Source organism: Manis pentadactyla, chromosome 3, assembly GCF_030020395.1.
Source record: "Manis pentadactyla isolate mManPen7 chromosome 3, mManPen7.hap1, whole genome shotgun sequence".
NCBI classification, from domain to species: Eukaryota; Metazoa; Chordata; class Mammalia; order Pholidota; family Manidae; genus Manis; species Manis pentadactyla.
In genome coordinates this window covers 126316167-126368122 of record NC_080021.1, presented here as the reverse complement: position 1 = coordinate 126368122, position 51956 = coordinate 126316167, and the positions used below count along the sequence as shown (strand labels likewise).

At 61.1% G+C, this 51956-nt stretch overlaps 2 protein-coding genes across 2 annotated transcripts; both read right to left on the bottom strand.

Annotated features, from left to right (window-relative positions):
• Positions 1 to 30692: 30692 nt before the first annotated feature.
• LOC130683096 (NUT family member 2G-like) lies at positions 30693 to 38079 on the bottom strand. The gene is made up of 10 exons (XM_057499366.1): positions 38004 to 38079; positions 37496 to 37702; positions 35706 to 35902; positions 35185 to 35522; positions 34217 to 34345; positions 33731 to 33870; positions 33003 to 33409; positions 32372 to 32488; positions 31215 to 32049; positions 30693 to 30913 (listed from the first exon to the last, which is right to left on the bottom strand). The coding sequence occupies exons 1-10, from the start codon at positions 38077 to 38079 to the stop codon at positions 30693 to 30695; spliced, it is 2667 nt and encodes an 888-aa protein (XP_057355349.1).
• A 3628-nt stretch (positions 38080 to 41707) lies between these two features.
• Positions 41708 to 44575, bottom strand: LOC130683095 (NUT family member 2B-like). The gene is made up of 4 exons (XM_057499365.1): positions 44018 to 44575; positions 43387 to 43503; positions 42230 to 43064; positions 41708 to 41928 (listed from the first exon to the last, which is right to left on the bottom strand). The coding sequence occupies exons 1-4, from the start codon at positions 44573 to 44575 to the stop codon at positions 41708 to 41710; spliced, it is 1731 nt and encodes a 576-aa protein (XP_057355348.1).
• Between the last annotated feature and the right edge of the window lie 7381 nt (positions 44576 to 51956).

Genomic DNA, 51956 nt, shown 5'->3' with positions numbered 1-51956 from the left:
TCAGGAGACCCGGGTCTGGATAGAGGCCCCCCTCTCCCTGTGGCGGCTTGGAGCTATCTTCCCCACGTTCTCCGCCGGGCAGCCCCTGAGCTGGGCCGCCGGGCCCCAGCAGCCCTTCCATGATCTCCAGGAACTCTGTCACGGCCTCGAGGGGGATCTCCGTCGGCGCCTCGGTGTGCGGGCTCCGCCGGCATCGCGGTGGCTGGGCGGTGGCGAGCTGGGCCATGGCACCGGCCTTCTCGCGGATGCGTGCTGAGGAGGGTGCAGGGAAGGAGTGTGGGTGGCCCGGCCGCACCTCCCCAGCCCTGAGCGTGCTCAGGGAGTACCGAGCTCGGGGACATTCCCGTGGGGGGTCATGGCCAGCTGGTCCGCAGGCACCAAGGTGTGGAAGTGGACACAGGGCCTCTGAGGGCTTCATGCTGGGGTGGCGGGAAGGAGGCCCGCCTCCTCCCAGCCCCCAGCCCCTTCCAGCACCCTCTGTGGGTCTCTGACCAGGGCAAGGGGGGTGGCCATGTCCTAAACCTGGCCCATTCCCGTCGGGTCCAAGGGAGACCCCACGCTACTGGTGGCATCGAGGTCACTGCCCAATGCCCCCGGGATGAGGAGGACCGTGTTGGGGACCGCGGCCTTCCCAGGCTCCCACTGCCTCTGGCCTTTGGCTCCGGGGGAACACGGTGGCATACCTCGCTTCTGGCCCCGCTCTGGGGTTGAGGGCACCCGAGCAACAGGCCTGAGGGGTGCTGGAGGAGGTACGCCCTGCGCCGCCTTCATCCACTGTGCGTTCTGACAGTGTCTCGCCTCCTCGGCCTCGAACTCCATGAACCTGGGGCAGGGGAGGCACGGCCCCTTGAGGAGGAGGCCTCCCGGGCCCAGGCAGGGAAGCAGTCAATGGAGAGGTCAGACGGCTAGGTCATGGGGTGTCATGGCCCTGGCCGTGGTGGGGAGGCAGGCTGCCTGGGGCACCCGACCCCATGTACAGCCCCAGGGCCCGAGTCTGAACCCCACCCCCCAATGTCATGAGACCTTCATGTCTAGACAGAAAAGGTCAGGGTCTGGCCAGGTGGGGCTCTGGGGCAGGGGAAAAGAGTAGCCAGCCTCCCAAAGTGGGGGGCGTGCTTCCAGAGGGGTACAGGTCTTCATCCAGCCCTTGGCCCGGGGCCCTGACTCACCTTCCCGCCATCACATAGTAGATGCTGCGCTCTGACTTGCTTAGACAATGCCACTCCTGCACGCCCCGCTGCAGGACCTCCTCCCGGGTCATGGTGGGGTTCTGGCGGGCCAGGGTCCGAAGCACTGGGCTGTAATTTGCCCACTGCGGTCAGTCACCATCTGCAGCCCGGAACCTGCCCACCCCACCTCACACTGTGGAGCCCGCATCCCCAGCACGGAGGACTAAGCCCAGGAGGAGACCGGCAGGGTCTCGGCGGTAGAGGCCAGCCTTCCGGGCCACTGTGGTGCCGCCTGACTCCACAAGCCTCCGCCACGGACTGCGGCCGCCCGTGCCCTCACACCGCAGCTGCCCACTGTGGCCTGGAGAGCGGGGCTGCTCCTCAAATTGGCCCTTTCCGGCTAACAACGACAGGCGTCCAATGGGCGAGCACAGGCCACGCCGTCAGACACCCTGCCTGGACAGCCCAAGGCGCGTGCTCTGCAGGCCTCTGAATGCAGTGGAGTGGTGTGTCAGGAGGGGCCCGGCCATGGTGGGGCTGCCCCGCTCTGGGCTCCGAGTGTGCCGCCCCCCTGCACCAGTCCCCCCGCCTCTCCCGGCCTGGACCCTGCACCCAGGAGGGCAGTTGGGCAGAGAGCTGTCTCCTGGGCCCTGGGGTCCCCCGCCTCCCTGAAGGGATGCCCAGGCATCATCCCCTCAGCCCCGTGTTAAAAGGGGACAGAGCCCTGAGAGCGCAGCCTCCAACCCTGGGCCTGCCGGCCAGGGGCCCCACTGTGAGCCCGCAGCGAGCCTGTGGTGAGCATTGCGGCCAGAGGCCGGCTGGCTCACAGGGGCCCGCCCCGCGAGATGCGGCCTAAAGGATGTCACCACCAGAAGTGACCGCCTCCCGACAACCAGCCCGGTCAGAGCGAGGACGACACGGCCCTTGATCCAGGCTGGACACCGTGGCTTCCCCGTTGGACGACACTCACATGAGGAAGCAGGACAGTGCCTCTGCATCGGGAGTCTGGGGCAGGTGCCTGCGGGCCAGGGGCTTGCAGTGCTGCCAGTGCCGGAACTTTTTGTTCACGCTGGTGCGGTGGCAGGCGTTCCCGGGTGAGGCGGTGGGCTGCGAGCAGGCCGGGCCGCTGTTCCTAGCAGCCCCAGGTGGACGAGGCCTGGCCATCGCTGGGAGCTCGCCAGAGGCCAGCTGGGCAGCTGGCACTGCAGCTCGAGGTGGACGGTGCAGGGACCAGCGTCCATCGCTAGCCTGGGTGCTCCAGGCAGGAGGGGCGGGCAGGATGGTCTTCCCTCCCGAGGCCGCCAGGAACTGGGGCACAGGACACACAGCACCCCCACAGAGGGCCCCAGGAGTGCTCCCATGGAGAGGGGCCCGAGTCACGACAAAGGTCTGAGGCAGGGGAGCCTGCACGGGCCTCTGTTCCGGCCAGACGTGCACAGTGATGTTGCAGGCCCCAGGCCAGCCTGAGCCACAGCTGGCCTGTCCTGCCACCAACGGCGTGCTGGGGAAAGCCGGCAGCACCAGGGTGCTTCCTGGGGGCAACACTGGGCCCAGGAGGTTCGGTGGGTGCTGCTGCCAGGGGGCCCAGTGTGGCGGGCCGAGGACGGGAGGGGCTGACGGCAGCACTGTGAAAGATGACGCGAAGCTGCCAAGGTTGACGGTCCCCTGCGGGCCCGGCACTGGAAACGCTGTCAAGACAGGAGAGGTGCTGAGAGAATCTGTCCTGGGAAGGGTGCCCGGGACTCAGGGGCCGGTCTGCTGGTGGAACCGGGCAGGGCACAGCTGTCCGCAGGGGACAGTCAGGCCCCGACCAGCTGAGACCGTTCCCCTGGAAATGTCTGCCCCACCCGGGTTCCCGGCCCACTCTGCCAAGAAGAGACCTCCCAGCAGGTGCTGCGTTTGTGCCACCAGACCCTGGCCTCATGGCTCTCTCCACACAAGACTTGCAGACACCTGCCTGCGGGGACGACCCCGACCACAGCCCGTGAGCCGCAGGGCACTCATCCCCGAGGTATGGTCCGGGCCCTGGGGCCTTGAGACCCGGCAGTGTCTAAAACACCGGGGCCCACGCCCCTCTGCTTTGCGGTGCCCGTGCCCACATAAATCCCTCTCTTTCTTGCCTGACACAGCACACGAACGCACTTGAAATGTCCCTCTGCACAGGAAAGGCCCCGGGACCCTGACTGACATAACCCATCCAGAACCACCCACAGCACACCCTTAACATGGGCCATGGGTCCCTGCCACCGCTCAGGAGCTCCATTCCCAGGAGAGGGTCAGTGGAGGAGGTCTCGTGTGCCCTGAATTCTGTCACTCGACAACCAGTGTGGGCTGCAGAGCCTGGGAAAGGGCTGGCAATGGAGAGCAGAGGGCAGTCAGGGGAGGATCCCTCCGCTTTGGAAAGGAATCAGCACGTGTAGATGTCCCACGGGACAGGCAACCATACTCCACGTCCACTATCATCCCTGGGTTAGTGACTCGCACACAAGCAAACGCCTCATCTCAAAGGTGAAACGCAAAGCTCAAGTCTGTGAGACACTGGACAGGAGGAAGTGGCTCTGCAGAACTGAGTCTCCTCACAGGGAGAAGGATTCAGGATGACTCAGGAACCCAAGCCCTATCCTGCTGGCGTCACCCAGCTGCCGTGTCCCCGTTGAGCCCAACAACAGCCCACTGCCCAGAGGAGAAGAGCTCTGGCTGGAGGGAGGGCGGGAGGTCGGGGCTCCGGCAGCCAGGGGACGCTGTGGCCTTGCTCGTGGAGAGAACATGTGCCTGCAGACTTGGCCATAGATAGGGCCCCTGGACAATTTTCTGGCTCAGGCCAAGTCTCTCTACCTCTCCTAGCGCACTGTGGGGTCTGGTAAAGTGCAGTTCAGATCCCTTGGGATGACATCGTGGGGCAAGCACTGTGCCCCGGAGGGTGACTCAGGGCTGGGCTTTCCCGGGACACCCTCCACTCTATGCGGCCACTACAGCCTCCCCAAACGCAGGGTCCACGGCGTGTCTCCTTTCTAGAAAGCAGCAGCGTGTGGGCGGTGGTCCCTTCTCCCTGCTCAGGGCGCTTCCCTTGGGTCACCTGACCCACCTCCAGAAGCCACCTCCCCAGGGCTTCCTCAGCTTTCCAGAGCACCCCCCCACCAAGCAGGTGAGATACCCTGGGGCCCAGAGCTCCTGCCCCCTTGACGGTCTAACCACTGTGCCCGGATAACAGTCACATTTGAATCCCAGGGACCGGTGGGCGGTGGCCCCTGAAACACTGCCACCCAGCCTTCAGGCCTTACCTCCTCCTGAAGTCATCACCACAGGCTGAGATCCGACCGCAGCCGCTTGGCCGTTCCACCTGGGGAACCGAGTCCAGGACCAGAGAGCAGCCTCCTCCACCAACTGCTCAGGATCCCACTCAGCCAGGGCAAGTTTGAATGTAAACAGGCCTAGAATGTAGGGGCCCAAGACACTCTGCAGTGGGGGAGGGGCAGAGGGCAGGCGGGCTGGGGGCACGAGGGAGGGGGAGACATTCCACGGGCACTCTGGCAGGTGGGCAAGAGCACAGGTGCTCTTCCAGCTTCCAGCGCCACACCCTCGGTGGGTGCCTCTCTTGGCCGCTTACAAATCGTTTTTCCGCCTCACAGCACCAAGGTCCTAGCTGATGTTCCCGCTACTTTCATTCTGTGACCATCCACCTAGTTTGCGGCCGGGGCCCCACTGCTTCCTACTGCCCGTCACTGACTTCCACAGAGGCTAGGCTTTCTGAACCCATGGGAACAGGTGCTCTGATGAGCACACAGGTACTCATGGCCACGGGCGGCCCTGCGTTTGAAATGGGGATGTCTGTGCAGCCGCGGCCTGTTCGGGGCACTGTGCCCATCGCGCTTCAGGGAGCAGCCCGTGCGTCCCCAGGGCTGTGTGTGGAGGCCCTGCAGACCCCAGCCAGGCCCCCGTTGTTGGAAAGGCCCATGCCATCAAAGAAAGGCCCTGCGGCCTCCACGTCCAAGACCAGAAATTCCTCCTTCGCGTTTCTTGGAACATCACCCTCCTGTTAAATACGTTTTTTACCTTTTCGATGGTTTTAATGTACTATCTCACACAAGTAAGACCTTCGCATGATTCACAGTCCATTGTAAACACGGAAAGTACAGTGGCGAGTCCTCCTTCCACCTCTTTCCCAGCAGCCCAGATCTCTGTCCACCGGGAACCAGTGTCATCTGATTGTGCAGATCTTCTCAGACATGTGCTATGTGGCCAAAGGCAAATGCATTCTCTTCTTATTTTTTAAATGCTTTCAGTTTTCTCTTCTGGTGAAAATTCATTTATGTTCTGATATATTTGCAGATATTTACAGCCTTGCAAGCAAGTCACAGTGAGCTTTATTTAACAGAACTCCTGCTGGGGATTGAAAAAAAGAACAACTTGCAGACATCTCCCAGGACTTGGGTTTTTATCATGGGAAACCTTAGATGATTTTCACCAAGGAACTTCATATTCAGAGGGATGATGAAGCAAAGCATGGTACTGAGACACTCACGAGAGGCAGGCTTCCCTCTTGCTTCCTCCACCAATTGTGGACAAGATTCTCCCTCACGGCTTTCATGTGGGATTTGCTTGTTCTTCTCAGGACCACCGACTGGAAAACTGCATTGTGGAAAAACTATCTCGTCCCAATTCCACACCCCTTTTTATATGACTCCATCAAAAAGCCTAGGCTCCAGAAGCAGATAGAATTGTTAGCGCAAATGTGTTTGACAACACCAGCCATGCGAGGGGGAGATGACAGTCCTCTGCACTCTGATTTCTGACCATTCCTGCAGGAAGGCCAGGGGCGGGTGTCTTTCGAGCAAACAAAAATCTCCAGACGTGGGTCTCAGGCCTTAGCGGACAGAGGATCTTCCTCCCAGTCAGGGAGGAGCAGCAGAACGGGGAGATCACGTGTGCACACAAGGTTTTAGTGTGGTAGGTGAAGCTGCGGAGTTGAGACCCGGTACCCACCTTGCAACAGGCTGGACGGGTGTGTGCAGCTTCTGGGAATGCATTAGAAACTCAAGTCCCAAAGTGGCTTCTGCTGCCTGTCTTTTTCATTGCCAGCTCAAGGGCTGCAAAATTCCCTCCGGAAGAGGAGGGGAGTAAAGCTACTCCTACGCTGCCTGCTGTGCAACTTCAGTTGGCCCCCTTGGCCCGTGTGGATCCTTGTCAGAGCGCCATGCTCACGGAGGAGGGTGTTCCCGCCACCCTCCACCCGGAGGCGTGGCCGCGGGGAAACCTGCATGCACTCAGCAGGTGCCGTGAAGGGGACACGTAGTGCAGCAGGCCCGCGGAAGAACCCCGAGTGTTTCCCTGGTGGGTCTAGAGCTCTGAGCGAGGAGTGTTCTCTGAGAGTGATTTTTATGTTTTAGGTACTAGTCCACTGTGAGACGTATGTTTTGCAAATGCTTGCTCCCAGTCTGTAACTCGTCTTTCCATCTTGTTAAGGCGATCACTGGCAGAGCAAATGTTTTTACTATCGATGAGGTCTGGCGGGAGGCTCCCGCCAGTCTCTCGGGAGGGCCGCCCCTGGACTCGGGGGCGGGGCGCGAACCTAGGGAGGCAGCCTGCTGCCCGTGAGGCCTGTGAGACAGGACGGCTGCGAGGCGGCCAGCCTGCGGTGCGTGGGCGGCCGAGTGCAGGGTGCGGACTGGGGGTGCGCAGTCCGCAGGCGGCGGAAAGGAGGCTCGGCTCCGATGCCCCGGGACCCTGAAGCCGGGTCCTGCCAGCCGCGGATTCCCGCTGCGCCTCGCGCGTCGCGCGCACGCGCGCCACACGCCCAGGGAGCGGGCTCCGGGCGCGCGGACCAGCGGATCCAACGGCTCCCAGGATCCCTTGCGGCGGACCGCTCGGGCTGCGCGCGAGCTCGCGGGGCGGGGCCAACGGCAGAGCAGCCGGTCGGGGGTCCGTAGCGGCTACCTCGCCCGGCGCGTGAGGGAGCGTGGCTGCCGCGTCCTGGCTGCCGAGGGGCTAGGCGTCTACCTGGGGGCGGGGACACGCGGGCGGCTGCCGGCCTCCAACACCTCGCGGTCTCTCCGCGCGGAGCTGCTGTGGCCCCGGCTGATGACTCAGAAATCAAAGGGGTCATAGCAGATAATTATGGACAGCTATGTGCCAACAAATTGGATGACCTGGAAGAAACGGATAAATTCTTAGAAACATAATCCACCAAAGCCGAATCAAGCTCAAATAGAAAGTCTGAACACACCAAGAACAAATGAGATGGAATCAATTTTTAAAAGCCTCCCCAAACAGCAAAGTTCAAGATGGCATGGCTTCACTGGTGAACTCCACCGAACACTTAAAGAGAAATGTAAAAAGTCCTTAAATGGTTCCAAAAAACTGGATAGGAGGGAGCACTTACAAACTCATTTAGATGACCAGCATTACCTGACACTGAAGCTAGACAGGACAATACAATACAATAAAATTACAGGCCAATATCCCTGATAGGCATAGATGGAAAAATCCTCAACAAAATTGTAGCAAATCAAATTCAACACCACATTAAAAGGATCATACACAATGATCAAGTAAGATTTATTCCTGGGATATGAGGACAGTTCAACATACCCAAATGAATGTGACACACTGAATTAACAAAAGGAAGGAATAGTATAAGCTATCTCAATTGATGCAGAAATGGGACTTGAGAAAATTCAGCACCCCTTGCACGGTACAAACTCTCAACAAATTGGGTGTAGAAGGAATGTACTTCAACACAATAAAGGCATATATGAGAAACCCACAACAAACATTCTCACTGATGAAAAACTGAAATCTTTTCTTCTAACATTAGGCAGAAGGCAAAGGTGCCCACCCTCACTGTTTCTATTCAATAGCACCGAAAGGCCCACTCAGGGGAATTAGGGGAGAAAAAGAAATAAAAGGCATCCAAATCAGAAAAGAAGTAAAACTATCTCTGCTCATGCATGTCATGATCATACATGTAGAAAACCCTAAAGTGTCAACAGCAAAATCTCTTAGAACTCATAAACCAATTCGGCACACTTGCAGAACACAAAATCAACATACAGGAACCAGTCATGTGTCTAAACAAAAGCACCAAATTACTCTGTTCACAGAGGGTCCAGCCCTGGGGGGGAGGCGATGGGACAGCAGTGTGGGCATCGTTGAAATGCAAAGGCCCCGAGGCCAGCCTCTCAGGCCACAGCTACATGGGGCCTCCTACCTCAGTGGAGGAGACGCTTCTGCACAGAAATGCCCCAGAGAGACAAGGTGCCCCCCCTGCCCAATCTCCTTTCTGAGTGCCCCGATTCTCCTCCCAGCCCGATGCCCTCTCTGTGCTGAGGGAAGAGGGACTGTCCACCAGCCCACACATTTCATTCGCCCACCGAGGCCGGAGGATGGGCCTTCTACATCGGTTGTGGAGCCTTTCCCCTCATGACATGCCTTTCCTCTCTGCTCAGCCCACCAGGAGACCCTGATGTCTGAGCATCCCCCAGTGCCCCAGCCCGCTTCAGCGAGAAAGGGAGGGCCCCCCTCTGGACAACTGCTGTCTGCAGGCTCTGTCCAGAAAGTGGGCTGGTGCTGCAGAGGGCACAGGGCCAAAGCAGCGGCCATCCTTAGACGACTGGGGTCCTGTGATGACGCTGTGTCCTGGGGACTCCCAAAAGCGGCCTCCAGGAGAGCAGGGGTGGGGCGGGGGATTTATGGGGGTGGTGGGCTCTCGGGAGCCATCTGGAGAATGCACATGAATGTGGAGGGGGAACGGGGACATCATCGCCTTGGGTCCCGGAGCCCGGGACCTTCTTGCTTTCGGCGCCCCTTCCCATGGAGAAGCCCAGATGCCACCAGGGGCAGAGACCCAGAGCATTTCGTGACAAAACAGGCTTTATTTGCATTTGCATACAAGGCCCAAATGGGCTGAACCCCCCCACCGCCCCACACCTTTCCCACCACCCTCTTATCCCAACCCCAACCAGCCACCCCCAGGGGACCCGCCCTCCCGCCTCTCCCACCCCTCCCTCCCTGTCCCACAGCAGCCAGGATCAGGACTGGGATGTGGAGGAGCCCGAAGCTGCCCTGGAGGGCCGGCTCCTCCCTCCTGGCTGCAGGGCCGCTTCCTACCCTTCCCTGTGATGAAAGGGTCCCCCCTTCTCTTCTGGGGCTGGGAGGGGCGGCCCAGCCCCAGAGCCAACGCTGGAGCCCCAGCGACCCTGAGGATGGCCCCTGGCAGGGGTGTCTTCCCAGCAGGGGCTGGGCCTGCACGCGGGGCCCGACTGCTGGCCTTGCCAGCTGGAGGGCCAGCGGGGCTGAGGCCCGGCTTGTGGGGAGAGCGGGCCTGGGGTACTCCACGGCGGAGGAGGTCTGAGCCCGGAGTAGGACTCTGGGGCAGTCCCCAGGATGGCAGCGTGTGCTGAGAGGCCAGGAGGAAGGCCAGGCTGGGGAGCTCCTCCTCGCTCTCACTGGGCCTGCCCGTGGGCCCCAGGGGCTCCCGAGCAGGACAGGTCTCTCCCGGAGCAGTGGCGAGTCTGGGCCCCAGGCTGGGGGAAGTGTGGCACCAAGCCTGGGGGGCAGGGGGCCGCCAGCCAGGCTTCATGGGAGGGGCTCCTGGCGTCCTGGAGAGGCAGCGAAGGCTTTGGGCCCGGACACACCAGCATCTCCTCGGCTGTGCGCCTGGCGCTGCCCGCAACCAGCCTCTGGTGGGAAGGCTTGGTCGCTGGCCCCTACCTGGGGGCCGTGGCTGTGCCTCTGGGGATCCTGGCTGGCCACAGGGCCAGAAGGCCTTGAGTCCGCTCGGGGTGTGCCGTGACTCGGGGGGCCCCGCACACCCTCCTCCTGCTTCAGTTCCAGGAGTCGCTTCTGCTCCAGCTGCGAGGAGGGTGGGCACCATGAGGCGGCCCGAGAGGGGGAGGCGGTGCCACGCCAACGACAGCCGCTGCGGCTCTCCTGCCAACCTCACCCTCCAGCTTGGTGCCCCGGCCTGCGTCCTCCCTCTCCTCCCCGGCTCCCCACATCCTCTCCCTGCCGTACTCCTGCCCGGCCCCCACCCTCAGAGAGGCCCTCCCTGCCACTTCTGCCATGCAACGCAGGGGGACGGTCAGGAAGGAATCCTGTCCTGGGCTCCCCTGCCCTGGCACACCCGGGGTGCCCCTCTCCAGGCTCACCTGTTTCCTTCCCTTTCCCAGCTCACCTGTGCCAAGGACAGTCCTTCCTCCTGCTGCAGCTCCTCAGCGAGGGCCAAGAGATCCAGCTGGGCTTCCGGGCAGGGCAACTCCGCCAGGAAGCGTGGGTGCAGCACTGCGTCCACCTGGCCCAGAAGGAAGAGGCTGTGAGCATCCTTGGAGGGAATCCCCTGGGCATCCAGAGGACCCGGAGGGCGACGGAAAAGCAGAGACCAGCCCCAGCCTCCACAACAAGGGGCTGTTGGAAAGACGTGGTCACGGTCCCCGACCACAGGCACACATGCACACGCACAACATATACACACGTATATGTGTGCATGCCACACACCCCACACGAGACGTGCACGCAAACATATGCACAGCCACACAAGTATATATACCGGTACCTATGCACACACACAAGCACGCACACCAACACCCCGCACAACCCTGGCTCACCTGGGTTACCCCTGTACAACACGCAGACACACACACACATATACACAGCTACATATGCACACACACACACACACACACGCACACGCCAGAGCTCAGGAATAAGAAACAACTCAATTCCAGCTGCCTGGGCACCACCCCGACCTGGGTGGTAGGAGTGCCGCTCCCCGAAATCCTGTAGCACCCGGGCCAGGGCCAGCCTACCTTGTTGAGAAAGTCTTCCTGGGCACAAAGCTCATTGATGTAGGTCAGGAGACCCGGGTCTGGATAGAGGCCCCCCTCTCCCTGTGGCGGCTTGGAGCTATCTTCCCCACGTTCTCCGCCGGGCAGCCCCTGAGCTGGGCCGCCGGGCCCCAGCAGCCCTTCCATGATCTCCAGGAACTCTGTCACGGCCTCGAGGGGGATCTCCGTCGGCGCCTCGGTGTGCGGGCTCCGCCGGCATCGCGGTGGCTGGGCGGTGGCGAGCTGGGCCATGGCACCGGCCTTCTCGCGGATGCGTGCTGAGGAGGGTGCAGGGAAGGAGTGTGGGTGGCCCGGCCGCACCTCCCCAGCCCTGAGCGTGCTCAGGGAGTACCGAGCTCGGGGACATTCCCGTGGGGGGTCATGGCCAGCTGGTCCGCAGGCACCAAGGTGTGGAAGTGGACACAGGGCCTCTGAGGGCTTCATGCTGGGGTGGCGGGAAGGAGGCCCGCCCTCCTCCCAGCCCCCAGCCCCTTCCAGCACCCTCTGTGGGTCTCTGACCAGGGCAAGGGGGGTGGCCATGTCCTAAACCTGGCCCATTCCCGTCGGGTCCAAGGGAGACCCCACGCTACTGGTGGCATCGAGGTCACTGCCCAATGCCCCCGGGATGAGGAGGACCGTGTTGGGGACCGCGGCCTTCCCAGGCTCCCACTGCCTCTGGCCTTTGGCTCCGGGGGAACACGGTGGCATACCTCGCTTCTGGCCCCGCTCTGGGGTTGAGGGCACCCGAGCAACAGGCCTGAGGGGTGCTGGAGGAGGTACGCCCTGCGCCGCCTTCATCCACTGTGCGTTCTGACAGTGTCTCGCCTCCTCGGCCTCGAACTCCATGAACCTGGGGCAGGGGAGGCACGGCCCCTTGAGGAGGAGGCCTCCCGGGCCCAGGCAGGGAAGCAGTCAATGGAGAGGTCAGACGGCTAGGTCATGGGGTGTCATGGCCCTGGCCGTGGTGGGGAGGCAGGCTGCCTGGGGCACCCGACCCCATGTACAGCCCCAGGGCCCGAGTCTGAACCCCACCCCCCAATGTCATGAGACCTTCATGTCTAGACAGAAAAGGTCAGGGTCTGGCCAGGTGGGGCTCTGGGGCAGGGGAAAAGAGTAGCCAGCCTCCCAAAGTGGGGGGCGTGCTTCCAGAGGGGTACAGGTCTTCATCCAGCCCTTGGCCCGGGGCCCTGACTCACCTTCCCGCCATCACATAGTAGATGCTGCGCTCTGACTTGCTTAGACAATGCCACTCCTGCACGCCCCGCTGCAGGACCTCCTCCCGGGTCATGGTGGGGTTCTGGCGGGCCAGGGTCCGAAGCACTGGGCTGTAATTTGCCCACTGCGGTCAGTCACCATCTGCAGCCCGGAACCTGCCCACCCCACCTCACACTGTGGAGCCCGCATCCCCAGCACGGAGGACTAAGCCCAGGAGGAGACCGGCAGGGTCTCGGCGGTAGAGGCCAGCCTTCCGGGCCACTGTGGTGCCGCCTGACTCCACAAGCCTCCGCCACGGACTGCGGCCGCCCGTGCCCTCACACCGCAGCTGCCCACTGTGGCCTGGAGAGCGGGGCTGCTCCTCAAATTGGCCCTTTCCGGCTAACAACGACAGGCGTCCAATGGGCGAGCACAGGCCACGCCGTCAGACACCCTGCCTGGACAGCCCAAGGCGCGTGCTCTGCAGGCCTCTGAATGCAGTGGAGTGGTGTGTCAGGAGGGGCCCGGCCATGGTGGGGCTGCCCCGCTCTGGGCTCCGAGTGTGCCGCCCCCCTGCACCAGTCCCCCCGCCTCTCCCGGCCTGGACCCTGCACCCAGGAGGGCAGTTGGGCAGAGAGCTGTCTCCTGGGCCCTGGGGTCCCCCGCCTCCCTGAAGGGATGCCCAGGCATCATCCCCTCAGCCCCGTGTTAAAAGGGGACAGAGCCCTGAGAGCGCAGCCTCCAACCCTGGGCCTGCCGGCCAGGGGCCCCACTGTGAGCCCGCAGCGAGCCTGTGGTGAGCATTGCGGCCAGAGGCCGGCTGGCTCACAGGGGCCGCCCGCGAGATGCGGCCTAAAGGATGTCACCACCAGAAGTGACCGCCTCCCGACAACCAGCCCGGTCAGAGCGAGGACGACACGGCCCTTGATCCAGGCTGGACACCGTGGCTTCCCCGTTGGACGACACTCACATGAGGAAGCAGGACAGTGCCTCTGCATCGGGAGTCTGGGGCAGGTGCCTGCGGGCCAGGGGCTTGCAGTGCTGCCAGTGCCGGAACTTTTTGTTCACGCTGGTGCGGTGGCAGGCGTTCCCGGGTGAGGCGGTGGGCTGCGAGCAGGCCGGGCCGCTGTTCCTAGCAGCCCCAGGTGGACGAGGCCTGGCCATCGCTGGGAGCTCGCCAGAGGCCAGCTGGGCAGCTGGCACTGCAGCTCGAGGTGGACGGTGCAGGGACCAGCGTCCATCGCTAGCCTGGGTGCTCCAGGCAGGAGGGGCGGGCAGGATGGTCTTCCCTCCCGAGGCCGCCAGGAACTGGGGCACAGGACACACAGCACCCCCACAGAGGGCCCCAGGAGTGCTCCCATGGAGAGGGGCCCGAGTCACGACAAAGGTCTGAGGCAGGGGAGCCTGCACGGGCCTCTGTTCCGGCCAGACGTGCACAGTGATGTTGCAGGCCCCAGGCCAGCCTGAGCCACAGCTGGCCTGTCCTGCCACCAACGGCGTGCTGGGGAAAGCCGGCAGCACCAGGGTGCTTCCTGGGGGCAACACTGGGCCCAGGAGGTTCGGTGGGTGCTGCTGCCAGGGGGCCCAGTGTGGCGGGCCGAGGACGGGAGGGGCTGACGGCAGCACTGTGAAAGATGACGCGAAGCTGCCAAGGTTGACGGTCCCCTGCGGGCCCGGCACTGGAAACGCTGTCAAGACAGGAGAGGTGCTGAGAGAATCTGTCCTGGGAAGGGTGCCCGGGACTCAGGGGCCGGTCTGCTGGTGGAACCGGGCAGGGCACAGCTGTCCGCAGGGGACAGTCAGGCCCCGACCAGCTGAGACCGTTCCCCTGGAAATGTCTGCCCCACCCGGGTTCCCGGCCCACTCTGCCAAGAAGAGACCTCCCAGCAGGTGCTGCGTTTGTGCCACCAGACCCTGGCCTCATGGCTCTCTCCACACAAGACTTGCAGACACCTGCCTGCGGGGACGACCCCGACCACAGCCCGTGAGCCGCAGGGCACTCATCCCCGAGGTATGGTCCGGGCCCTGGGGCCTTGAGACCCGGCAGTGTCTAAAACACCGGGGCCCACGCCCCTCTGCTTTGCGGTGCCCGTGCCCACATAAATCCCTCTCTTTCTTGCCTGACACAGCACACGAACGCACTTGAAATGTCCCTCTGCACAGGAAAGGCCCCGGGACCCTGACTGACATAACCCATCCAGAACCACCCACAGCACACCCTTAACATGGGCCAGGGTCCCTGCCACCGCTCAGGAGCTCCATTCCCAGGAGAGGGTCAGTGGAGGAGGTCTCGTGTGCCCTGAATTCTGTCACTCGACAACCAGTGTGGGCTGCAGAGCCTGGGAAAGGGCTGGCAATGGAGAGCAGAGGGCAGTCAGGGGAGGATCCCTCCGCTTTGGAAAGGAATCAGCACGTGTAGATGTCCCACGGGACAGGCAACCATACTCCACGTCCACTATCATCCCTGGGTTAGTGACTCGCACACAAGCAAACGCCTCATCTCAAAGGTGAAACGCAAAGCTCAAGTCTGTGAGACACTGGACAGGAGGAAGTGGCTCTGCAGAACTGAGTCTCCTCACAGGGAGAAGGATTCAGGATGACTCAGGAACCCAAGCCCTATCCTGCTGGCGTCACCCAGCTGCCGTGTCCCCGTTGAGCCCAACAACAGCCCACTGCCCAGAGGAGAAGAGCTCTGGCTGGAGGGAGGGCGGGAGGTCGGGGCTCCGGCAGCCAGGGGACGCTGTGGCCTTGCTCGTGGAGAGAACATGTGCCTGCAGACTTGGCCATAGATAGGGCCCCTGGACAATTTTCTGGCTCAGGCCAAGTCTCTCTACCTCTCCTAGCGCACTGTGGGGTCTGGTAAAGTGCAGTTCAGATCCCTTGGGATGACATCGTGGGGCAAGCACTGTGCCCCGGAGGGTGACTCAGGGCTGGGCTTTCCCGGGACACCCTCCACTCTATGCGGCCACTACAGCCTCCCCAAACGCAGGGTCCACGGCGTGTCTCCTTTCTAGAAAGCAGCAGCGTGTGGGCGGCGGTCCCTTCTCCCTGCTCAGGGCGCTTCCCTTGGGTCACCTGACCCACCTCCAGAAGCCACCTCCCCAGGGCTTCCTCAGCTTTCCAGAGCACCCCCCCACCAAGCAGGTGAGATACCCTGGGGCCCAGAGCTCTCTGCCCCCTTGACGGTCTAACCACTGTGCCCGGATAACAGTCACATTTGAATCCCAGGGACCGGTGGGCGGTGGCCCCTGAAACACTGCCACCCAGCCTTCAGGCCTTACCTCCTCCTGAAGTCATCACCACAGGCTGAGATCCGACCGCAGCCGCTTGGCCGTTCCACCTGGGGAACCGAGTCCAGGACCAGAGAGCAGCCTCCTCCACCAACTGCTCAGGATCCCACTCAGCCAGGGCAAGTTTGAATGTAAACAGGCCTAGAATGTAGGGGCCCAAGACACTCTGCAGTGGGGGAGGGGCAGAGGGCAGGCGGGCTGGGGGCACGAGGGAGGGGGAGACATTCCACGGGCACTCTGGCAGGTGGGCAAGAGCACAGGTGCTCTTCCAGCTTCCAGCGCCACACCCTCGGTGGGTGCCTCTCTTGGCCGCTTACAAATCGTTTTTCCGCCTCACAGCACCAAGGTCCTAGCTGATGTTCCCGCTACTTTCATTCTGTGACCATCCACCTAGTTTGCGGCCGGGGCCCCACTGCTTCCTACTGCCCGTCACTGACTTCCACAGAGGCTAGGCTTTCTGAACCCATGGGAACAGGTGCTCTGATGAGCACACAGGTACTCATGGCCACGGGCGGCCCTGCGTTTGAAATGGGGATGTCTGTGCAGCCGCGGCCTGTTCGGGGCACTGTGCCCATCGCGCTTCAGGGAGCAGCCCGTGCGTCCCCAGGGCTGTGTGTGGAGGCCCTGCAGACCCCAGCCAGGCCCCCGTTGTTGGAAAGGCCCATGCCATCAAAGAAAGGCCCTGCGGCCTCCACGTCCAAGACCAGAAATTCCTCCTTCGCGTTTCTTGGAACATCACCCTCCTGTTAAATACGTTTTTTACCTTTTCGATGGTTTTAATGTACTATCTCACACAAGTAAGACCTTCGCATGATTCACAGTCCATTGTAAACACGGAAAGTACAGTGGCGAGTCCTCCTTCCACCTCTTTCCCAGCAGCCCAGATCTCTGTCCACCGGGAACCAGTGTCATCTGATTGTGCAGATCTTCTCAGACATGTGCTATGTGGCCAAAGGCAAATGCATTCTCTTCTTATTTTTTAAATGCTTTCAGTTTTCTCTTCTGGTGAAAATTCATTTATGTTCTGATATATTTGCAGATATTTACAGCCTTGCAAGCAAGTCACAGTGAGCTTTATTTAACAGAACTCCTGCTGGGGATTGAAAAAAGAACAACTTGCAGACATCTCCCAGGACTTGGGTTTTTATCATGGGAAACCTTAGATGATTTTCACCAAGGAACTTCATATTCAGAGGGATGATGAAGCAAAGCATGGTACTGAGACACTCACGAGAGGCAGGCTTCCCTCTTGCTTCCTCCACCAATTGTGGACAAGATTCTCCCTCACGGCTTTCATGTGGGATTTGCTTGTTCTTCTCAGGACCACCGACTGGAAAACTGCATTGTGGAAAAACTATCTCGTCCCAATTCCACACCCCTTTTTATATGACTCCATCAAAAAGCCTAGGCTCCAGAAGCAGATAGAATTGTTAGCGCAAATGTGTTTGACAACACCAGCCATGCGAGGGGGAGATGACAGTCCTCTGCACTCTGATTTCTGACCATTCCTGCAGGAAGGCCAGGGGCGGGTGTCTTTCGAGCAAACAAAAATCTCCAGACGTGGGTCTCAGGCCTTAGCGGACAGAGGATCTTCCTCCCAGTCAGGGAGGAGCAGCAGAACGGGGAGATCACGTGTGCACACAAGGTTTTAGTGTGGTAGGTGAAGCTGCGGAGTTGAGACCCGGTACCCACCTTGCAACAGGCTGGACGGGTGTGTGCAGCTTCTGGGAATGCATTAGAAACTCAAGTCCCAAAGTGGCTTCTGCTGCCTGTCTTTTTCATTGCCAGCTCAAGGGCTGCAAAATTCCCTCCGGAAGAGGAGGGGAGTAAAGCTACTCCTACGCTGCCTGCTGTGCAACTTCAGTTGGCCCCTTGGCCCGTGTGGATCCTTGTCAGAGCGCCATGCTCACGGAGGAGGGTGTTCCCGCCACCCTCCACCCGGAGGCGTGGCCGCGGGGAAACCTGCATGCACTCAGCAGGTGCCGTGAAGGGGACACGTAGTGCAGCAGGCCCGCGGAAGAACCCCGAGTGTTTCCCTGGTGGGTCTAGAGCTCTGAGCGAGGAGTGTTCTCTGAGAGTGATTTTTATGTTTTAGGTACTAGTCCACTGTGAGACGTATGTTTTGCAAATGCTTGCTCCCAGTCTGTAACTCGTCTTTCCATCTTGTTAAGGCGATCACTGGCAGAGCAAATGTTTTTACTATCGATGAGGTCTGGCGGGAGGCTCCCGCCAGTCTCTCGGGAGGGCCGCCCCTGGACTCGGGGGCGGGGCGCGAACCTAGGGAGGCAGCCTGCTGCCCGTGAGGCCTGTGAGACAGGACGGCTGCGAGGCGGCCAGCCTGCGGTGCGTGGGCGGCCGAGTGCAGGGTGCGGACTGGGGGTGCGCAGTCCGCAGGCGGCGGAAAGGAGGCTCGGCTCCGATGCCCCGGGACCCTGAAGCCGGGTCCTGCCAGCCGCGGATTCCCGCTGCGCCTCGCGCGTCGCGCGCACGCGCGCCACACGCCCAGGGAGCGGGCTCCGGGCGCGCGGACCAGCGGATCCAACGGCTCCCAGGATCCCTTGCGGCGGACCGCTCGGGCTGCGCGCGAGCTCGCGGGGCGGGGCCAACGGCAGAGCAGCCGGTCGGGGGTCCGTAGCGGCTACCTCGCCCGGCGCGTGAGGGAGCGTGGCTGCCGCGTCCTGGCTGCCGAGGGGCTAGGCGTCTACCTGGGGGCGGGGACACGCGGGCGGCTGCCGGCCTCCAACACCTCGCGGTCTCTCCGCGCGGAGCTGCTGTGGCCCCGGCTGATGACTCAGAAATCAAAGGGGTCATAGCAGATAATTATGGACAGCTATGTGCCAACAAATTGGATGACCTGGAAGAAACGGATAAATTCTTAGAAACATAATCCACCAAAGCCGAATCAAGCTCAAATAGAAAGTCTGAACACACCAAGAACAAATGAGATGGAATCAATTTTTAAAAGCCTCCCCAAACAGCAAAGTTCAAGATGGCATGGCTTCACTGGTGAACTCCACCGAACACTTAAAGAGAAATGTAAAAAGTCCTTAAATGGTTCCAAAAAACTGGATAGGAGGGAGCACTTACAAACTCATTTAGATGACCAGCATTACCTGACACTGAAGCTAGACAGGACAATACAATACAATAAAATTACAGGCCAATATCCCTGATAGGCATAGATGGAAAAATCCTCAACAAAATTGTAGCAAATCAAATTCAACACCACATTAAAAGGATCATACACAATGATCAAGTAAGATTTATTCCTGGGATATGAGGACAGTTCAACATACCCAAATGAATGTGACACACTGAATTAACAAAAGGAAGGAATAGTATAAGCTATCTCAATTGATGCAGAAATGGGACTTGAGAAAATTCAGCACCCCTTGCACGGTACAAACTCTCAACAAATTGGGTGTAGAAGGAATGTACTTCAACACAATAAAGGCATATATGAGAAACCCACAACAAACATTCTCACTGATGAAAAACTGAAATCTTTTCTTCTAACATTAGGCAGAAGGCAAAGGTGCCCACCCTCACTGTTTCTATTCAATAGCACCGAAAGGCCCACTCAGGGGAATTAGGGGAGAAAAAGAAATAAAAGGCATCCAAATCAGAAAAGAAGTAAAACTATCTCTGCTCATGCATGTCATGATCATACATGTAGAAAACCCTAAAGTGTCAACAGCAAAATCTCTTAGAACTCATAAACCAATTCGGCACACTTGCAGAACACAAAATCAACATACAGGAACCAGTCATGTGTCTAAACAAAAGCACCAAATTACTCTGTTCACAGAGGGTCCAGCCCTGGGGGGGAGGCGATGGGACAGCAGTGTGGGCATCGTTGAAATGCAAAGGCCCCGAGGCCAGCCTCTCAGGCCACAGCTACATGGGGCCTCCTACCTCAGTGGAGGAGACGCTTCTGCACAGAAATGCCCCAGAGAGACAAGGTGCCCCCCCTGCCCAATCTCCTTTCTGAGTGCCCCGATTCTCCTCCCAGCCCGATGCCCTCTCTGTGCTGAGGGAAGAGGGACTGTCCACCAGCCCACACATTTCATTCGCCCACCGAGGCCGGAGGATGGGCCTTCTACATCGGTTGTGGAGCCTTTCCCCTCATGACATGCCTTTCCTCTCTGCTCAGCCCACCAGGAGACCCTGATGTCTGAGCATTCCCCAGTGCCCCAGCCCGCTTCAGCGAGAAAGGGAGGGCCCCCCTCTGGACAACTGCTGTCTGCAGGCTCTGTCCAGAAAGTGGGCTGGTGCTGCAGAGGGCACAGGGCCAAAGCAGCGGCCATCCTTAGACGACTGGGGTCCTGTGATGACGCTGTGTCCTGGGGACTCCCAAAAGCGGCCTCCAGGAGAGCAGGGGTGGGGCGGGGGATTTATGGGGGTGGTGGGCTCTCGGGAGCCATCTGGAGAATGCACATGAATGTGGAGGGGGAACGGGGACATCATCGCCTTGGGTCCCGGAGCCCGGGACCTTCTTGCTTTCGGCGCCCCTTCCCATGGAGAAGCCCAGATGCCACCAGGGGCAGAGACCCAGAGCATTTCGTGACAAAACAGGCTTTATTTGCATTTGCATACAAGGCCCAAATGGGCTGAACCCCCCCCACCGCCCCACACCTTTCCCACCACCCTCTTATCCCAACCCCAACCAGCCACCCCCAGGGGACCCGCCCTCCCGCCTCTCCCACCCCTCCCTCCCTGTCCCACAGCAGCCAGGATCAGGACTGGGATGTGGAGGAGCCCGAAGCTGCCCTGGAGGGCCGGCTCCTCCCTCCTGGCTGCAGGGCCGCTTCCTACCCTTCCCTGTGATGAAAGGGTCCCCCCTTCTCTTCTGGGGCTGGGAGGGGCGGCCCAGCCCCAGAGCCAACGCTGGAGCCCCAGCGACCCTGAGGATGGCCCCTGGCAGGGGTGTCTTCCCAGCAGGGGCTGGGCCTGCACGCGGGGCCCGACTGCTGGCCTTGCCAGCTGGAGGGCCAGCGGGGCTGAGGCCCGGCTTGTGGGGAGAGCGGGCCTGGGGTACTCCACGGCGGAGGAGGTCTGAGCCCGGAGTAGGACTCTGGGGCAGTCCCCAGGATGGCAGCGTGTGCTGAGAGGCCAGGAGGAAGGCCAGGCTGGGGAGCTCCTCCTCGCTCTCACTGGGCCTGCCCGTGGGCCCCAGGGGCTCCCGAGCAGGACAGGTCTCTCCCGGAGCAGTGGCGAGTCTGGGCCCCAGGCTGGGGGAAGTGTGGCACCAAGCCTGGGGGGCAGGGGGCCGCCAGCCAGGCTTCATGGGAGGGGGCTCCTGGCGTCCTGGAGAGGCAGCGAAGGCTTTGGGCCCGGACACACCAGCATCTCCTCGGCTGTGCGCCTGGCGCTGCCCGCAACCAGCCTCTGGTGGGAAGGCTTGGTCGCTGGCCCCTACCTGGGGGCCGTGGCTGTGCCTCTGGGGATCCTGGCTGGCCACAGGGCCAGAAGGCCTTGAGTCCGCTCGGGGTGTGCCGTGACTCGGGGGGCCCCGCACACCCTCCTCCTGCTTCAGTTCCAGGAGTCGTTTCTGCTCCAGCTGCGAGGAGGGTGGGCACCGTGAGGCGGCCCGAGAGGGGGAGGCGGTGCCACGCCAACGACAGCCGCTGCGGCTCTCCTGCCAACCTCACCCTCCAGCTTGGTGCCCCGGCCTGCGTCCTCCCTCTCCTCCCCGGCTCCCCACATCCTCTCCCTGCCGTACTCCTGCCCGGCCCCCACCCTCAGAGAGGCCCTCCCTGCCACTTCTGCCATGCAACGCAGGGGGACGGTCAGGAAGGAATCCTGTCCTGGGCTCCCCTGCCCTGGCACACCCGGGGTGCCCCTCTCCAGGCTCACCTGTTTCCTTCCCTTTCCCAGCTCACCTGTGCCAAGGACAGTCCTTCCTCCTGCTGCAGCTCCTCAGCGAGGGCCAAGAGATCCAGCTGGGCTTCCGGGCAGGGCAACTCCGCCAGGAAGCGTGGGTGCAGCACTGCGTCCACCTGGCCCAGAAGGAAGAGGCTGTGAGCATCCTTGGAGGGAATCCCCTGGGCATCCAGAGGACCCGGAGGGCGACGGAAAAGCAGAGACCAGCCCCAGCCTCCACAACAAGGGGCTGTTGGAAAGACGTGGTCACGGTCCCCGACCACAGGCACACATGCACACGCACAACATATACACACGTATATGTGTGCATGCCACACACCCCACACGAGACGTGCACGCAAACATATGCACAGCCACACAAGTATATATACCGGTACCTATGCACACACACAAGCACGCACACCAACACCCCGCACAACCCTGGCTCACCTGGGTTACCCCTGTACAACACGCAGACACACACACACATATACACAGCTACATATGCACACACACACACACACACACGCACACGCCAGAGCTCAGGAATAAGAAACAACTCAATTCCAGCTGCCTGGGCACCACCCCGACCTGGGTGGTAGGAGTGCCGCTCCCCGAAATCCTGTAGCACCCGGGCCAGGGCCAGCCTACCTTGTTGAGAAAGTCTTCCTGGGCACAAAGCTCATTGATGTAGGTCAGGAGACCCGGGTCTGGATAGAGGCCCCCCTCTCCCTGTGGCGGCTTGGAGCTATCTTCCCCACGTTCTCCGCCGGGCAGCCCCTGAGCTGGGCCGCCGGGCCCCAGCAGCCCTTCCATGATCTCCAGGAACTCTGTCACTGCCTCGAGGGGGATCTCCATCGGCGCCTCGGTGTGCGGGCTCCGCCGGCATCGCGGTGGCTGGGCGGTGGCGAGCTGGGCCATGGCACCGGCCTTCTCGCGGATGCGTGCTGAGGAGGGTGCAGGGAAGGAGTGTGGGTGGCCCGGCCGCACCTCCCCAGCCCTGAGCGTGCTCAGGGAGTACCGAGCTCGGGGACATTCCCGTGGGGGGTCATGGCCAGCTGGTCCGCAGGCACCAAGGTGTGGAAGTGGACACAGGGCCTCTGAGGGCTTCATGCTGGGGTGGCGGGAAGGAGGCCCGCCCTCCTCCCAGCCCCCAGCCCCTTCCAGCACCCTCTGTGGGTCTCTGACCAGGGCAAGGGGGGTGGCCATGTCCTAAACCTGGCCCATTCCCGTCGGGTCCAAGGGAGACCCCACGCTACTGGTGGCATCGAGGTCACTGCCCAATGCCCCCGGGATGAGGAGGACCGTGTTGGGGACCGCGGCCTTCCCAGGCTCCCACTGCCTCTGGCCTTTGGCTCCGGGGGAACACGGTGGCATACCTCGCTTCTGGCCCCGCTCTGGGGTTGAGGGCACCCGAGCAACAGGCCTGAGGGGTGCTGGAGGAGGTACGCCCTGCGCCGCCTTCATCCACTGTGCGTTCTGACAGTGTCTCGCCTCCTCGGCCTCGAACTCCATGAACCTGGGGCAGGGGAGGCACGGCCCCTTGAGGAGGAGGCCTCCCGGGCCCAGGCAGGGAAGCAGTCAATGGAGAGGTCAGACGGCTAGGTCATGGGGTGTCATGGCCCTGGCCGTGGTGGGGAGGCAGGCTGCCTGGGGCACCCGACCCCATGTACAGCCCCAGGGCCCGAGTCTGAACCCCACCCCCCAATGTCATGAGACCTTCATGTCTAGACAGAAAAGGTCAGGGTCTGGCCAGGTGGGGCTCTGGGGCAGGGGAAAAGAGTAGCCAGCCTCCCAAAGTGGGGGGCGTGCTTCCAGAGGGGTACAGGTCTTCATCCAGCCCTTGGCCCGGGGCCCTGACTCACCTTCCCGCCATCACATAGTAGATGCTGCGCTCTGACTTGCTTAGACAATGCCACTCCTGCACGCCCCGCTGCAGGACCTCCTCCCGGGTCATGGTGGGGTTCTGGCGGGCCAGGGTCCGAAGCACTGGGCTGTAATTTGCCCACTGCGGTCAGTCACCATCTGCAGCCCGGAACCTGCCCACCCCACCTCACACTGTGGAGCCCGCATCCCCAGCACGGAGGACTAAGCCCAGGAGGAGACCGGCAGGGTCTCGGCGGTAGAGGCCAGCCTTCCGGGCCACTGTGGTGCCGCCTGACTCCACAAGCCTCCGCCACGGACTGCGGCCGCCCGTGCCCTCACACCGCAGCTGCCCACTGTGGCCTGGAGAGCGGGGCTGCTCCTCAAATTGGCCCTTTCCGGCTAACAACGGCAGGCGTCCAATGGGCGAGCACAGGCCACGCCGTCAGACACCCTGCCTGGACAGCCCAAGGCGCGTGCTCTGCAGGCCTCTGAATGCAGTGGAGTGGTGTGTCAGGAGGGGCCCGGCCATGGTGGGGCTGCCCCGCTCTGGGCTCCGAGTGTGCCGCCCCCCTGCACCAGTCCCCCCGCCTCTCCCGGCCTGGACCCTGCACCCAGGAGGGCAGTTGGGCAGAGAGCTGTCTCCTGGGCCCTGGGGTCCCCCGCCTCCCTGAAGGGATGCCCAGGCATCATCCCCTCAGCCCCGTGTTAAAAGGGGACAGAGCCCTGAGAGCGCAGCCTCCAACCCTGGGCCTGCCGGCCAGGGGCCCCACTGTGAGCCCGCAGCGAGCCTGTGGTGAGCATTGCGGCCAGAGGCCGGCTGGCTCACAGGGGCCGCCCGCGAGATGCGGCCTAAAGGATGTCACCACCAGAAGTGACCGCCTCCCGACAACCAGCCCGGTCAGAGCGAGGACGACACGGCCCTTGATCCAGGCTGGACACCGTGGCTTCCCCGTTGGACGACACTCACATGAGGAAGCAGGACAGTGCCTCCGCATCGGGAGTCTGGGGCAGGTGCCTGCGGGCCAGGGGCTTGCAGTGCTGCCAGTGCCGGAACTTTTTGTTCACGCTGGTGCGGTGGCAGGCGTTCCCGGGTGAGGCGGTGGGCTGCGAGCAGGCCGGGCCGCTGTTCCTAGCAGCCCCAGGTGGACGAGGCCTGGCCATCGCTGGGAGCTCGCCAGAGGCCAGCTGGGCAGCTGGCACTGCAGCTCGAGGTGGACGGTGCAGGGACCAGCGTCCATCGCTAGCCTGGGTGCTCCAGGCAGGAGGGGCGGGCAGGATGGTCTTCCCTCCCGAGGCCGCCAGGAACTGGGGCACAGGACACACAGCACCCCCACAGAGGGCCCCAGGAGTGCTCCCATGGAGAGGGGCCCGAGTCACGACAAAGGTCTGAGGCAGGGGAGCCTGCACGGGCCTCTGTTCCGGCCAGACGTGCACAGTGATGTTGCAGGCCCCAGGCCAGCCTGAGCCACAGCTGGCCTGTCCTGCCACCAACGGCGTGCTGGGGAAAGCCGGCAGCACCAGGGTGCTTCCTGGGGGCAACACTGGGCCCAGGAGGTTCGGTGGGTGCTGCTGCCAGGGGGCCCAGTGTGGCGGGCCGAGGACGGGAGGGGCTGACGGCAGCACTGTGAAAGATGACGCGAAGCTGCCAAGGTTGACGGTCCCCTGCGGGCCCGGCACTGGAAACGCTGTCAAGACAGGAGAGGTGCTGAGAGAATCTGTCCTGGGAAGGGTGCCCGGGACTCAGGGGCCGGTCTGCTGGTGGAACCGGGCAGGGCACAGCTGTCCGCAGGGGACAGTCAGGCCCCGACCAGCTGAGACCGTTCCCCTGGAAATGTCTGCCCCACCCGGGTTCCCGGCCCACTCTGCCAAGAAGAGACCTCCCAGCAGGTGCTGCGTTTGTGCCACCAGACCCTGGCCTCATGGCTCTCTCCACACAAGACTTGCAGACACCTGCCTGCGGGGACGACCCCGACCACAGCCCGTGAGCCGCAGGGCACTCATCCCCGAGGTATGGTCCGGGCCCTGGGGCCTTGAGACCCGGCAGTGTCTAAAACACCGGGGCCCACGCCCCTCTGCTTTGCGGTGCCCGTGCCCACATAAATCCCTCTCTTTCTTGCCTGACACAGCACACGAACGCACTTGAAATGTCCCTCTGCACAGGAAAGGCCCCGGGACCCTGACTGACATAACCCATCCAGAACCACCCACAGCACACCCTTAACATGGGCCAGGGTCCCTGCCACCGCTCAGGAGCTCCATTCCCAGGAGAGGGTCAGTGGAGGAGGTCTCGTGTGCCCTGAATTCTGTCACTCGACAACCAGTGTGGGCTGCAGAGCCTGGGAAAGGGCTGGCAATGGAGAGCAGAGGGCAGTCAGGGGAGGATCCCTCCGCTTTGGAAAGGAATCAGCACGTGTAGATGTCCCACGGGACAGGCAACCATACTCCACGTCCACTATCATCCCTGGGTTAGTGACTCGCACACAAGCAAACGCCTCATCTCAAAGGTGAAACGCAAAGCTCAAGTCTGTGAGACACTGGACAGGAGGAAGTGGCTCTGCAGAACTGAGTCTCCTCACAGGGAGAAGGATTCAGGATGACTCAGGAACCCAAGCCCTATCCTGCTGGCGTCACCCAGCTGCCGTGTCCCCGTTGAGCCCAACAACAGCCCACTGCCCAGAGGAGAAGAGCTCTGGCTGGAGGGAGGGCGGGAGGTCGGGGCTCCGGCAGCCAGGGGACGCTGTGGCCTTGCTCGTGGAGAGAACATGTGCCTGCAGACTTGGCCATAGATAGGGCCCCTGGACAATTTTCTGGCTCAGGCCAAGTCTCTCTACCTCTCCTAGCGCACTGTGGGGTCTGGTAAAGTGCAGTTCAGATCCCTTGGGATGACATCGTGGGGCAAGCACTGTGCCCCGGAGGGTGACTCAGGGCTGGGCTTTCCCGGGACACCCTCCACTCTATGCGGCCACTACAGCCTCCCCAAACGCAGGGTCCACGGCGTGTCTCCTTTCTAGAAAGCAGCAGCGTGTGGGCGGCGGTCCCTTCTCCCTGCTCAGGGCGCTTCCCTTGGGTCACCTGACCCACCTCCAGAAGCCACCTCCCCAGGGCTTCCTCAGCTTTCCAGAGCACCCCCCCACCAAGCAGGTGAGATACCCTGGGGCCCAGAGCTCTCTGCCCCCTTGACGGTCTAACCACTGTGCCCGGATAACAGTCACATTTGAATCCCAGGGACCGGTGGGCGGTGGCCCCTGAAACACTGCCACCCAGCCTTCAGGCCTTACCTCCTCCTGAAGTCATCACCACAGGCTGAGATCCGACCGCAGCCGCTTGGCCGTTCCACCTGGGGAACCGAGTCCAGGACCAGAGAGCAGCCTCCTCCACCAACTGCTCAGGATCCCACTCAGCCAGGGCAAGTTTGAATGTAAACAGGCCTAGAATGTAGGGGCCCAAGACACTCTGCAGTGGGGGAGGGGCAGAGGGCAGGCGGGCTGGGGGCACGAGGGAGGGGGAGACATTCCACGGGCACTCTGGCAGGTGGGCAAGAGCACAGGTGCTCTTCCAGCTTCCAGCGCCACACCCTCGGTGGGTGCCTCTCTTGGCCGCTTACAAATCGTTTTTCCGCCTCACAGCACCAAGGTCCTAGCTGATGTTCCCGCTACTTTCATTCTGTGACCATCCACCTAGTTTGCGGCCGGGGCCCCACTGCTTCCTACTGCCCGTCACTGACTTCCACAGAGGCTAGGCTTTCTGAACCCATGGGAACAGGTGCTCTGATGAGCACACAGGTACTCATGGCCACGGGCGGCCCTGCGTTTGAAATGGGGATGTCTGTGCAGCCGCGGCCTGTTCGGGGCACTGTGCCCATCGCGCTTCAGGGAGCAGCCCGTGCGTCCCCAGGGCTGTGTGTGGAGGCCCTGCAGACCCCAGCCAGGCCCCCGTTGTTGGAAAGGCCCATGCCATCAAAGAAAGGCCCTGCGGCCTCCACGTCCAAGACCAGAAATTCCTCCTTCGCGTTTCTTGGAACATCACCCTCCTGTTAAATACGTTTTTTACCTTTTCGATGGTTTTAATGTACTATCTCACACAAGTAAGACCTTCGCATGATTCACAGTCCATTGTAAACACGGAAAGTACAGTGGCGAGTCCTCCTTCCACCTCTTTCCCAGCAGCCCAGATCTCTGTCCACCGGGAACCAGTGTCATCTGATTGTGCAGATCTTCTCAGACATGTGCTATGTGGCCAAAGGCAAATGCATTCTCTTCTTATTTTTTAAATGCTTTCAGTTTTCTCTTCTGGTGAAAATTCATTTATGTTCTGATATATTTGCAGATATTTACAGCCTTGCAAGCAAGTCACAGTGAGCTTTATTTAACAGAACTCCTGCTGGGGATTGAAAAAAGAACAACTTGCAGACATCTCCCAGGACTTGGGTTTTTATCATGGGAAACCTTAGATGATTTTCACCAAGGAACTTCATATTCAGAGGGATGATGAAGCAAAGCATGGTACTGAGACACTCACGAGAGGCAGGCTTCCCTCTTGCTTCCTCCACCAATTGTGGACAAGATTCTCCCTCACGGCTTTCATGTGGGATTTGCTTGTTCTTCTCAGGACCACCGACTGGAAAACTGCATTGTGGAAAAACTATCTCGTCCCAATTCCACACCCCTTTTTATATGACTCCATCAAAAAGCCTAGGCTCCAGAAGCAGATAGAATTGTTAGCGCAAATGTGTTTGACAACACCAGCCATGCGAGGGGGAGATGACAGTCCTCTGCACTCTGATTTCTGACCATTCCTGCAGGAAGGCCAGGGGCGGGTGTCTTTCGAGCAAACAAAAATCTCCAGACGTGGGTCTCAGGCCTTAGCGGACAGAGGATCTTCCTCCCAGTCAGGGAGGAGCAGCAGAACGGGGAGATCACGTGTGCACACAAGGTTTTAGTGTGGTAGGTGAAGCTGCGGAGTTGAGACCCGGTACCCACCTTGCAACAGGCTGGACGGGTGTGTGCAGCTTCTGGGAATGCATTAGAAACTCAAGTCCCAAAGTGGCTTCTGCTGCCTGTCTTTTTCATTGCCAGCTCAAGGGCTGCAAAATTCCCTCCGGAAGAGGAGGGGAGTAAAGCTACTCCTACGCTGCCTGCTGTGCAACTTCAGTTGGCCCCTTGGCCCGTGTGGATCCTTGTCAGAGCGCCATGCTCACGGAGGAGGGTGTTCCCGCCACCCTCCACCCGGAGGCGTGGCCGCGGGGAAACCTGCATGCACTCAGCAGGTGCCGTGAAGGGGACACGTAGTGCAGCAGGCCCGCGGAAGAACCCCGAGTGTTTCCCTGGTGGGTCTAGAGCTCTGAGCGAGGAGTGTTCTCTGAGAGTGATTTTTATGTTTTAGGTACTAGTCCACTGTGAGACGTATGTTTTGCAAATGCTTGCTCCCAGTCTGTAACTCGTCTTTCCATCTTGTTAAGGCGATCACTGGCAGAGCAAATGTTTTTACTATCGATGAGGTCTGGCGGGAGGCTCCCGCCAGTCTCTCGGGAGGGCCGCCCCTGGACTCGGGGGCGGGGCGCGAACCTAGGGAGGCAGCCTGCTGCCCGTGAGGCCTGTGAGACAGGACGGCTGCGAGGCGGCCAGCCTGCGGTGCGTGGGCGGCCGAGTGCAGGGTGCGGACTGGGGGTGCGCAGTCCGCAGGCGGCGGAAAGGAGGCTCGGCTCCGATGCCCCGGGACCCTGAAGCCGGGTCCTGCCAGCCGCGGATTCCCGCTGCGCCTCGCGCGTCGCGCGCACGCGCGCCACACGCCCAGGGAGCGGGCTCCGGGCGCGCGGACCAGCGGATCCAACGGCTCCCAGGATCCCTTGCGGCGGACCGCTCGGGCTGCGCGCGAGCTCGCGGGGCGGGGCCAACGGCAGAGCAGCCGGTCGGGGGTCCGTAGCGGCTACCTCGCCCGGCGCGTGAGGGAGCGTGGCTGCCGCGTCCTGGCTGCCGAGGGGCTAGGCGTCTACCTGGGGGCGGGGACACGCGGGCGGCTGCCGGCCTCCAACACCTCGCGGTCTCTCCGCGCGGAGCTGCTGTGGCCCCGGCTGATGACTCAGAAATCAAAGGGGTCATAGCAGATAATTATGGACAGCTATGTGCCAACAAATTGGATGACCTGGAAGAAACGGATAAATTCTTAGAAACATAATCCACCAAAGCCGAATCAAGCTCAAATAGAAAGTCTGAACACACCAAGAACAAATGAGATGGAATCAATTTTTAAAAGCCTCCCCAAACAGCAAAGTTCAAGATGGCATGGCTTCACTGGTGAACTCCACCGAACACTTAAAGAGAAATGTAAAAAGTCCTTAAATGGTTCCAAAAAACTGGATAGGAGGGAGCACTTACAAACTCATTTAGATGACCAGCATTACCTGACACTGAAGCTAGACAGGACAATACAATACAATAAAATTACAGGCCAATATCCCTGATAGGCATAGATGGAAAAATCCTCAACAAAATTGTAGCAAATCAAATTCAACACCACATTAAAAGGATCATACACAATGATCAAGTAAGATTTATTCCTGGGATATGAGGACAGTTCAACATACCCAAATGAATGTGACACACTGAATTAACAAAAGGAAGGAATAGTATAAGCTATCTCAATTGATGCAGAAATGGGACTTGAGAAAATTCAGCACCCCTTGCACGGTACAAACTCTCAACAAATTGGGTGTAGAAGGAATGTACTTCAACACAATAAAGGCATATATGAGAAACCCACAACAAACATTCTCACTGATGAAAAACTGAAATCTTTTCTTCTAACATTAGGCAGAAGGCAAAGGTGCCCACCCTCACTGTTTCTATTCAATAGCACCGAAAGGCCCACTCAGGGGAATTAGGGGAGAAAAAGAAATAAAAGGCATCCAAATCAGAAAAGAAGTAAAACTATCTCTGCTCATGCATGTCATGATCATACATGTAGAAAACCCTAAAGTGTCAACAGCAAAATCTCTTAGAACTCATAAACCAATTCGGCACACTTGCAGAACACAAAATCAACATACAGGAACCAGTCATGTGTCTAAACAAAAGCACCAAATTACTCTGTTCACAGAGGGTCCAGCCCTGGGGGGGAGGCGATGGGACAGCAGTGTGGGCATCGTTGAAATGCAAAGGCCCCGAGGCCAGCCTCTCAGGCCACAGCTACATGGGGCCTCCTACCTCAGTGGAGGAGACGCTTCTGCACAGAAATGCCCCAGAGAGACAAGGTGCCCCCCCTGCCCAATCTCCTTTCTGAGTGCCCCGATTCTCCTCCCAGCCCGATGCCCTCTCTGTGCTGAGGGAAGAGGGACTGTCCACCAGCCCACACATTTCATTCGCCCACCGAGGCCGGAGGATGGGCCTTCTACATCGGTTGTGGAGCCTTTCCCCTCATGACATGCCTTTCCTCTCTGCTCAGCCCACCAGGAGACCCTGATGTCTGAGCATCCCCCAGTGCCCCAGCCCGCTTCAGCGAGAAAGGGAGGGCCCCCCTCTGGACAACTGCTGTCTGCAGGCTCTGTCCAGAAAGTGGGCTGGTGCTGCAGAGGGCACAGGGCCAAAGCAGCGGCCATCCTTAGACGACTGGGGTCCTGTGATGACGCTGTGTCCTGGGGACTCCCAAAAGCGGCCTCCAGGAGAGCAGGGGTGGGGCGGGGGATTTATGGGGGTGGTGGGCTCTCGGGAGCCATCTGGAGAATGCACATGAATGTGGAGGGGGAACGGGGACATCATCGCCTTGGGTCCCGGAGCCCGGGACCTTCTTGCTTTCGGCGCCCCTTCCCATGGAGAAGCCCAGATGCCACCAGGGGCAGAGACCCAGAGCATTTCGTGACAAAACAGGCTTTATTTGCATTTGCATACAAGGCCCAAATGGGCTGAACCCCCCCCACCGCCCCACACCTTTCCCACCACCCTCTTATCCCAACCCCAACCAGCCACCCCCAGGGGACCCGCCCTCCCGCCTCTCCCACCCCTCCCTCCCTGTCCCACAGCAGCCAGGATCAGGACTGGGATGTGGAGGAGCCCGAAGCTGCCCTGGAGGGCCGGCTCCTCCCTCCTGGCTGCAGGGCCGCTTCCTACCCTTCCCTGTGATGAAAGGGTCCCCCCTTCTCTTCTGGGGCTGGGAGGGGCGGCCCAGCCCCAGAGCCAACGCTGGAGCCCCAGCGACCCTGAGGATGGCCCCTGGCAGGGGTGTCTTCCCAGCAGGGGCTGGGCCTGCACGCGGGGCCCGACTGCTGGCCTTGCCAGCTGGAGGGCCAGCGGGGCTGAGGCCCGGCTTGTGGGGAGAGCGGGCCTGGGGTACTCCACGGCGGAGGAGGTCTGAGCCCGGAGTAGGACTCTGGGGCAGTCCCCAGGATGGCAGCGTGTGCTGAGAGGCCAGGAGGAAGGCCAGGCTGGGGAGCTCCTCCTCGCTCTCACTGGGCCTGCCCGTGGGCCCCAGGGGCTCCCGAGCAGGACAGGTCTCTCCCGGAGCAGTGGCGAGTCTGGGCCCCAGGCTGGGGGAAGTGTGGCACCAAGCCTGGGGGGCAGGGGGCCGCCAGCCAGGCTTCATGGGAGGGGGCTCCTGGCGTCCTGGAGAGGCAGCGAAGGCTTTGGGCCCGGACACACCAGCATCTCCTCGGCTGTGCGCCTGGCGCTGCCCGCAACCAGCCTCTGGTGGGAAGGCTTGGTCGCTGGCCCCTACCTGGGGGCCGTGGCTGTGCCTCTGGGGATCCTGGCTGGCCACAGGGCCAGAAGGCCTTGAGTCCGCTCGGGGTGTGCCGTGACTCGGGGGGCCCCGCACACCCTCCTCCTGCTTCAGTTCCAGGAGTCGCTTCTGCTCCAGCTGCGAGGAGGGTGGGCACCGTGAGGCGGCCCGAGAGGGGGAGGCGGTGCCACGCCAACGACAGCCGCTGCGGCTCTCCTGCCAACCTCACCCTCCAGCTTGGTGCCCCGGCCTGCGTCCTCCCTCTCCTCCCCGGCTCCCCACATCCTCTCCCTGCCGTACTCCTGCCCGGCCCCCACCCTCAGAGAGGCCCTCCCTGCCACTTCTGCCATGCAACGCAGGGGGACGGTCAGGAAGGAATCCTGTCCTGGGCTCCCCTGCCCTGGCACACCCGGGGTGCCCCTCTCCAGGCTCACCTGTTTCCTTCCCTTTCCCAGCTCACCTGTGCCAAGGACAGTCCTTCCTCCTGCTGCAGCTCCTCAGCGAGGGCCAAGAGATCCAGCTGGGCTTCCGGGCAGGGCAACTCCGCCAGGAAGCGTGGGTGCAGCACTGCGTCCACCTGGCCCAGAAGGAAGAGGCTGTGAGCATCCTTGGAGGGAATCCCCTGGGCATCCAGAGGACCCGGAGGGCGACGGAAAAGCAGAGACCAGCCCCAGCCTCCACAACAAGGGGCTGTTGGAAAGACGTGGTCACGGTCCCCGACCACAGGCACACATGCACACGCACAACATATACACACGTATATGTGTGCATGCCACACACCCCACACGAGACGTGCACGCAAACATATGCACAGCCACACAAGTATATATACCGGTACCTATGCACACACACAAGCACGCACACCAACACCCCGCACAACCCTGGCTCACCTGGGTTACCCCTGTACAACACGCAGACACACACACACATATACACAGCTACATATGCACACACACACACACACACACGCACACGCCAGAGCTCAGGAATAAGAAACAACTCAATTCCAGCTGCCTGGGCACCACCCCGACCTGGGTGGTAGGAGTGCCGCTCCCCGAAATCCTGTAGCACCCGGGCCAGGGCCAGCCTACCTTGTTGAGAAAGTCTTCCTGGGCACAAAGCTCATTGATGTAGGTCAGGAGACCCGGGTCTGGATAGAGGCCCCCCTCTCCCTGTGGCGGCTTGGAGCTATCTTCCCCACGTTCTCCGCCGGGCAGCCCCTGAGCTGGGCCGCCGGGCCCCAGCAGCCCTTCCATGATCTCCAGGAACTCTGTCACGGCCTCGAGGGGGATCTCCATCGGCGCCTCGGTGTGCGGGCTCCGCCGGCATCGCGGTGGCTGGGCGGTGGCGAGCTGGGCCATGGCGCCGGCCTTCTCGCGGATGCGTGCTGAGGAGGGTGCAGGGAAGGAGTGTGGGTGGCCCGGCCGCACCTCCCCAGCCCTGAGCGTGCTCAGGGAGTACCGAGCTCGGGGACATTCCCGTGGGGGGTCATGGCCAGCTGGTCCGCAGGCACCAAGGTGTGAAAGTGGACACAGGGCCTCTGAGGGCTTCATGCTGGGGTGGCGGGAAGGAGGCCCGCCCTCCTCCCAGCCCCCAGCCCCTTCCAGCACCCTCTGTGGGTCTCTGACCAGGGCAAGGGGGGTGGCCATGTCCTAAACCTGGCCCATTCCCGTCGGGTCCAAGGGAGACCCCACGCTACTGGTGGCATCGAGGTCACTGCCCAATGCCCCCGGGATGAGGAGGACCGTGTTGGGGACCGCGGCCTTCCCAGGCTCCCACTGCCTCTGGCCTTTGGCTCTGGGGGAACACGGTGGCATACCTCGCTTCTGGCCCCGCTCTGGGGTTGAGGGCACCCGAGCAACAGGCCTGAGGGGTGCTGGAGGAGGTACGCCCTGTGCCGCCTTCATCCACTGTGCGTTCTGAAAGTGTCTCGCCTCCTCGGCCTCGAACTCCATGAACCTGGGGCAGGGGAGGCACGGCCCCTTGAGGAGGAGGCCTCCCGGGCCCAGGCAGGGAAGCAGTCAATGGAGAGGTCAGACGGCTAGGTCATGGGGTGTCATGGCCCTGGCCGTGGTGGGGAGGCAGGCTGCCTGGGGCACCCGACCCCATGTACAGCCCCAGGGCCCGAGTCTGAACCCCACCCCCCAATGTCATGAGACCTTCATGTCTAGACAGAAAAGGTCAGGGTCTGGCCAGGTGGGGCTCTGGGGCAGGGGAAAAGAGTAGCCAGCCTCCCAAAGTGGGGGTCGTGCTTCCAGAGGGGTACAGGTCTTCATCCAGCCCTTGGCCCGGGGCCCTGACTCACCTTCCCGCCATCACATAGTAGATGCTGCGCTCTGACTTGCTTAGACAATGCCACTCCTGCATGCCCCGCTGCAGGACCTCCTCCCGGGTCATGGTGGGGTTCTGGCGGGCCAGGGTCCGAAGCACTGGGCTGTAATTTGCCCACTGCGGTCAGTCACCATCTGCAGCCCGGAACCTGCCCACCCCACCTCACACTGTGGAGCCCGCATCCCCAGCACGGAGGACTAAGCCCAGGAGGAGACCGGCAGGGTCTCGGCGGTAGAGGCCAGCCTTCCGGGCCACTGTGGTGCCGCCTGACTCCACAAGCCTCCGCCACGGACTGCGGCCGCCTGTGCCCTCAAACCGCAGCTGCCCACTGTGGCCTGGAGAGCGGGGCTGCTCCTCAAATTGGCCCTTTCCGGCTAACAACGGCAGGCGTCCAATGGGCGAGCACAGGCCACGCCGTCAGACACCCTGCCTGGACAGCCCAAGGCGCGTGCTCTGCAGGCCTCTGAATGCAGTGGAGTGGTGTGTCAGGAGGGGCCCGGCCATGGTGGGGCTGCCCCGCTCTGGGCTCCGAGTGTGCCGCCCCCCTGCACCAGTCCCCCCGCCTCTCCCGGCCTGGACCCTGCACCCAGGAGGGCAGTTGGGCAGAGAGCTGTCTCCTGGGCCCTGGGGTCCCCCGCCTCCCTGAAGGGATGCCCAGGCATCATCCCCTCAGCCCCGTGTTAAAAGGGGACAGAGCCCTGAGAGCGCAGCCTCCAACCCTGGGCCTGCCGGCCAGGGGCCCCACTGTGAGCCCGCAGCGAGCCTGTGGTGAGCATTGCGGCCAGAGGCCGGCTGGCTCACAGGGGCCGCCCGCGAGATGCGGCCTAAAGGATGTCACCACCAGAAGTGACCGCCTCCCGACAACCAGCCCGGTCAGAGCGAGGACGACACGGCCCTTGATCCAGGCTGGACACCGTGGCTTCCCCGTTGGACGACACTCACATGAGGAAGCAGGACAGTGCCTCCGCATCGGGAGTCTGGGGCAGGTGCCTGCGGGCCAGGGGCTTGCAGTGCTGCCAGTGCCGGAACTTTTTGTTCACGCTGGTGCGGTGGCAGGCGTTCCCGGGTGAGGCGGTGGGCTGCGAGCAGGCCGGGCCGCTGTTCCTAGCAGCCCCAGGTGGACGAGGCCTGGCCATCGCTGGGAGCTCGCCAGAGGCCAGCTGGGCAGCTGGCACTGCAGCTCGAGGTGGACGGTGCAGGGACCAGCGTCCATCGCTAGCCTGGGTGCTCCAGGCAGGAGGGGCGGGCAGGATGGTCTTCCCTCCCGAGGCCGCCAGGAACTGGGGCACAGGACACACAGCACCCCCACAGAGGGCCCCAGGAGTGCTCCCATGGAGAGGGGCCCGAGTCACGACAAAGGTCTGAGGCAGGGGAGCCTGCACGGGCCTCTGTTCCGGCCAGACGTGCACAGTGATGTTGCAGGCCCCAGGCCAGCCTGAGCCACAGCTGGCCTGTCCTGCCACCAACGGCGTGCTGGGGAAAGCCGGCAGCACCAGGGTGCTTCCTGGGGGCAACACTGGGCCCAGGAGGTTCGGTGGGTGCTGCTGCCAGGGGGCCCAGTGTGGCGGGCCGAGGACGGGAGGGGCTGACGGCAGCACTGTGAAAGATGACGCGAAGCTGCCAAGGTTGACGGTCCCCTGCGGGCCCGGCACTGGAAACGCTGTCAAGACAGGAGAGGTGCTGAGAGAATCTGTCCTGGGAAGGGTGCCCGGGACTCAGGGGCCGGTCTGCTGGTGGAACCGGGCAGGGCACAGCTGTCCGCAGGGGACAGTCAGGCCCCGACCAGCTGAGACCGTTCCCCTGGAAATGTCTGCCCCACCCGGGTTCCCGGCCCACTCTGCCAAGAAGAGACCTCCCAGCAGGTGCTGCGTTTGTGCCACCAGACCCTGGCCTCATGGCTCTCTCCACACAAGACTTGCAGACACCTGCCTGCGGGGACGACCCCGACCACAGCCCGTGAGCCGCAGGGCACTCATCCCCGAGGTATGGTCCGGGCCCTGGGGCCTTGAGACCCGGCAGTGTCTAAAACACCGGGGCCCACGCCCCTCTGCTTTGCGGTGCCCGTGCCCACATAAATCCCTCTCTTTCTTGCCTGACACAGCACACGAACGCACTTGAAATGTCCCTCTGCACAGGAAAGGCCCCGGGACCCTGACTGACATAACCCATCCAGAACCACCCACAGCACACCCTTAACATGGGCCAGGGTCCCTGCCACCGCTCAGGAGCTCCATTCCCAGGAGAGGGTCAGTGGAGGAGGTCTCGTGTGCCCTGAATTCTGTCACTCGACAACCAGTGTGGGCTGCAGAGCCTGGGAAAGGGCTGGCAATGGAGAGCAGAGGGCAGTCAGGGGAGGATCCCTCCGCTTTGGAAAGGAATCAGCACGTGTAGATGTCCCACGGGACAGGCAACCATACTCCACGTCCACTATCATCCCTGGGTTAGTGACTCGCACACAAGCAAACGCCTCATCTCAAAGGTGAAACGCAAAGCTCAAGTCTGTGAGACACTGGACAGGAGGAAGTGGCTCTGCAGAACTGAGTCTCCTCACAGGGAGAAGGATTCAGGATGACTCAGGAACCCAAGCCCTATCCTGCTGGCGTCACCCAGCTGCCGTGTCCCCGTTGAGCCCAACAACAGCCCACTGCCCAGAGGAGAAGAGCTCTGGCTGGAGGGAGGGCGGGAGGTCGGGGCTCCGGCAGCCAGGGGACGCTGTGGCCTTGCTCGTGGAGAGAACATGTGCCTGCAGACTTGGCCATAGATAGGGCCCCTGGACAATTTTCTGGCTCAGGCCAAGTCTCTCTACCTCTCCTAGCGCACTGTGGGGTCTGGTAAAGTGCAGTTCAGATCCCTTGGGATGACATCGTGGGGCAAGCACTGTGCCCCGGAGGGTGACTCAGGGCTGGGCTTTCCCGGGACACCCTCCACTCTATGCGGCCACTACAGCCTCCCCAAACGCAGGGTCCACGGCGTGTCTCCTTTCTAGAAAGCAGCAGCGTGTGGGCGGCGGTCCCTTCTCCCTGCTCAGGGCGCTTCCCTTGGGTCACCTGACCCACCTCCAGAAGCCACCTCCCCAGGGCTTCCTCAGCTTTCCAGAGCACCCCCCCACCAAGCAGGTGAGATACCCTGGGGCCCAGAGCTCTCTGCCCCCTTGACGGTCTAACCACTGTGCCCGGATAACAGTCACATTTGAATCCCAGGGACCGGTGGGCGGTGGCCCCTGAAACACTGCCACCCAGCCTTCAGGCCTTACCTCCTCCTGAAGTCATCACCACAGGCTGAGATCCGACCGCAGCCGCTTGGCCGTTCCACCTGGGGAACCGAGTCCAGGACCAGAGAGCAGCCTCCTCCACCAACTGCTCAGGATCCCACTCAGCCAGGGCAAGTTTGAATGTAAACAGGCCTAGAATGTAGGGGCCCAAGACACTCTGCAGTGGGGGAGGGGCAGAGGGCAGGCGGGCTGGGGGCACGAGGGAGGGGGAGACATTCCACGGGCACTCTGGCAGGTGGGCAAGAGCACAGGTGCTCTTCCAGCTTCCAGCGCCACACCCTCGGTGGGTGCCTCTCTTGGCCGCTTACAAATCGTTTTTCCGCCTCACAGCACCAAGGTCCTAGCTGATGTTCCCGCTACTTTCATTCTGTGACCATCCACCTAGTTTGCGGCCGGGGCCCCACTGCTTCCTACTGCCCGTCACTGACTTCCACAGAGGCTAGGCTTTCTGAACCCATGGGAACAGGTGCTCTGATGAGCACACAGGTACTCATGGCCACGGGCGGCCCTGCGTTTGAAATGGGGATGTCTGTGCAGCCGCGGCCTGTTCGGGGCACTGTGCCCATCGCGCTTCAGGGAGCAGCCCGTGCGTCCCCAGGGCTGTGTGTGGAGGCCCTGCAGACCCCAGCCAGGCCCCCGTTGTTGGAAAGGCCCATGCCATCAAAGAAAGGCCCTGCGGCCTCCACGTCCAAGACCAGAAATTCCTCCTTCGCGTTTCTTGGAACATCACCCTCCTGTTAAATACGTTTTTTACCTTTTCGATGGTTTTAATGTACTATCTCACACAAGTAAGACCTTCGCATGATTCACAGTCCATTGTAAACACGGAAAGTACAGTGGCGAGACCTCCTTCCACCTCTTTCCCAGCAGCCCAGATCTCTGTCCACCGGGAACCAGTGTCATCTGATTGTGCAGATCTTCTCAGACATGTGCTATGTGGCCAAAGGCAAATGCATTCTCTTCTTATTTTTTAAATGCTTTCAGTTTTCTCTTCTGGTGAAAATTCATTTATGTTCTGATATATTTGCAGATATTTACAGCCTTGCAAGCAAGTCACAGTGAGCTTTATTTAACAGAACTCCTGCTGGGGATTGAAAAAAGAACAACTTGCAGACATCTCCCAGGACTTGGGTTTTTATCATGGGAAACCTTAGATGATTTTCACCAAGGAACTTCATATTCAGAGGGATGATGAAGCAAAGCATGGTACTGAGACACTCACGAGAGGCAGGCTTCCCTCTTGCTTCCTCCACCAATTGTGGACAAGATTCTCCCTCACGGCTTTCATGTGGGATTTGCTTGTTCTTCTCAGGACCACCGACTGGAAAACTGCATTGTGGAAAAACTATCTCGTCCCAATTCCACACCCCTTTTTATATGACTCCATCAGAAAGCCTAGGCTCCAGAAGCAGATAGAATTGTTAGCGCAAATGTGTTTGACAACACCAGCCATGCGAGGGGGAGATGACAGTCCTCTGCACTCTGATTTCTGACCATTCCTGCAGGAAGGCCAGGGGCGGGTGTCTTTCGAGCAAACAAAAATCTCCAGACGTGGGTCTCAGGCCTTAGCGGACAGAGGATCTTCCTCCCAGTCAGGGAGGAGCAGCAGAACGGGGAGATCACGTGTGCACACAAGGTTTTAGTGTGGTAGGTGAAGCTGCGGAGTTGAGACCCGGTACCCACCTTGCAACAGGCTGGACGGGTGTGTGCAGCTTCTGGGAATGCATTAGAAACTCAAGTCCCAAAGTGGCTTCTGCTGCCTGTCTTTTTCATTGCCAGCTCAAGGGCTGCAAAATTCCCTCCGGAAGAGGAGGGGAGTAAAGCTACTCCTACGCTGCCTGCTGTGCAACTTCAGTTGGCCCCTTGGCCCGTGTGGATCCTTGTCAGAGCGCCATGCTCACGGAGGAGGGTGTTCCCGCCACCCTCCACCCGGAGGTGTGGCCGCGGGGAAACCTGCATGCACTCAGCAGGTGCCGTGAAGGGGACACGTAGTGCAGCAGGCCCGCGGAAGAACCCCGAGTGTTTCCCTGGTGGGTCTAGAGCTCTGAGCGAGGAGTGTTCTCTGAGAGTGATTTTTATGTTTTAGGTACTAGTCCACTGTGAGACGTATGTTTTGCAAATGCTTGCTCCCAGTCTGTAACTCGTCTTTCCATCTTGTTAAGGCGATCACTGGCAGAGCAAATGTTTTTACTATCGATGAGGTCTGGCGGGAGGCTCCCGCCAGTCTCTCGGGAGGGCCGCCCCTGGACTCGGGGGCGGGGCGCGAACCTAGGGAGGCAGCCTGCTGCCCGTGAGGCCTGTGAGACAGGACGGCTGCGAGGCGGCCAGCCTGCGGTGCGTGGGCGGCCGAGTGCAGGGTGCGGACTGGGGGTGCGCAGTCCGCAGGCGGCGGAAAGGAGGCTCGGCTCCGATGCCCCGGGACCCTGAAGCCGGGTCCTGCCAGCCGCGGATTCCCGCTGCGCCTCGCGCGTCGCGCGCACGCGCGCCACACGCCCAGGGAGCGGGCTCCGGGCGCGCGGACCAGCGGATCCAACGGCTCCCAGGATCCCTTGCGGCGGACCGCTCGGGCTGCGCGCGAGCTCGCGGGGCGGGGCCAACGGCAGAGCAGCCGGTCGGGGGTCCGTAGCGGCTACCTCGCCCGGCGCGTGAGGGAGCGTGGCTGCCGCGTCCTGGCTGCCGAGGGGCTAGGCGTCTACCTGGGGGCGGGGACACGCGGGCGGCTGCCGGCCTCCAACACCTCGCGGTCTCTCCGCGCGGAGCTGCTGTGGCCCCGGCTGATGACTCAGAAATCAAAGGGGTCATAGCAGATAATTATGGACAGCTATGTGCCAACAAATTGGATGACCTGGAAGAAACGGATAAATTCTTAGAAACATAATCCACCAAAGCCGAATCAAGCTCAAATAGAAAGTCTGAACACACCAAGAACAAATGAGATGGAATCAATTTTTAAAAGCCTCCCCAAACAGCAAAGTTCAAGATGGCATGGCTTCACTGGTGAACTCCACCGAACACTTAAAGAGAAATGTAAAAAGTCCTTAAATGGTTCCAAAAAACTGGATAGGAGGGAGCACTTACAAACTCATTTAGATGACCAGCATTACCTGACACTGAAGCTAGACAGGACAATACAATACAATAAAATTACAGGCCAATATCCCTGATAGGCATAGATGGAAAAATCCTCAACAAAATTGTAGCAAATCAAATTCAACACCACATTAAAAGGATCATACACAATGATCAAGTAAGATTTATTCCTGGGATATGAGGACAGTTCAACATACCCAAATGAATGTGACACACTGAATTAACAAAAGGAAGGAATAGTATAAGCTATTTCAATTGATGCAGAAATGGGACTTGAGAAAATTCAGCACCCCTTGCACGGTACAAACTCTCAACAAATTGGGTGTAGAAGGAATGTACTTCAACACAATAAAGGCATATATGAGAAACCCACAACAAACATTCTCACTGATGAAAAACTGAAATCTTTTCTTCTAACATTAGGCAGAAGGCAAAGGTGCCCACCCTCACTGTTTCTATTCAATAGCACCGAAAGGCCCACTCAGGGGAATTAGGGGAGAAAAAGAAATAAAAGGCATCCAAATCAGAAAAGAAGTAAAACTATCTCTGCTCATGCATGTCATGATCATACATGTAGAAAACCCTAAAGTGTCAACAGCAAAATCTCTTAGAACTCATAAACCAATTCGGCACACTTGCAGAACACAAAATCAACATACAGGAACCAGTCATGTGTCTAAACAAAAGCACCAAATTACTCTGTTCACAGAGGGTCCAGCCCTGGGGGGGAGGCGATGGGACAGCAGTGTGGGCATCGTTGAAATGCAAAGGCCCCGAGGCCAGCCTCTCAGGCCACAGCTACATGGGGCCTCCTACCTCAGTGGAGGAGACGCTTCTGCACAGAAATGCCCCAGAGAGACAAGGTGCCCCCCCTGCCCAATCTCCTTTCTGAGTGCCCCGATTCTCCTCCCAGCCCGATGCCCTCTCTGTGCTGAGGGAAGAGGGACTGTCCACCAGCCCACACATTTCATTCGCCCACCGAGGCCGGAGGATGGGCCTTCTACATCGGTTGTGGAGCCTTTCCCCTCATGACATGCCTTTCCTCTCTGCTCAGCCCACCAGGAGACCCTGATGTCTGAGCATCCCCCAGTGCCCCAGCCCGCTTCAGCGAGAAAGGGAGGGCCCCCCTCTGGACAACTGCTGTCTGCAGGCTCTGTCCAGAAAGTGGGCTGGTGCTGCAGAGGGCACAGGGCCAAAGCAGCGGCCATCCTTAGACGACTGGGGTCCTGTGATGACGCTGTGTCCTGGGGACTCCCAAAAGCGGCCTCCAGGAGAGCAGGGGTGGGGCGGGGGATTTATGGGGGTGGTGGGCTCTCGGGAGCCATCTGGAGAATGCACATGAATGTGGAGGGGGAACGGGGACATCATCGCCTTGGGTCCCGGAGCCCGGGACCTTCTTGCTTTCGGCGCCCCTTCCCATGGAGAAGCCCAGATGCCACCAGGGGCAGAGACCCAGAGCATTTCGTGACAAAACAGGCTTTATTTGCATTTGCATACAAGGCCCAAATGGGCTGAACCCCCCCCACCGCCCCACACCTTTCCCACCACCCTCTTATCCCAACCCCAACCAGCCACCCCCAGGGGACCCGCCCTCCCGCCTCTCCCACCCCTCCCTCCCTGTCCCACAGCAGCCAGGATCAGGACTGGGATGTGGAGGAGCCCGAAGCTGCCCTGGAGGGCCGGCTCCTCCCTCCTGGCTGCAGGGCCGCTTCCTACCCTTCCCTGTGATGAAAGGGTCCCCCCTTCTCTTCTGGGGCTGGGAGGGGCGGCCCAGCCCCAGAGCCAACGCTGGAGCCCCAGCGACCCTGAGGATGGCCCCTGGCAGGGGTGTCTTCCCAGCAGGGGCTGGGCCTGCACGCGGGGCCCGACTGCTGGCCTTGCCAGCTGGAGGGCCAGCGGGGCTGAGGCCCGGCTTGTGGGGAGAGCGGGCCTGGGGTACTCCACGGCGGAGGAGGTCTGAGCCCGGAGTAGGACTCTGGGGCAGTCCCCAGGATGGCAGCGTGTGCTGAGAGGCCAGGAGGAAGGCCAGGCTGGGGAGCTCCTCCTCGCTCTCACTGGGCCTGCCCGTGGGCCCCAGGGGCTCCCGAGCAGGACAGGTCTCTCCCGGAGCAGTGGCGAGTCTGGGCCCCAGGCTGGGGGAAGTGTGGCACCAAGCCTGGGGGGCAGGGGGCCGCCAGCCAGGCTTCATGGGAGGGGGCTCCTGGCGTCCTGGAGAGGCAGCGAAGGCTTTGGGCCCGGACACACCAGCATCTCCTCGGCTGTGCGCCTGGCGCTGCCCGCAACCAGCCTCTGGTGGGAAGGCTTGGTCGCTGGCCCCTACCTGGGGGCCGTGGCTGTGCCTCTGGGGATCCTGGCTGGCCACAGGGCCAGAAGGCCTTGAGTCCGCTCGGGGTGTGCCGTGACTCGGGGGGCCCCGCACACCCTCCTCCTGCTTCAGTTCCAGGAGTCGCTTCTGCTCCAGCTGCGAGGAGGGTGGGCACCGTGAGGCGGCCCGAGAGGGGGAGGCGGTGCCACGCCAACGACAGCCGCTGCGGCTCTCCTGCCAACCTCACCCTCCAGCTTGGTGCCCCGGCCTGCGTCCTCCCTCTCCTCCCCGGCTCCCCACATCCTCTCCCTGCCGTACTCCTGCCCGGCCCCCACCCTCAGAGAGGCCCTCCCTGCCACTTCTGCCATGCAACGCAGGGGGACGGTCAGGAAGGAATCCTGTCCTGGGCTCCCCTGCCCTGGCACACCCGGGGTGCCCCTCTCCAGGCTCACCTGTTTCCTTCCCTTTCCCAGCTCACCTGTGCCAAGGACAGTCCTTCCTCCTGCTGCAGCTCCTCAGCGAGGGCCAAGAGATCCAGCTGGGCTTCCGGGCAGGGCAACTCCGCCAGGAAGCGTGGGTGCAGCACTGCGTCCACCTGGCCCAGAAGGAAGAGGCTGTGAGCATCCTTGGAGGGAATCCCCTGGGCATCCAGAGGACCCGGAGGGCGACGGAAAAGCAGAGACCAGCCCCAGCCTCCACAACAAGGGGCTGTTGGAAAGACGTGGTCACGGTCCCCGACCACAGGCACACATGCACACGCACAACATATACACACGTATATGTGTGCATGCCACACACCCCACACGAGACGTGCACGCAAACATATGCACAGCCACACAAGTATATATACCGGTACCTATGCACACACACAAGCACGCACACCAACACCCCGCACAACCCTGGCTCACCTGGGTTACCCCTGTACAACACGCAGACACACACACACATATACACAGCTACATATGCACACACACACACACACACACGCACACGCCAGAGCTCAGGAATAAGAAACAACTCAATTCCAGCTGCCTGGGCACCACCCCGACCTGGGTGGTAGGAGTGCCGCTCCCCGAAATCCTGTAGCACCCGGGCCAGGGCCAGCCTACCTTGTTGAGAAAGTCTTCCTGGGCACAAAGCTCATTGATGTAGGTCAGGAGACCCGGGTCTGGATAGAGGCCCCCCTCTCCCTGTGGCGGCTTGGAGCTATCTTCCCCACGTTCTCCGCCGGGCAGCCCCTGAGCTGGGCCGCCGGGCCCCAGCAGCCCTTCCATGATCTCCAGGAACTCTGTCACTGCCTCGAGGGGGATCTCCATCGGCGCCTCGGTGTGCGGGCTCCGCCGGCATCGCGGTGGCTGGGCGGTGGCGAGCTGGGCCATGGCGCCGGCCTTCTCGCGGATGCGTGCTGAGGAGGGTGCAGGGAAGGAGTGTGGGTGGCCCGGCCGCACCTCCCCAGCCCTGAGCGTGCTCAGGGAGTACCGAGCTCGGGGACATTCCCGTGGGGGGTCATGGCCAGCTGGTCCGCAGGCACCAAGGTGTGGAAGTGGACACAGGGCCTCTGAGGGCTTCATGCTGGGGTGGCGGGAAGGAGGCCCGCCCTCCTCCCAGCCCCCAGCCCCTTCCAGCACCCTCTGTGGGTCTCTGACCAGGGCAAGGGGGGTGGCCATGTCCTAAACCTGGCCCATTCCCGTCGGGTCCAAGGGAGACCCCACGCTACTGGTGGCATCGAGGTCACTGCCCAATGCCCCCGGGATGAGGAGGACCGTGTTGGGGACCGCGGCCTTCCCAGGCTCCCACTGCCTCTGGCCTTTGGCTCCGGGGGAACACGGTGGCATACCTCGCTTCTGGCCCCGCTCTGGGGTTGAGGGCACCCGAGCAACAGGCCTGAGGGGTGCTGGAGGAGGTACGCCCTGCGCCGCCTTCATCCACTGTGCGTTCTGACAGTGTCTCGCCTCCTCGGCCTCGAACTCCATGAACCTGGGGCAGGGGAGGCACGGCCCCTTGAGGAGGAGGCCTCCCAGACCCAGGCAGGGAAGCAGTCAATGGAGAGGTCAGACGGCTAGGTCATGGGGTGTCATGGCCCTGGCCGTGGTGGGGAGGCAGGCTGCCTGGGGCACCCGACCCCATGTACAGCCCCAGGGCCCGAGTCTGAACCCCACCCCCCAATGTCATGAGACCTTCATGTCTAGACAGAAAAGGTCAGCGTCTGGCCAGGTGGGGCTCTGGGGCAGGGGAAAAGAGTAGCCAGCCTCCCAAAGTGGGGGGCGTGCTTCCAGAGGGGTACAGGTCTTCATCCAGCCCTTGGCCCGGGGCCCTGACTCACCTTCCCGCCATCACATAGTAGATGCTGCGCTCTGACTTGCTTAGACAATGCCACTCCTGCACGCCCCGCTGCAGGACCTCCTCCCGGGTCATGGTGGGGTTCTGGCGGGCCAGGGTCCGAAGCACTGGGCTGTAATTTGCCCACTGCGGTCAGTCACCATCTGCAGCCCGGAACCTGCCCACCCCACCTCACACTGTGGAGCCCGCATCCCCAGCACGGAGGACTAAGCCCAGGAGGAGACCGGCAGGGTCTCGGCGGTAGAGGCCAGCCTTCCGGGCCACTGTGGTGCCGCCTGACTCCACAAGCCTCCGCCACGGACTGCGGCCGCCCGTGCCCTCACACCGCAGCTGCCCACTGTGGCCTGGAGAGCGGGGCTGCTCCTCAAATTGGCCCTTTCCGGCTAACAACGGCAGGCGTCCAATGGGCGAGCACAGGCCACGCCGTCAGACACCCTGCCTGGACAGCCCAAGGCGCGTGCTCTGCAGGCCTCTGAATGCAGTGGAGTGGTGTGTCAGGAGGGGCCCGGCCATGGTGGGGCTGCCCCGCTCTGGGCTCCGAGTGTGCCGCCCCCCCTGCACCAGTCCCCCCGCCTCTCCCGGCCTGGACCCTGCACCCAGGAGGGCAGTTGGGCAGAGAGCTGTCTCCTGGGCCCTGGGGTCCCCCGCCTCCCTGAAGGGATGCCCAGGCATCATCCCCTCAGCCCCGTGTTAAAAGGGGACAGAGCCCTGAGAGCGCAGCCTCCAACCCTGGGCCTGCCGGCCAGGGGCCCCACTGTGAGCCCGCAGCGAGCCTGTGGTGAGCATTGCGGCCAGAGGCCGGCTGGCTCACAGGGGCCGCCCGCGAGATGCGGCCTAAAGGATGTCACCACCAGAAGTGACCGCCTCCCGACAACCAGCCCGGTCAGAGCGAGGACGACACGGCCCTTGATCCAGGCTGGACACCGTGGCTTCCCCGTTGGACGACACTCACATGAGGAAGCAGGACAGTGCCTCCGCATCGGGAGTCTGGGGCAGGTGCCTGCGGGCCAGGGGCTTGCAGTGCTGCCAGTGCCGGAACTTTTTGTTCACGCTGGTGCGGTGGCAGGCGTTCCCGGGTGAGGCGGTGGGCTGCGAGCAGGCCGGGCCGCTGTTCCTAGCAGCCCCAGGTGGACGAGGCCTGGCCATCGCTGGGAGCTCGCCAGAGGCCAGCTGGGCAGCTGGCACTGCAGCTCGAGGTGGACGGTGCAGGGACCAGCGTCCATCGCTAGCCTGGGTGCTCCAGGCAGGAGGGGCGGGCAGGATGGTCTTCCCTCCCGAGGCCGCCAGGAACTGGGGCACAGGACACACAGCACCCCCACAGAGGGCCCCAGGAGTGCTCCCATGGAGAGGGGCCCGAGTCACGACAAAGGTCTGAGGCAGGGGAGCCTGCACGGGCCTCTGTTCCGGCCAGACGTGCACAGTGATGTTGCAGGCCCCAGGCCAGCCTGAGCCACAGCTGGCCTGTCCTGCCACCAACGGCGTGCTGGGGAAAGCCGGCAGCACCAGGGTGCTTCCTGGGGGCAACACTGGGCCCAGGAGGTTCGGTGGGTGCTGCTGCCAGGGGGCCCAGTGTGGCGGGCCGAGGACGGGAGGGGCTGACGGCAGCACTGTGAAAGATGACGCGAAGCTGCCAAGGTTGACGGTCCCCTGCGGGCCCGGCACTGGAAACGCTGTCAAGACAGGAGAGGTGCTGAGAGAATCTGTCCTGGGAAGGGTGCCCGGGACTCAGGGGCCGGTCTGCTGGTGGAACCGGGCAGGGCACAGCTGTCCGCAGGGGACAGTCAGGCCCCGACCAGCTGAGACCGTTCCCCTGGAAATGTCTGCCCCACCCGGGTTCCCGGCCCACTCTGCCAAGAAGAGACCTCCCAGCAGGTGCTGCGTTTGTGCCACCAGACCCTGGCCTCATGGCTCTCTCCACACAAGACTTGCAGACACCTGCCTGCGGGGACGACCCCGACCACAGCCCGTGAGCCGCAGGGCACTCATCCCCGAGGTATGGTCCGGGCCCTGGGGCCTTGAGACCCGGCAGTGTCTAAAACACCGGGGCCCACGCCCCTCTGCTTTGCGGTGCCCGTGCCCACATAAATCCCTCTCTTTCTTGCCTGACACAGCACACGAACGCACTTGAAATGTCCCTCTGCACAGGAAAGGCCCCGGGACCCTGACTGACATAACCCATCCAGAACCACCCACAGCACACCCTTAACATGGGCCAGGGTCCCTGCCACCGCTCAGGAGCTCCATTCCCAGGAGAGGGTCAGTGGAGGAGGTCTCGTGTGCCCTGAATTCTGTCACTCGACAACCAGTGTGGGCTGCAGAGCCTGGGAAAGGGCTGGCAATGGAGAGCAGAGGGCAGTCAGGGGAGGATCCCTCCGCTTTGGAAAGGAATCAGCACGTGTAGATGTCCCACGGGACAGGCAACCATACTCCACGTCCACTATCATCCCTGGGTTAGTGACTCGCACACAAGCAAACGCCTCATCTCAAAGGTGAAACGCAAAGCTCAAGTCTGTGAGACACTGGACAGGAGGAAGTGGCTCTGCAGAACTGAGTCTCCTCACAGGGAGAAGGATTCAGGATGACTCAGGAACCCAAGCCCTATCCTGCTGGCGTCACCCAGCTGCCGTGTCCCCGTTGAGCCCAACAACAGCCCACTGCCCAGAGGAGAAGAGCTCTGGCTGGAGGGAGGGCGGGAGGTCGGGGCTCCGGCAGCCAGGGGACGCTGTGGCCTTGCTCGTGGAGAGAACATGTGCCTGCAGACTTGGCCATAGATAGGGCCCCTGGACAATTTTCTGGCTCAGGCCAAGTCTCTCTACCTCTCCTAGCGCACTGTGGGGTCTGGTAAAGTGCAGTTCAGATCCCTTGGGATGACATCGTGGGGCAAGCACTGTGCCCCGGAGGGTGACTCAGGGCTGGGCTTTCCCGGGACACCCTCCACTCTATGCGGCCACTACAGCCTCCCCAAACGCAGGGTCCACGGCGTGTCTCCTTTCTAGAAAGCAGCAGCGTGTGGGCGGCGGTCCCTTCTCCCTGCTCAGGGCGCTTCCCTTGGGTCACCTGACCCACCTCCAGAAGCCACCTCCCCAGGGCTTCCTCAGCTTTCCAGAGCACCCCCCCACCAAGCAGGTGAGATACCCTGGGGCCCAGAGCTCTCTGCCCCCTTGACGGTCTAACCACTGTGCCCGGATAACAGTCACATTTGAATCCCAGGGACCGGTGGGCGGTGGCCCCTGAAACACTGCCACCCAGCCTTCAGGCCTTACCTCCTCCTGAAGTCATCACCACAGGCTGAGATCCGACCGCAGCCGCTTGGCCGTTCCACCTGGGGAACCGAGTCCAGGACCAGAGAGCAGCCTCCTCCACCAACTGCTCAGGATCCCACTCAGCCAGGGCAAGTTTGAATGTAAACAGGCCTAGAATGTAGGGGCCCAAGACACTCTGCAGTGGGGGAGGGGCAGAGGGCAGGCGGGCTGGGGGCACGAGGGAGGGGGAGACATTCCACGGGCACTCTGGCAGGTGGGCAAGAGCACAGGTGCTCTTCCAGCTTCCAGCGCCACACCCTCGGTGGGTGCCTCTCTTGGCCGCTTACAAATCGTTTTTCCGCCTCACAGCACCAAGGTCCTAGCTGATGTTCCCGCTACTTTCATTCTGTGACCATCCACCTAGTTTGCGGCCGGGGCCCCACTGCTTCCTACTGCCCGTCACTGACTTCCACAGAGGCTAGGCTTTCTGAACCCATGGGAACAGGTGCTCTGATGAGCACACAGGTACTCATGGCCACGGGCGGCCCTGCGTTTGAAATGGGGATGTCTGTGCAGCCGCGGCCTGTTCGGGGCACTGTGCCCATCGCGCTTCAGGGAGCAGCCCGTGCGTCCCCAGGGCTGTGTGTGGAGGCCCTGCAGACCCCAGCCAGGCCCCCGTTGTTGGAAAGGCCCATGCCATCAAAGAAAGGCCCTGCGGCCTCCACGTCCAAGACCAGAAATTCCTCCTTCGCGTTTCTTGGAACATCACCCTCCTGTTAAATACGTTTTTTACCTTTTCGATGGTTTTAATGTACTATCTCACACAAGTAAGACCTTCGCATGATTCACAGTCCATTGTAAACACGGAAAGTACAGTGGCGAGTCCTCCTTCCACCTCTTTCCCAGCAGCCCAGATCTCTGTCCACCGGGAACCAGTGTCATCTGATTGTGCAGATCTTCTCAGACATGTGCTATGTGGCCAAAGGCAAATGCATTCTCTTCTTATTTTTTAAATGCTTTCAGTTTTCTCTTCTGGTGAAAATTCATTTATGTTCTGATATATTTGCAGATATTTACAGCCTTGCAAGCAAGTCACAGTGAGCTTTATTTAACAGAACTCCTGCTGGGGATTGAAAAAAGAACAACTTGCAGACATCTCCCAGGACTTGGGTTTTTATCATGGGAAACCTTAGATGATTTTCACCAAGGAACTTCATATTCAGAGGGATGATGAAGCAAAGCATGGTACTGAGACACTCACGAGAGGCAGGCTTCCCTCTTGCTTCCTCCACCAATTGTGGACAAGATTCTCCCTCACGGCTTTCATGTGGGATTTGCTTGTTCTTCTCAGGACCACCGACTGGAAAACTGCATTGTGGAAAAACTATCTCGTCCCAATTCCACACCCCTTTTTATATGACTCCATCAAAAAGCCTAGGCTCCAGAAGCAGATAGAATTGTTAGCGCAAATGTGTTTGACAACACCAGCCATGCGAGGGGGAGATGACAGTCCTCTGCACTCTGATTTCTGACCATTCCTGCAGGAAGGCCAGGGGCGGGTGTCTTTCGAGCAAACAAAAATCTCCAGACGTGGGTCTCAGGCCTTAGCGGACAGAGGATCTTCCTCCCAGTCAGGGAGGAGCAGCAGAACGGGGAGATCACGTGTGCACACAAGGTTTTAGTGTGGTAGGTGAAGCTGCGGAGTTGAGACCCGGTACCCACCTTGCAACAGGCTGGACGGGTGTGTGCAGCTTCTGGGAATGCATTAGAAACTCAAGTCCCAAAGTGGCTTCTGCTGCCTGTCTTTTTCATTGCCAGCTCAAGGGCTGCAAAATTCCCTCCGGAAGAGGAGGGGAGTAAAGCTACTCCTACGCTGCCTGCTGTGCAACTTCAGTTGGCCCCTTGGCCCGTGTGGATCCTTGTCAGAGCGCCATGCTCACGGAGGAGGGTGTTCCCGCCACCCTCCACCCGGAGGCGTGGCCGCGGGGAAACCTGCATGCACTCAGCAGGTGCCGTGAAGGGGACACGTAGTGCAGCAGGCCCGCGGAAGAACCCCGAGTGTTTCCCTGGTGGGTCTAGAGCTCTGAGCGAGGAGTGTTCTCTGAGAGTGATTTTTATGTTTTAGGTACTAGTCCACTGTGAGACGTATGTTTTGCAAATGCTTGCTCCCAGTCTGTAACTCGTCTTTCCATCTTGTTAAGGCGATCACTGGCAGAGCAAATGTTTTTACTATCGATGAGGTCTGGCGGGAGGCTCCCGCCAGTCTCTCGGGAGGGCCGCCCCTGGACTCGGGGGCGGGGCGCGAACCTAGGGAGGCAGCCTGCTGCCCGTGAGGCCTGTGAGACAGGACGGCTGCGAGGCGGCCAGCCTGCGGTGCGTGGGCGGCCGAGTGCAGGGTGCGGACTGGGGGTGCGCAGTCCGCAGGCGGCGGAAAGGAGGCTCGGCTCCGATGCCCCGGGACCCTGAAGCCGGGTCCTGCCAGCCGCGGATTCCCGCTGCGCCTCGCGCGTCGCGCGCACGCGCGCCACACGCCCAGGGAGCGGGCTCCGGGCGCGCGGACCAGCGGATCCAACGGCTCCCAGGATCCCTTGCGGCGGACCGCTCGGGCTGCGCGCGAGCTCGCGGGGCGGGGCCAACGGCAGAGCAGCCGGTCGGGGGTCCGTAGCGGCTACCTCGCCCGGCGCGTGAGGGAGCGTGGCTGCCGCGTCCTGGCTGCCGAGGGGCTAGGCGTCTACCTGGGGGCGGGGACACGCGGGCGGCTGCCGGCCTCCAACACCTCGCGGTCTCTCCGCGCGGAGCTGCTGTGGCCCCGGCTGATGACTCAGAAATCAAAGGGGTCATAGCAGATAATTATGGACAGCTATGTGCCAACAAATTGGATGACCTGGAAGAAACGGATAAATTCTTAGAAACATAATCCACCAAAGCCGAATCAAGCTCAAATAGAAAGTCTGAACACACCAAGAACAAATGAGATGGAATCAATTTTTAAAAGCCTCCCCAAACAGCAAAGTTCAAGATGGCATGGCTTCACTGGTGAACTCCACCGAACACTTAAAGAGAAATGTAAAAAGTCCTTAAATGGTTCCAAAAAACTGGATAGGAGGGAGCACTTACAAACTCATTTAGATGACCAGCATTACCTGACACTGAAGCTAGACAGGACAATACAATACAATAAAATTACAGGCCAATATCCCTGATAGGCATAGATGGAAAAATCCTCAACAAAATTGTAGCAAATCAAATTCAACACCACATTAAAAGGATCATACACAATGATCAAGTAAGATTTATTCCTGGGATATGAGGACAGTTCAACATACCCAAATGAATGTGACACACTGAATTAACAAAAGGAAGGAATAGTATAAGCTATCTCAATTGATGCAGAAATGGGACTTGAGAAAATTCAGCACCCCTTGCACGGTACAAACTCTCAACAAATTGGGTGTAGAAGGAATGT

Excerpts from the sequence above, each read along its gene's own strand:
- LOC130683096 (XM_057499366.1), bottom strand. The coding sequence starts at position 38,079 with ATGGGCACAGTGCCCCGAACAGGCCGCGGCTGCACAGACATCCCCATT. Across the intron at positions 35,523-35,705 it reads CTTTCCCCAGCACGCCGTTG|TTCCTGGCGGCCTCGGGAGG; the intron begins GTGGCAGGACAG and ends CCTGTGCCCCAG. Across the intron at positions 33,410-33,730 it reads AGAGCGGGGCCAGAAGCGAG|CTGGCCATGACCCCCCACGG; the intron begins GTATGCCACCGT and ends CCTGCGGACCAG.
- LOC130683095 (XM_057499365.1), bottom strand. The coding sequence starts at position 44,575 with ATGGCCACCCCCCTTGCCCTGGTCAGAGACCCACAGAGGGTGCTGGAA. Across the intron at positions 43,065-43,386 it reads AAGGACTGTCCTTGGCACAG|CTGGAGCAGAAGCGACTCCT; the intron begins GTGAGCTGGGAA and ends CCCTCCTCGCAG. Across the intron at positions 41,929-42,229 it reads CAGTCCTGATCCTGGCTGCT|ATGGCTCCCGAGAGCCCACC; the intron begins GTGGGACAGGGA and ends TGCATTCTCCAG.